This window comes from Nicotiana sylvestris, chromosome 9 (assembly GCF_000393655.2).
Source record: "Nicotiana sylvestris chromosome 9, ASM39365v2, whole genome shotgun sequence".
Taxonomy (NCBI): domain Eukaryota; kingdom Viridiplantae; phylum Streptophyta; class Magnoliopsida; order Solanales; family Solanaceae; genus Nicotiana; species Nicotiana sylvestris.
Window position 1 is genome coordinate 81,557,211 of NC_091065.1, and position 72,089 is coordinate 81,629,299.

General features: G+C 40.2%; 2 protein-coding genes across 2 annotated transcripts in view; both read right to left on the reverse strand.

Moving 5' to 3' along the window:
• Positions 1 to 20,604: 20,604 nt before the first annotated feature.
• Positions 20,605 to 26,865, reverse strand: LOC138877837 (uncharacterized). Its single transcript, XM_070157480.1, has 3 exons — positions 26,539 to 26,865; positions 26,104 to 26,154; positions 20,605 to 20,691 (listed from the first exon to the last, which is right to left on the reverse strand). The coding sequence occupies exons 1-3, from the start codon at positions 26,863 to 26,865 to the stop codon at positions 20,605 to 20,607; spliced, it is 465 nt and encodes a 154-aa protein (XP_070013581.1).
• Positions 26,866 to 71,857: 44,992 nt separating this feature from the next.
• The window catches only part of LOC138877838 (uncharacterized), a 1,668-nt gene continuing 1,436 nt past the window's right edge, over positions 71,858 to 72,089 (reverse strand). Inside the window, exon 3 of the mRNA XM_070157481.1 lies at positions 71,858 to 72,089. This exon is cut by the window's right edge and continues 113 nt beyond it. Within this exon, the coding sequence (XP_070013582.1) occupies positions 71,858 to 72,089 (232 nt within the window).

Genomic DNA, 72,089 nt, shown 5'->3' on the forward strand with positions numbered 1-72,089 from the left:
TCTCGCACCATCTTCGGTCACTAACATCTGACCCTGCTGGAGCTGCTTGAATGGAAACCGCAACTCTTCCATCTAAGATGGTGGAATATACCTATCAGGAAAAATATGTCTAAATTTGTCCCAAGTTAAGGGAGGAGAACCTGCTGATCTACCGAGATGATATGACTGTCACCACCTACAGGCCCTATCCTCCAGCTAGAAAGTGGTAAACTCCACCCCGTGGGACTCCAATATCCTCAGGTTGTGTAGTTTGTCCCTGAAATGATCAATAAAGTCCTGGGAGTCCTCATGCCACTCACCTCCAAAGATAGGATGATATAGCCTAGTCCACATGTCCAATAGCTTCTGCGGCTTGCTGACTGCAGCTGGTCTAGGCTCAGGTATAGCTTTTATAACTGGCTGGGCTTTACCCACGAGTAGTGCACCCGAGGTATGATATATGGCAGCTGCATGTCCGGGAGCCTGAGGGGTAGGGGTATGTGCTCCACCTCCCACCTGGGATGTGGTCGGGTCTGCTAGAAATAAACTAGCCGAAGTCATAGAAACCGTGAACCGCAGCATACGGCTCATGACCTCCTGGAATCCTAGTGTGAAAAATAAAACCGCCGGGGCTAGCTCTACTGCAAGCACCTCGCCCTGCTCCTCAATAGCAAGATCCTCCACTGGATCCACCGGTGGCACCACCGGAGCAACTCTAGGACGTCCTCGTCCTCTACCACGAGCTGGAGCCCTCCCTCGATCTCTACCTCTATTTCTAGAAATAGGGGAAGCTCCACCATGGTTGGGAACAACTGTCGCGCACATTCTCATCATCTATGAGAGAATTAGAGAAAGATACTCAGTACAACATCAACTGCATGATAGGAGATGAAGAAAGAGTAGTTTCCTAGCACCCTATAGCCTCTCGAATAAGTACAAACGTTTCCGCACCGATCCGCAAGATTTTATTAGGCCTGCTCATAACTTGTGAGAGCAACGTGAACCTAGTGCTCTGATACAATGTTGTCACGACCCAATTTCCCCTATAGGCCGTGATGGTGCCCAACAATGTCGCTAGGCAAGCCTATGGTAAACTAGCCATATATTTATTCTTTTTAACATTTTAGAAATAGTTGATTTTTAATTATTAAAAAGGGAGAGGCGAGACATTTAATAAAATAAAGTGTAAACAATTATAAGAATAAGTGTGGTGAAATAAATACTCAAAAATCATAAAATGTCTACTAGCATAATTTCAAGATCTGCTGTCACAAGTGTATGAGCCACTAGTAGAATATACAAAACACTAAACTACTGTCTGAAATAGAGTAGACAGAAAGTAATACAAAGAGAGACACCGGGTGCTGCAGAATGGACTCAGGAAGCAGCTCATCACTAAGTCTTGGGGTATCAGGGGTGCGCGTTGGGATGACTACCAGATGCACCCGCCTCAGATCCTACACAGTTAGTGCAGAAGTGTAGCGTGAGTACATAAATAACATGTACCCAGTAAGTATCCAGTCTAACCTGAAAAATTAGTAACAAGGGGGTCGACATTGACACTTACTATGGGCCAACAAATAAAATAAAGAAATTATAAATAAGAATGGGTTATGTAAATAATAATAATAACACAATAACAAGTAGTGGATAAATTATTGTTTCACTAATAGTAGATTCCAACATCTCTAACCAACATTTACTAACTCCAAGTCAATTTCTATAATTAAATAAATTATAAACACTCAAGCCATAAAATAATATCAAGTATAATTAGGCTCCGAGTATTATCACACACGATTTATGCCGAGGTTGTACAACCCGATACAAAAATATACAGTGTGCACTGTCGAGGGTCGAATGACACAAACCATAGATACATCTATTAAACTGCTGAGGTGAACGAACCACTCCCATGAGAATAGAGATAGTTTACCTCGATTGCGGAAGTACTTGCGACACGAGAGGACATGGATTTCTTAGAGTTACTAAATATTCTTCAATTCTTTCCCCTAAATAAGAAATCTAACTTGGATATTTTCAACTTTAAAATATCTAGTCTCAGCTCTATTCAAGATAATTAATATGCATAACAAACATGACAGTACAATTAAAGTATGATGCAAACCTAAGACTACACGGACATCTAATGGAATATAGCTACGCACGGACTCTCGTCATCTAGTGCGTACGTATCTCCCCACACAAGTGATTCACAACAAAACTACACCCAAGGGAATGAGTTCCCTCTTACAAGATTAGGCAAGAGACTTACCTCGTTCTAGAGTTCACTTTCGGTCCACAATTACGCTTTAAATCCTCAATTCGGTGCCAAACAACCCGAAACTAACCAAATATTATATAAATAAGTCAATATATATTCCAACGTTCATAATTTAATTATTAGGGTAATTACACACCCATAATTGGAAGATTTCTAAAGAATAGAGTTTACAAAGCTGATATGAAAAAATACATCTTCTGTTTGAAAAGTACATAAACAGAGTTTTGTAAATCTAAGGCTACCATGAACAAGCAGCAGCTACAACAGGAATGCACGTACATCTTTAAATCCAGCTCCCGTCGAACATAGAAACCACAGCAGCCAACATTTGCACGCAATGTGCAGAAGTGTAATATAAGTACAACCGACCCCATATACTGGTAAGTAACAAACCTAACCCTAGGTTGAAAGTAGTGACGAGTCGGAACATGGTCGGGTTCAACACCAATAGCCAATAAAAATTCATAACAAAGTAGAGCATGAAAATAAGGAAGCAACATAGAAATAACATGCTCAACTTTTTCAGTATTTTTCAAAAATAGTTTCATTTTTCAAGAATAACAGTGAAAAACCCAAACCGTTTACCGAAATCGTCCAAAACTATGAGATAGTTTGAAAACTATAATTTTCCCAAAAATCATTTTCACAATAAATAAGATGTTTCATTTTCTTTCCAGATAGCAAGTGTGAAATACCTCTCTATGCCCACATACCAATGTGTGTAAAAAGTCATGAATGACGTGATACAATACACCATGAGGAAAAATGCATCTTTATGCCTGTATGTCATGTGTGCATGCCAATGGCATGTATCTCAGAGATGAATCATGTACTCACACTCTCAGAATTCCCAATCTCACTGTCTCACACTTTCCACTCGTCATGCTAAACCACTCAGTACTGTATATGACCCATACGGCATAGGGAAGATCTATCCCGGAACATATACATTACTGACAATCAGTCACTCATTACCGAGGAAGCCAATTCGGTCCCATAGAGAATATCCATCTCCAGGTAAATCATCGGACAAGATCCATGCCCAGGGAAGATCCATCCCGTAATATAATCAACTGCGCTCACAGGGGTTTGTACAGACTCCGAAGGGACTCCTACAGCCCAAGCGCTATCATAAGCCAGATCTAGGCATAAATCAGTATAACATGTTGTGGCGTGCAGCCCGATCCCATAATTGTCCCTCATAATCAGGCTCTCAACCTTACTCAGTCATCAATCTCTGCAGTCTCACTCACGGGCTCTCAATGTCATGAAACTGGACCGACAACAATGATATGTTATATTAATAAACAACAACTTAGACTACGATATGATATGAATTCATGAATATGAGTGAGTAAGAAATATCAATGAAATCAGTGTGATGACAGTAAGAAACGACCACTATGGGTCCTAACAATATCAACATAAAGCCTAAACATGATATCTAGCATGATTGACTGATCAGTTACTTAATCACATGGTGAAAATATAGATATCAACAAAATAGAGCCACTAAACAGTGCCATTAAACAACAGAGTCACAATTCACCGAGTGCACGCCCACACGCCCGTCACCTAGCATGTGTGTCACCTCATCATCAATTACATAGAATGTAATTCAGTGTTTCATACTCTCAGCACTAAGTTTAGAAGAGTTGCTTACCTAGAACAAGCCAATTCCAATACCGAGCAAGCCAAGCGATGCTCCAAGAATGCCATCACGCACGTAGCGACCTACGAATGGCTCAAAACTAGCCAAAAGCAACTCGAATACATCAAATAAAGCCCAAGGGAACAATTTCAATGATAAGGATCAAATCCTTAATCAAAACCCAAAACCGGCCAAAAATATACCCAGCCCATGCCTCGAAAACCGACAAAACTCGAGCATTCCGATAACTCATTCAATTACGAGTTCGGCCATACTAGATTCACTCAATTATGACTCCAAATCGATGTTCAAACATAAAAAATTCATATAATGAAACTTTAGGACGAAACCCTCAATTTCTCTTTATAATTCATCAACCAATTGCCAAAACAGAAGATAGATTCAAGGAATAATATCAAACTAAGTATAGAATACTTACCCCAATCCTTGTGATGAAAAATGCTCCAAAAATCACCTAAATCTGAGTCCCACATCTCAAAATATGAAGAAAGAACAAAACCCTCGATTTTTTATAGCTTCTGCCCAGCACTTTCTGCATTTGCGGACAAACAGTCGCATCTGCGACCACCGCATTTGCGGGAACTTCTTCGCTTATGCTGTGAGCACCTAATTATTGACAATATTTAATTTTTTATCACTTCTTCTATTTAAATATTTTAGGGGTTTTAACCTACAATTTTTAGCTTTGTTACACTTTTTATTATAGGGTAAAAATATAAAATTTTAAAAGGTGAATTATTACTATTAATATTATTTTATTTTAAAATAATAAAATAAATCCAAAAAATATTAATTTTTTTAAATTTTTAGGAGTGATTTTAAAAATATGAAAAAGGTAAGTATCGAATAAAAAAATAAAAGTAAAAGTAGGTGGAATTCTCTTTTAAAAAGTAAAGGAAAGTAGAAAATTAAAAAATAAAAGTAATGTTTTGTGGAAATTTTTAAAAAAAAAGTAAAAGAAAGTTGGAATTAAAAAATAAATATAAAGTTATCTGAAAATCAAAAAAGTTTAAAGTAAAAGAAAGTAGCATTTTTAGAAGAAAAGCAAAAGAAAGTGGATTTTTTAAGAAAAGTTAAATAAGTGGAATTCTCTTTTAAAAAGTAAAAAAGTGGGATTTTAAATAAGTTAAAAGTAATTAAAGTTGGAATTTAAAAAATAAAAGTAAATAAAGGTGGGATTTCTTTATTTAAAAAAATAACAATTTGTAAGTGGGATTTCTTTTAATTAAAAATAATAATAAAATAATAAAATATTTTAAAAAAAATCTCAAAAATTTTGCTATAAATAGAAGAGAAAATTTGAGAAGAAGGAAGAAAAAAAAGAAGAGAGGGGGAGGAGAGAAATTTAGGTTGAAAATTTTCATTAAATTTTTCTTTCAACATTTCGGGCCTTGAATCTTGGGTTTGAAGAAGAGTTGGTAGAGATTTTGTTGTTGCTGTTGTATTGACTCTACAACTTTCAGATTTTATTAATTTGAATTCACTCTCTTATAGGTATGTAATTCAAGCTCTTGAGTTAAAAATTTCGGAGCATCTTTATTGAAGCAGATGCAAATTAATTTAGTTTCTTTTGATAAAGTTTCTTCCCTATTAGATCTGTTCGCATGAATGATGTTTCTTAGATTGAGGAATTGAGATTTGCAAAGGTTAACGTTATTTTAGTATGTTCATGACTCTGTTTTTTTTTTTTTTTTTGTTTCTTGGCTCATGACTTGTAACCCGCAGGTATTATTTTATTTATATTTAGATTTCAAACCCATGTAGCACCGTGTTCATATTTTAAAATTTAAAGAAGTATGCGAAATTGAACAATTTGTCAATATTAAGATGTAAAAAAAATAGATTGCATTAGTGGAAGGATCTTATCTTCAATTTATGTTATTGGCTGCATATTTTCTTAAATTAACCATGTGAAGATTCAACTTCCTTTGCTTCAAAATGGTACTGTAGAAGTTATAGTGGTGATACTACAACTTTCTCTTTAGCATAGTGTTAAATAAATTAATTACTTTAAGTGTTCTTTGTTATAATCAAGTTTAAAATGCATTTTTGTATGTCCATGTTTGTTTTGTTCCTTGTGGTTCATCCGAATAGTTCTCATCATGGTTTTTTTTTTTTGTGCTCATATGGTCATTTAAGAATCATTATTTTGCTATAAAATTTTGTTTGTTTCTTTCTAGAATTTGAAATCGAAAGTCGGTCTTTTCAAGATGATATGGAGATGAACCCAAAGCTGGCATCTGTCTTTTGTTATTTTCACATAAATACGAACTCCACTTTTCTGAATTGTAGTATGCTATAACAAAAGGCTCCAGTGATATACATGTAGCTAACACATTTCTTTAGGCCTTTTGTACTTATCAATTTATACCACTCCATCCACAATAAAACCTCAAAACTCATGGCCCTCATTTAATTAATTTTAAATCCTTAGAATTCGAGGCATGCCATTTAACGAATTTTCTATGGCCCTCGCAAAGTTGAAAAATGCGTAGTTGCTTTAGTCGTGTAATTTAAAATTACCTTCCTAAACTGGGGTGTACATTTCACGTGACCCAAAACTAAATCTTAACAACGTTAAATAAAATGTGGCTCGGACTGTAGGTGCATTTCATGTGCCGTGGTCCAAAGACGTATTTCAGATGACGTTGAAATCTTCCTTAAAAATAATTAAAAGCGATTTAAAGTTAAAAATGAACATAGGTTTAAAAGTGTTTTAAAATCTGATAATTGAGACAAAAATAATAGTTGAGCGACCGTGCTAGAACCACGGAACCTGGGAATGCCTAACACCTTCTCCCGGGTTAACAAAATTCCTTACCCGGATTTATGTGTTCAGTGTCAATCTTTTCCTCGATTTGGGATTTGAACCGATGACTTAGGACACCATTAATTATCCCAAGTGGCGACTCTGAATTTTTAATAATAAATGAATCTCGTTTCGATTGTCACTTTAAGCTGGAAAAAACTCTCTTATACCTTTTCCGGGGTGTAGGAAAAAAAGGAGGTGTGACAGCTCTGGCGATTCTGCTGGGGACTGGAACCCAGAACTTCTGGTTCAGGGTTCATAATTCGAGCTTAGATAAATTGTTATATTTGGCTTTATTTATTATCTAATTACATATTTGGGCCTAATGTGCTAAATATTGCTCTTACCACTTTGATATTATTCGAACTATATATAAATGCTACGAAACCCTTCTCTTATCATCTTCGGGGATGTGCTCGCTGGTCGAGACTCCCTATTTTGTTAGTGTCATACCTTGAAATAAGAAAGAGGCTCGGACAAGTTACTAAGCCGGATGGCCTTTTGGTTCCTGGTACGTAGCCCCCTCCTCGGCTCGAGTTGTCCGCTCGTGTACACAGTCTAGAACACATACCCAGGTTTTGAACCTAGAATAACTCATCCTGATACCGGATCCATAGTAGGAACGTTTGTTTGCATCATGTGCATTTGACTTTTGAGACTCAACACAGGGGTTGGGTCTGTCTAGGACAGGTGTACCCGAAATGAAAAGACCATCCTGATGCATCTTACTTGCTACTTGTGCATTCATTTGCTTCGGATTTGCATGTTGACCGACTCATAGAGAAAAAGTTGAAAAGAAAAATGTGGGGACTAAGAGAGATAATTGTCTGTTTTTGAAAACCAATGTCCAAAACATACCGAAACTCTGCCAAAATTTTGAAAAAAAAAAGAAATATTTGTGAATAAAGAAGAAAAAAAAGAGTTGGTTTCACCGGATGTGGGATACGTAGGCAAACCCCATCGGGTACAACTTCCTTTTTGCAAAAATAGCCCAAAAGAAAAAAAAAATTATTTAGCAAGAACAACCACTTTTGGTCTCTTTTTAAATAAGCAGGGTGCTAAAAATTTTTATTTAGCAAGAACACCCTGCTTATTTTAAATAAGCAGGGTGATGCCATTTTTGTCTAAAATAGACGAATGTCCCCAAAAGGACGTCGGAAGGCTGTTTTAGAATGAACAGCCACCTTTGGTTTCTTTTTCGAATTTTTGGCCGGTTAGCAAGCACAGCCTTAAAATCTTCTCCCTGGAAGTGCTGAAAGGCCATATTTGCAAAGCCGGGTTTTATTTTTGAAATGAAAATTTGAAAAATTAACTTTTCTTGAGTTAAATGAGTCATGATTTTGCTTAATCACCCTAATAAATGTGCAAAATAAGCACGAGTCAAAATTTGTCAATAACAGTCATGAACAAGATCCCTTTGGAGCTGTGTATGTGGTGGGAAGATTTGGGTAAATCAAGGCAAGATAAGGTTAATCTATACTTGGGAGGACTCACCGGGTTATTAAAGATCAGGCCTAGAGGGGACATCATAAAGACATTGGTTACATTCTGGGACCCGGCCCACAAAGTTTTTCATTTCTCAGATTTTGAACTCACCCCAATTCTGGAAGAAATAGCCTGATATATTGGGAGCGCTGAAGTTCCTCTGAGACACAAGTATCTGGTTGCTCCAAGAGTCGTCGCTGTGCACAGATTCCTAGATTTCTTAAAGATAAAGAGGGGGTCCATAATCCAGATTTGGCCGTAGGATTTTCCACTCCACAGTTTATATACCAAAGATACGGTCACATATGAGGGTTTAACAATCCGGAAAACAAAATTTGAAGCAAAGGGAACCGCCTCAAATGGGAAGAACACATGTGTTTTGCTTTTATGGTGGTCTTCTTGGGACTTCTTGTATTTCCTAGGAAAGATGGAAATATCAACATACGAATAGTTGGGGTTGTCAGCACTTTGCTTACTCAGGCCAAAAGCACCCTCGCACCCATAATAGTAGCTGAAATCTTCCGCGCTCTCACAACCTGCAAAGCCGGAGAAGACTTTTTTGAGGGTGCAACTTGTTGCTGCAGATGTGGATGATTGAACATCTATGCCATCGTCCTCAATTCCTGAGTTATGGGTCGATAGAGAAAACCTGCATAGAGGAATTTTATACGAGGGTTGATGGGATTAGCTTGCTAGAAGGGGTTATAGAATGGGTATCACATCTCTGTTCCATCAGTGCAAGTCAAATAGAGTGGATGTTTGGGTGGCTTCCCGTAGTTGAGATCATATACATGCCAGCTACTGGCCCTCAGTTCCTTTTGATGGGTCTCAGGAGTATCCAGCCTTATGCCCCATACCGGGTTTTGAGACAATTAGGGAGATATCAAATGGTTCACAGAGATGAAGACATTGATCGCCATGTGGTCGAGATTGGTCCCGATGGTCAGTTTCATAAAGCAGCAGTCCGCCAAATTAGGAGCGAATGTTAGTACTTGAAGGCGAACACTCGAGTGAGTGATCTGTCCAGAGGTGAAGTTGCACCAGGATATCTTGCCTGGTATAAAAGGGAGGTTGAGTTTGGAAGGCCGACCAAAAGACCTCATCTTCAAGAATTTGTCGGAGCATCACAAGAGCAATGGGATTGGTTGGCCAAAGAAAATGAGTACAGAGCCACCATAGGCAGGCTAGAAAAGCAAGTCATGAACCTTCAGTTTGAGAATGGTTTGCAAGCCGCCACGGATGAAGCCGAGAAGAAAAAGCTAACTCAGGAAAATGAAGCCCTCATAGCCCAAATTTAGAAAATGAGAACAGCTGTTAGAAACCCGGAAAGAAGCCAATCGGATGAAAGGCTTATAAGCAGTCTGAAAAAGAAAGCCCTTGAGTGTCAAGATGACCTGGAAAAGTCTGAGGCTAACCTAGCCAAAGTCCGGGCACAATGGGCATAGGAGGCAGAAGAGCGGGCAAAGTTTGGGCAATAAATGAAAAGAAAGTATGAAGTGACAATCACCAGCCTGAAGAGAAAAATGACTACCCTCGAGAATGAAGTAGCCAAGCAAGCCAAGGACTTCAAGGCTGATAGGGAACACTGTTATGATTTGATGGCTCAGATGGAGGAAGAAATGCAACAGTTGCAAAATCAACATCTCCACGACACTCAGGTGTTAGAAGCCCGGAATCAATAGGTCGGGCGTCTACTTCAGGAAAAGGGTAGAATCCGAGAGCGGGTCAGAGTCATTGCAGACTACATTGTTGTGAAATGCCAAGCATGTGAGGATATGACTCACACCACTTTCTTCGCGGAAATGATGATGTTTGTCTTACAGATAATGAGTGACTTGGAGAGGCTTCAAAGGGATCTTGCATATAGGCCCGTGGCAAGACCGAATGATGTCCCGCGGGCCACAAGAGCATTTGAGGCATTAATGTATTTGTGATTTTTTTACTTGAGTCTGTATTTTCTTTTTGTTAAAGTGTGTTAGTTTCTTTTGAGTCTGTTAGTTTTTAAGTCGTTATAATCAAAGTATTTGCTTTTTGAAAATCCCAAAAATAATTTATTACTTATTTTTACACTTATACCCCAAAACTATGCTCGGTCTGATTCATGCGGGGTCATGATACGTAGGCAATCTCCATAGGATTCGACCATAACCAAAAGAAAAGCGAAAGAAAAAAAGAAAACGTGAGAAGGAAAAAAAATAAGAAAGGGAAATGAGAGAATAAAAAAACAAAGAGAAGTCAAACAAAGAAAGGCAAGGAAAAAAAAGAGAGAAAAAGGGAAGTTGCACATGGAAATAAGGAAAAGTCGGGATGACACAAGCAATCGAGCAAATACATGATAGAAATGATTAATTACTTAGGTTCATTGCATTCCACAAATATGCGGTTACCAATCTGTTAAGCTCTAATCACTAACGAGTTTGTTGTTGATGCTGTAGAGCTAAGGCATGTGGTTAGTTTGTTGAGCATTCTGGCAACCCATCCATACAACACCAGGTCCAAAGGTGAATTGATCATGTCTAACCAAGAACTTGATGCGAGTAGCATCGATCCTTCAAGAGAGGTGGAAGAATTGGATGTTAATTCGATGAAAAAGAGATGTATAAGTTGAAGTAGTAGATGGCGAAATGTACCACGCTTGGGCAAAAGGGCAACTACAACCAGCTTACCCTGCCAACCCTGCTTTCATCCCGCCATTGACTCAAACACAGGAACATCCTACTGTTGATTCATCTACAGGATTTCCTATTTACCATCACTACCAAGGCACCACCTCCCAAACCCCACAAGCTCTACCACCCAAACTACTTCCGTACCCTCCTCCACCAGCCACTCCTATCTTCGTAGCACCACCGCCTGCTATAATTCACCGATCCTCCAACGAGCCTTTATTCCAGGCTCATGAAAACCAGTATTATCCCCCTAAGCCCACTTTCAAAGCTCCGAAACCCTATTCTTACACTCCTCATTTCGATCTTCCTGTGGAAGCTGAGAAACCGTCCAAAAATCCCGAACATGAGGAGATGTTCAGGAAAGTTAAAAGCTTAGAATAGTCATTCAGGGACATGCGGGGGTTGGGAGGTCAAATAAGTGTGGCTTACAAAGACCTATGTCTATTTCCAGATGTGCAATTGTTGGCAGGGTTTAAGATGCCCAAGTTTGATTTGTACGATGGGCATGGTGATCCAATAGTGCACTTGAGAGGGTTTTGTAGCAAAATGAGGGGAGCTGGAGGGAAGGATGAATTACTAATGGTATATTTCAGTCAAAGTTTGAGTGGTTCATCGTTGGAATGGTATACCTAGCAAGATCACAGAAGATTGAACACATGGGATGATCTAGCCCAGGCATTTGCTTGTCGCTTTCAGTACAATCTTGAGATCATTCTGGATCGACTATCCTTGAAGAAACTTGAGAAACAGCACAGTGAAAGTTTCAGAGAGTATTGTTTCCATTGGAGAGAGCAAGCAGCGAGGGTTGACCCTCCGATAAAAGAAAGTGAAATGGTGGATTATTTCCTGCAAGCCTTAGAGCCCACTTATTTCAATCATCTGGTATTGCCTGTAGGCAAATCCTTCAACGAAGTGGTGAAAATGGGGGGCATGGTAGAAGAAGGGCTCAAGTCGAATAAGATCATGAGCTATTCAGCTATTAAGGCAACCACTCAGTCTATTTAGAGAGGCGCATGAGGAATAATTGGGAAAAAGAAGAGAGAGGATGTGGCGACAATTGATTCAGGAGCTTGGTTCGGACACAAAGGCTCATCTTACCACTATAATCAGCCTCGACTCCACTACTGAACTTACCCCCACACCCAGTATAATCCACACCAATACTATTACCCCCCACCAGAACCTCCTTTTTCTGTCCACCACGCCCAAACATACAACCAACCTCCTGTCCACGTGTAATGGCGTGCGCCCATTCCCCAAAACACGTATCCACCACCACGAGCCTACTGAAACCCTCCTGGACCAAGTTTCCGGCCTAATCAAGCATTTAAGGATGAAAGGTTGCAGAAAAAGAAAACCTTTACTCCATTGGGGGAGTCATATACTAGTCTGTTTCACAGGCTAAGACAACTAGACATGCTAAGGCCGATACAGTCAAAATTGCCAAATCCTCCCCCAAAAAAATCTGGATTATTCTGTAAGCTGTGAATATTGTTCTGGTACTTCGGGTCATTACACGGAGAAGTGTCGGCACCTAAAAAGTGTTATCCAGGAGATCATTGATACTAAAAGAATTAAAGTTCAAGCTCTAGAGGCGCCCAATATCAACCGGAATCTGATGCCAACCCACCAAGAGACAAATATGATTGAAATAATGCATAAGGGAGGGGACCCCAAGAAGCCTTCATAGACCGTCATGATGATTCGGTCCAGTGAGGTCAAGCTAATTGAACAACCAACAAGTGAAAGATCAATGCTCAAGTCGAGCGAGACGCATGGTGAACCATCTATGGCAGTTAAGAAGAGGTTTTCAAGTGATGTGGCAGAAAAACAAGAAAGGGTGAAAGTGGTTGTACTAGGAGTGACAAGCAGACCTATCGTAATTGTGGAGGGTGCCCGCACAAATTATGTCACTATTAAGCCGGTAACCCAGTTACCGATAGTCAATATCAGGGCTATTCCGTGGAATTATGAACGGGTGACAGTGACTTATAAAGGGAAAAAAGTTAAAGAAGAAGTCCGTGAGACCCAAGGTTTGACTCGTTCGGGGAGATGCTTTGCCCTCGAGGAGTTAAGAAAAGCTAAAGATAACCCAGTGTTAGTGAAGAAAGCTGTAACTGAAGAAGAGGCAAAGGAATTCTTGAGAAAGATGAAGATGCAAGACTATTCTATCTTGGAACAATTGAAAAAGACGCCTGCTCAGATTTAAATATTGACATTGTTAATACACTCAGACGAGCATAGTCGAGCCTTAATGAAAATCCTGAATGAGGCTCATGTTCCCGATAAAATCTCAGTGAATCATCTGGAAAAGATAGCCAACAAAATTTTTGAAGTGAACAGAGTCACTTTTTCTGACGAGGAATTGCTTGTAGAAGGTATTGAGCACAACAGAGCTCTTTACCTTACGGTGAAATGTGAGGACTCCGTGGTTACCCGGGTATTGGTCGATAATGGTTCCAGTACGAACATTTGCCCTCTCTCCACTCTGAGCAAGTTGAAAGTAGAAGATGAGAGGATTCATAAGAACAATATCTACGTGCGGGGTTTGAGGGTGGAGGCAAAGTTTCAGTTGGGGATATAGTGCTAGAGCTGACAATAGGGCCAATTGAGTTCACAATGGAGTTCCAGGTACTAGACATAGTTGTTTCCTACAATCTGCTGTTAGGTCGACCATGGATTCACGCAGATAAAGCAGTCCCATCAACACTACTCCAGATGGTCAAATTTGAATGGGATAGACAGGAAATAGTTGTGCAAGGCGAAGATAATTTGTGCGCTCATAGCAATGCCATTGTGTCGTTCATTGAAATGGAAGATGACAAGGGGTCGTGGGTCTACCAGGTTTTTGACACGATATTGGTTGAGAAAGTTCCAGAGAGGAAACACATTCCAAATCCGAAGATAACCGCTACATCAGTCAGGGTGGCATTTGAAATGTTGAAGAATGGTTTTGTACCAGGCAAAGGTTTGGGTTCATCTCTGCAGGGCATCATACAGCCGGTGTCCCTCCATAAAAACTTGGGAACATTTGGCCTGGTATTCAAGCCCACAGCCGTAGACATAAAAGGAGCCAGGAAATTGAAACAGAGGACATGGGTCCTTCCAAAGCTGGTCTCATATCTTTCTAGATCATTTGTCAAGTCTGGTACCAGAAGTTGCCCAGTAACAACAATTCCCAGTTCTGTGATTAATCCTGACAAGGAATTAATTGAAAAATTTGAGAAATTGTTCGACGATGTAAACATGGTGGAAATTAGAGAAGGTTCTAGCAATGTGGAAGTGCAATTTGTCGGGCCAAAAACAAAGCTTAACAATTGTAAGGCTACTCCTCTCCCCACTTGGAAGGAGTTTTGGTAGTTTATTTTGATTTTCCTTCAGTTTTTCTGGGTTATTCCAGGGTTTAATCCAGATTGTTATCTTTCAGTCTGTTTGAGTGTGCAAACCTTGTTATCTTTTATCATTCAATAAAATGCAATTTCCCTTTCTTCATCATTCCTGATGGTTTTCTTTTTTGTTTTTCTTTTCTTTTCTGTACAGTTCTTTTTACACTATTTCTAATGACATGGCATGCATGAGAAATCCTCAGCCCAATCTTAAACATCAATCTGATTTTGAAATAATAATTCAAGAAGTAGAGTGTGATGACGAATCAGAATATGATAAGGATGAGGCTTTTGAAGATATTAGTAAGTTATTAAATCACTTTGAAGGAAAACCCAAACCCAACCTGAATGATATAGAAGCCATCAATTTAGGTGACGCAGATAATATCAGAGAGACTAAAATAAGCATCCACCTTGAACCAAAGATCAGGGAAGAGATAATCAAAGCACTGATTGAATACAAAGATATTTTTGCATGGTCATGTGACGACATGCCAGGTTTGAGCACTGATTTGGTGGTCCACAAATTACCCACTGACCTGGCATTCCCTATCGTCAAGCAAAAATTGAGAAAGTTCAAAACTGATATGAGTGTGAAGATTAAGGAAGAAATCACCAAGCAGTTGGATGCAAGGGTCATTCGGGTCACACGATATCCCATTTGGTTATCTAATGTTGTGCCAGTACCAAAGAAGACGGCAAGATCAGAGTATGCATTGATTACCGCAATCTCAACAAACCAAGCCCAAAGGATAATTTCCCACTACCCAATATTCACATTTTGATCGATAATTGCACCAAGCGTGAAATTGGATCTTTTGTGGATTGCTATGCAGGGTATCATCAGATTTTAATGGATGAAGAAGATGCGGAAAAGACGGCATTCATCACGCCATAGGGAACTTATTGCTACCGAGTAATGCCATTTGGTTTGAAAAACGCTGGGGCAACTTACATGAAGGCACTAACTACTGTGTTCCATGATATGATACACCAGGAGATTGAGGTATATGTAGATGATGTAATCATAAAGTCGAAGCAGCAAGCCTACCACGTCGGAGATTTGAGGAAATTCTTCCAGAGGTTTCGCAGGTACAACCTCAAACTTAACCCTACCAAGTGAGCATTTGGTGTTCCATCTGGAAAATTGTTGGGATTCATAGTCAGCTGTCGAGGCATTGAGTTGGACCCGTCAAATATTAAAGTTATCCAAGAATAACCGCCTACGAGGAACAAGACTAAGGTGATGAGTCTGTTAGGGAGGTTGAACTACATCAGCAGGTTTAATGCTTAGCTCACGACAACTTATTAGCCTATTTTCAAGTATTTGAAGAAGAATGTTGCGGTCAAGTGGACTAATGAGTGTCAAGAAGCATTTAATAAGATAAAAGGATACTTGTAAAACCCACATGTGTTGGTTCCACTAGAACCAGGGAGACCTTTGATTCTTTACTTGACAGTCCTGGAAAATTCATTTGATTGTGTATTGGGTCAGCATGACATAACTGGCAGTAAGGAACAGGCCATCTACTATCTTAGCAAGAAGTTCACGGCTTATGAGATTAAGTACACTCACCTGGAAAAGACATGTTCCGCCCTAACTTGGGTAGCACAGAAATTGAAACACTATTTGTCATCCTACACTACTTACCTCATTTCGCACTTGGATCTGTTGAAGTATATCTTTCAAAAGCCTATGCCCACAGGAAGACTTGCGAAGTGGCAGATTTTGCCCACGGAGTTTGACATCATCTATGTGACTCGGACCGCTATGACAGACCAAGCATTAGCCGATTATTTGGCCGAGAACCCGGTCGATGAAGAGTACAAGCCATTGAGAACTTATTTTCCCGATGAAGAGGTGATGCATATCGATGAACTGGAGCAGATTGAAAAACCAGGTTGGAAACTTTTCTTTGATGGGGCTTCCAACATGAAAGGAGTTGGAATAAGGGTTGTGCTTATTTCTGAAACAGGGCATCACTATCCTGTTATGGCTCAACTTCGATTCTATTGTACCAACAATATGGCTGAGTACGAGGCATGCATTTTGGGTTTAAGGCTAGCTGCAGACATGGATGTCCAGGAAGTCTTGGTCTTGGGAGACTTGGATCTTCTGGTGCACCAGATTCAAGGAGAATGGGAAACACGGGATTTAAAGCTCATACCATACCGACAATGTTTGCATGATCTTTGTCAACGATTTTGATCAGTAGAGTTCAGGCATATTCCAAGGGTCCATAATGAGATGGCCGATGTTTTTCTATCTTGGCATCAATGTTGCACCATCTGGACAAAGCTTATGTCGATCCTCTACATATTCAAGTCCGAGATCAGCATGCTTACTGTAACATGGTGGAAGAAGAAGTTGATGGTGAACCGTGGTTCCATGATATCAAGGAGTACATCAGAATAGGGGTATATCCAGTGCAAGCCATGGTGGATTTTTCTTCAGTGGAGGAGTTTTGTATAAAAGAACACCAGACCTTAGATTGTTAAGATGCATAGATGCTAGACAAGCTACGACTATCATATCAAAAGTACATTCAAGAGTCTGCGGACCACATATGAGCGGATATGTGTTGGCGAAGAAAATTCTCCGAGTAGGTTATTATTGGCTTACCATGGAGAGAGATTGTATCAGTTTTGTGCGCAAATGTCATCAGTGCTAGATACATGGAGATTTGATTCATTCTCCACCATCGGAATTGCACACAATGTCAGTACCATGGCGCTTTGTTGCTTGGGGCATGAATGTCATTAGACCAATTGAGCTAGCAGCATCCAATGGGCACAGGTTCATTCTGGTAGCCATTGATTATTTCACAAAGTGGGTTGAGCCTAAAACTTTCAAGTGTGTAACCAAGAAAGCAGTGGTTGATTTTGTTCACTCAAATATCATCTGTCGATTTGGAATCCCAAAGGTGATCATCACGGATAATGGTGCTAATCTTAACAGTAATTTGATGAAAGAGGTATGTCAGCAGTTTAAGATTGAACATCGCAATTCCACCCCATATCGTCCCAAGGCGAATGGAGCAGTCGAGGCAGCCAACAAAAATATAAAGAAGATACTTCGAAAAATGATAGAAGGTTCCAGGCAATGGCATGAAAAATTACCATTTGTGTTACTGGGTTATCGCACTATTGTCCGTACTTCAGTAGGTGCAACTCCTTATTTGTTGGTATATGGCAGTGATACCTACGGAAGTTGAAATCCCGTCCTTTCGGATTGTCGTTGAGGCTGAGATTGATGATGATTAGTAGGTCAAAACCCGTTTGGAGTAGTTGAGTTTGATTGATGAAAAAATATTGGCAGCAGTGTCTCATGGCTAGTTATATCAAACCAGGCCGAAGCGAAGGGCAAGTTCGCCCCAAATTGGCAAGGGCCGTTCATTGTAACAAAAGTGTTGTCCTATGGTACTTTGTATCTAACAGATATCGAAGGCAAATGTGTAGACATGGCTATCAATTCTGATGCAGTCAAGAGATATTATGTATGATTTCTTTGGGTCAATTCTTGATTGTTTGTACTTGGCATTGTTTTGAAGATTGGAATGACGAAGGCAATTTGTTCTGCTATCCAAACACTCTACCCTTTGTTTCCCCTTTTAAGCCTTATTTATTTTATTTCATACCCCTCTTTTGAAATCAATAACGAAAAAGAGAGAAAAGAAAGAAAAGAAAAAGAAAAAAAAAAGAGAAAAGAAAAGAAGCGAAAAGAGAAAATACAAGAAATTCAGGTGTGAACTACGTTTGACCCGATTCCTGTTAAGGATACGTAGGTAGCCTCACGGCTCGGTCATATCATATCAAAATAAAAATCAAAAATACCCAAGAATGAAACTGGGGCAGAAGTTGTGATTGTGATAAGAGGTCAGATTCCAAAAGTTGTAATTTTGACCCATTTAAGTTGCTTTGAGACTTTTTGATACCCTTTTCTTTCCAAACATATCCAAAGAGCCCACATTGCCGTCCAAAGAAAGACCTCCTGATAGTCTTCGAGAGATGCCAAGTCAATCAAGTAAAGAGGATTCATATTAGGGGCAACACTCCAGTTTAAGCAAGAGAAATCAAAAAATGAGAGAGTTTTGTTGGTGAAAACCCTCGTGGGCACCATGAGAAGATGAAAGCTGAGAGAAAGTAAAAATGAGAGAGTCTTATTGGTGAAAACCTTGACAGGCACCATGAGGCGACAATGAATTGAGGAATGAACAAATGAGAGAGGTTTGTCGGTGAAAACCCTTCAGGGCACTGCAAGTCGAACAAGGTCTGTAAGCTGGCGGAAAGTAAACATCGGGTTGTGGAGATCTTGGAGAACAAAGAAAAACAATTGGAAAAGTGATTGGTTAAATAGACTGGGTTGATTAATCCAAAATTCATAATCCTCTTTTGAATTTTCTTCTTTATTCTTAATTCTCAAAATCGTCGCATTTCATTGCTATTAATTTTACTCCTCTAAAGCTCTTCCAAGGTTAGCCTTGTTTCAACAAATAAGAAGGAATTTCAAAGCTTACTACCAGTTTCAAAATTGCACAAATCAAAATGTGGCTAGGACATGCCAGAGATAGTGTGATGAAAAGTGGGACATAGAGTGTAAGAGAAAGTTTAATCAGTGAAATGGTTCAGTAATGTCGCGGGAGATGCAGAGGTCAGAAATGAAAAACAATGGTTGGGGTATAGAGCACTCAGATCATCTAGGGTCCTTGGGTTAAGGATAAATCAGAAGGTCAAACAATTCTCGACCGACTCAAGGCAGCGAGTCAAAGCAAAGCATGGCAAAAGAAGAACCAGCAAAGTTCTCAGGACCCTCCTGGAAAATGGGACTTAGTTTAAAATTCAAAATAATCATGAGTAGCAGAATCTAGCATAAATGTACCCCAAAGGAATATAAGCGGAACTTCGAAGTTTGCATGTTTGAGGTAGGATTCACTAGAAATTTTCAGGACCATCCTGAATAATGGGACCTAGCTTTAAGAATTCCATTAGATAACAAGATTTAACGCAAGTTCTACTGTAAGGGAGTATAATTTAGCCCAAAAAATGTTACTTTTAAGATAAAACTTGATTTTGATTTTCAGGACCCTCCTGGATAATTGGATGAGTTTTAAGACTGCCTTAGATAACAAGATTCAACAGAAGTCATACCTTTAGAAGATATAATGTAGCTTTGAAACAGGCATTTTACTAGAAATTTTCAGGACCCTCCTGGATAATGGGATCTACCTTTCAAATTTTTACAGATATTTGGTATCATGATTCAATTAACACTCACGGATATGCTCGGCTACCAAATTGGGCAGAAAAATTTCTTTTGTTTTGTCTATTTTGTGGAAGTCAGGTGTCCATCTGAAGAACATGGAAGGACAACACTAGTTTCAAAGAATAGAAAGCAGTTCATACCCAAGCAATCGGGAACCCGCCTGGAGAAACAAGGGAGGACAAGTCAAAGAAAAGTAGTTTCAAGAAGAATACAATTCAAGTTTCAGCAGTCAGGCGCCCACCTTGAGATCAAGGGAATCCAATTCAAGTTTCAGTAATCAGGAGCCGACCTGGAGAACGAAGGGAAGAAGTACAGTTCAAGTTTCAGTAATTAGGAGCCCTAACTGGAGAACAAGGATATACAATTCAAGTTTCGGCAATCAGGCGCCCACCTGGAGAGCAATGGAATACAATTCAAGTTTTGGAAATCAGACGCCCACCTGGAGAGCAGGGGAATAAAGTTCAAGTTTTGGCAATCAGGCGCCCACCTGGAGAGCAAGGAAATACAATTCAAGTTTTGGCAATCAAGCGACCACATGGAGAGCAAGGGAATATAATTCATGTTTTGGCAATCAGGCGCCCACTTGGAGAGCAAGGGAATACAATTCAAGTTTCAGCAATCAGGCGCCCATCTAGAAATCAAGGGAATACAGTTCAAGTTTTGGCAATCAGGCGCCCACCTCGAGAGCAAGGGAATACAATTCCAGTTTTGGCGATCAGGCGCCCACCTGGAGAGCAAGGGAATACAGTTCAAGTTTTGGCAATTAGGCGCCCACATGGAGAGAAAGGGAATACAGTTCAAGTTTTGGCAATCAGACGGCCACCTGGAGAGCAAGGGAATACAATTCAAGTTTTGGCAATCAGGCGCCCATCTGGAGAGCAAGGGAATACAGTTCAAGTTTTGGCAATTAGGCGCCCACCTGGAGAGCAAGGGAATACAGTTCAAGTATTGGTAATCAGGAGCCCACCTGAAGAACGAAGGTAAGTAGCAAGTCAATTGTTGATAATCAGGAGCCCACCTAAAGAACGAAGGGAAACAGTTCAAGTTTCGAGGGAAATCAGTGCAAGTATTGGCAATCAAGAGCCCACCTGGAGAACGAAGGGAAGCAACAAGGTTCAAAGGAGTTCAGCAATGAGGAACCCACCTGAAAAACGAAGGGAAATCATCTTAGAATGCAATTCAAGTCAGCAACAAAAGAAACTCACTTAGAGAGTACAAGTCAGCAGGGCAGCAGAAACTACAAGTTCAAGTTTGAAGATATAGATAGGATTCTTGTAATTCGTATATCATAGTTTAGTCTGGCTTCTTTTATTATGTCACGGTGTAATAAGGAGTTCAGTAAGAATAAATAGCAGCAATAACAGCAAAATCACAGCTAAGAAAAAAACAAAACCTGCTGGTTAAAAGTCATGAGCCAAGAAAAATAAAAAAAAAGTAAAAAAAATAAAGAAAAAAAACAAAAACGAGACAGAGTCATGGACATACTAAAATAATGTTACATTTGAAAATCTGAATTCACTCAATAAAAGAAACATCATTCATGCGAACAGATCCAATACGAAAGAAACTTTATCAAAAGAACCAAATCAATTTGCTTCTGTTTCAATAGAGATGCTCCGACATTTTTTAAGTCAAGAGCTTGAATTACATACCTACCAGAGAGTGAATTCAAATGAATAAAATCTAAATATTGTAGAGTCAATACAGCAGCAACAACAAAATCTCTATCAACTCTTCTTCAAACCCAAGATTCAAGGCTCGAAAAGTTGAAAGAAACATTTAGTGAAAACTTTCAACCTAAATTTCTCTCCTCCCCCTCTCTTCTTTTTTTCCTTCTTCCCAAATTTTCTATTCTAATTATAGCAAAATTTTTGAGATTTTTCTGATTTTTTTAAAAAAACATATTTTATTATTTTATTATTTTTGAATTAAAAGAAATCCCACTTACAAATTGCTTTTATTTTTTTATAAAAAGAAATCTCACCTTTTTTTTTACTTTTATCTTTTAAATTCCAACTTTAATTACTTTTATCTTATTTAAAATCCCACTTTTTTTACTTTTTAAAAGAGAATCCCACTTATTTAACTTTTCTTAAAAACAACAATCCACTTTCTTTTACTTTTCTTTTAAAAATGCAATTTTCTTTAACTTTAAATTTTTTTAATTTTCAGATACCTTTATATTTATTTTTTAATTCCAACTTTCTTTTACATTTTATTTTTTTAAAATTTTCACAAAACTTAACTTTTATTTTGTTAATTTTCTACTTTCTTTTACTTTTTAAAAGAGAATTCCACTGACTTTTACTTTTATTTTTTATATTCAATACTTCACTTATCTTATTTTTTAAATCACTCCTGAAAATTTTAAAAAAAATTAATAATTTTTGGAATTTTTTTATTATTTAAAAATAAAAATAAAAATAAAATAATAGTAATAGTAATAATTCACCTATTAAAATTTTGTATTTTTACCCTATAATAAAAAGTGAAACAAAGCTAAAAATTATAGGTTAAACCCCCTAAAATATTTATATAGAAGAAGTGATAAAAATTTAAATATTGTCAAAAATTAGGTGCTCACAACTGCCCCTCTTTGTTGGGAAACATGACGAGTTTTCAAGCAAAGATAAGGTGAGCCATGTGACTAATTTTTGAACATATTTTTATTCAAAAGGGAAGAAATAAGGATAAGAGAAAAGAGAAAGGGTGCAACCGAGTCTTGGTTTTGGACAACCTACATATCCCGGGTTATAGGGGAATCAGGTCGCGTGTAGTTCAAGAAGTTTTGGTAGCTGGTACTACTGAAGAGCTGTGATTTTGCTGTTATTGCTGCTATTTCTGCTTACTGAACTCCTTATTACACCGTGACTAAATAAAAGAAGCCAGACTAAACTATGATATACGAATTACAAGAATCCTATCTATATCTTCAAACTTGAACTTGCAGTTTCTGTTGCCCTGCTGACTTGTACTCTCTAAGTGAGATTCTTTTGTTGCTGACTTAAATTGCATTCTAAGATGCTTTCCCTTCGTTCTCCATGTGGGCTCCTGATTAGTGAACTCCTTTGAACCTTGCTACTTCCCTTTGTTCTCCAGGTGGGCTCCTCATTGCCAGTACTTGCACTCCTTTTCCTCGAAACTTGAATTGTTTCCCTTCGTTCTTCAGGTGGGATCCTGATTACCAATACTTGAAATGTATTCCCTTGCTCTCCAGGTGGGCGCCTGATTGCCAAAACTTGAATTGTATTCCCTTGCTCTTCAGGTGGGCGCCTAATTGCCAAAACTCAAATTGTATTCCCTTGCTCTCCAGGTGGGCGCCTGATTGCCAAAACTTGAACTGTATTCCCTTTTTTTCTAGGTGGGCGCCTAATTGCTGAAACTTGAATTGTATTCTCTTGCTCTCTAGGTGGGCGCCTGATTGCCATAACTTGAATTGTATTCCCTTGCTCTCCAGGTGGGCTCCTGATTGCGAAAACTGGAATTGTATTCCCTTGCTCTCTAGGTGGGCGCCTGATTGCCAAAACATGAATTGTATTCCCTGGCTTTCCAGGTGGGCGCCTGATTGTTGAAACTTGAATTGTACTTCTTCTCTTCATTTTCCAAGCGGACTCCTGATTACTGAATTTTTAATTGTATTCCCTTTCTCTCCAGGTGGGTGCCTGACTGCTGAAACTTGAATTGTATTCCCTTGCTCTCCAGGTGGGCGCCTGGTTGCCAAAACTTGAATTGTATTCCCTTGCTTTCTAGGTGGGCGCCTGATTGCTAAAACATGAATTGTATTCCCTTGCTTTCCAGGTGTGCACCTGATTGCTGAAACTTGAATTGTACTTCTTCCCTTCGTTCTCCAGGAAGGCTCCTAATTACTGAAACTTGAATTGTATTCCCTTGCTCTCTAGGTGGGCTCCTGACTGCTAAAACTTGAATTGTATTCCCTTGCTATCCAGGTGGGCTCTTGATTGCTTGACTTGAATTGTCTTCTTCTTGAAACTACTTTTATTTGACTTGTCCTCCCTTGTTTCTCCAGGCGGGTTTCTGATTGCTTGGGTATGAATTGCTTTCTATTCTTTGAAACTATTGTTGTCCTTCCTGCTCTTCAGATTGGAACCTGACTTTCACAAAATAGACAAAACAAAAGAAAATTTTCTGCTCCAGTTTGGTAGCCGAAGTATATCCATGAGTATTAATTGAATCATGCTACCAAATATCTATAAGAATTTGAAAACTAGATCCCATTATCCAGGAGGGTCCTGAAAATAAAATCAAGTTTTATCTTAAGAGTGACATTTTTAGGGCTAAATTATACTCCCTTATAGTAGAACTTATGCTAAATCTTATTATCTAATGGAATTCTTAAAGCTAGGTCTCATTATTCAGGAGAGTCCTGAAAATTTCTAGTGAATCCTACCTCAAGCATGCAAACTTTGAAGTTCCGCTTATATTCCTTTGAGGTACATTAATGCTGTATTCTGCTACTCGTGATTATTTTGAATTTTAAACTAAGGCCCATTTTCCAGGAGGGCCCTGAGAACTTTGCGATCAAATCTGCTTGGTACTTGCTCTTTCTTCACGTAGGATTTCTCCGAAACAAATGAAATTTTTGCCCCTGTTTCAAATCAAAGAAAAATCTTGTCAGTTTAAAACATGGTGGTTAGTTGTGGAATTCTTGCTGAAGGTGATTCTTCCTCTGCTATGCTTTGCTTTAACTGGCTGCCTTGAGCCGGTCGAGAATTGTTTGACCTTCTGATTTATCCTTAACCCTAGGACCCTAGATGATCTGAGTGCTCTACACCCCAACCATTGTTTTTCATTTCTGACCTCTACATCTCTCGCGACATTACTGAACTATTTCACCGATTTAACTTTTTCTTACACTCTATGTCCCACTTTTCATCACACTATATCTGGCATGTCCTAGCCGCATTTTGCTTTGTGCAATTTTGAAACTGGTAGTAAACTTTGAAATTCCTTCTTATTTGTTGAAACAAGGCTAACCTTGGAAGAGCTTTAGAGGAGTAAAATTAACAGCAATGAAATGCGACGATTTTGAGAATTAAGAATAAAGAAGAAAATCCAAATTTGGATGAATGTTGGAGAGAGAAAAAGAAACTTATTTGAGTGGAGTAACTGGAACCAATAATCATGGTATGCATTTTGGATTAATCAACCCAGTCTATTTAACCAATCACTTTTCCAATTGTTTTACTTTGTGCTCCAAGATCTCCGCAACCCGATGTTTACTTTCCGCCAGCTTACAGACCTTGTTCGGCTTGCAGTGCCCTGAAGGGTTTTCACCAACAAACTTCTCTCGTTTGTTCATTCCTCAATTCCTTGTCGCCTCATGGTGCCCGTGAAGGTTTTCACCAATAAGACTCTCTCATTTTTACTTTCTCTCAGCTTTCGTCGCCTCATGGTGCCCACGAGGGTTTTCACCAATAAGACTCTCTCATTTTTTGATTTCTATTGCTTAAACCGGAGTGTTGCCCCTGCTATGAATCCTTTTTACTTGCTTCACTTGGCATCTCTCGAAGACTGATCGGGAGGTCTTTCATTGGACGGCAATGTGGACTCTTTGGATATGTTTGGACAGAAAAAGGTATCAAAAAGGCTCAAAGCAACTTAAATGGGTCAAAATTACAACTTTTGGAATCTGATCTCTTACCACAATCACAACTTTTGCCCCAGTTTCTTGCTTGGGGATTTTTTTTTTTTTTTGATATGATATGACCGAGCCGTGAGGCTGCCTGCATATCCTTAACAGGAATTAGGTCAAACGTAGTTCACACCTGAATTTCTTTGTTTTCTTGTATTTTCTCTTTTCACTTCTTTTCTTTTCTCATTTTTTTGTTTTTCTTTTCTTTCTTTTCTCTCTTTTTCGTTATTGATTCAAAAATAGGGGTATGAAATAAAATAAATAAGGCTTAAAAGGGGAACAAAGGGTAGAGTGTTTAGATAGCAAAACAAATTGCCTTCGTCATTCCAATCTTCGAAACAATGCCAAGTACAAATAATCAACAATTGAACCAAAGAAATCATACATAATATTTCTTGACTGCATCAAAATTGATAGCCAGCTCTACACATCTGCCTTCGATATCTGTTGGGGAGAACTTGCCCTTCGCTTCGGCCTGGTGTGGAAGGATGCAATTTAATACTTGTATGCTCTCGCTATTCTCTTTTGATATAACTGGCCATGACACACTGCTGCCAATTTTTTTTCATCAATCAAACTCAAATGCTCCAAACGAGTTTTGACCTACTCATCATAATCAATCTCAGCCTCATCGACAATCTGAAGGGACGGGATTTGAACTTCCGCATGTATCACTACTTCAGTGCCATATACCAACAAATAAGGAGTTGCACCTACTGAAGTACGGATAGTAGTGCGATAACCCAGCAACACAAATGGTAATTTTTCATGTCATTGCCTGGAACTTTCTATCATTTTTCGAAGTATCTTCTTTATGTTTTTGTTGGCTGCCTCGACTGCTCCATTCGCCTTGGAACGATATGGGGTGGAATTGCGATGTGCAATCTTAAACTGCTGACATACCTCCTTCATCAAATTACTGTTAAGATTAGCAACATTATCCGTGATGATCTCCTTTAGGATTCCAAATCGACAAATGATATTTAAATGAACAAAATCAACCACTACTTTCTTGGTTACAGACTTGAAAGTTTTAGCCTCAACCCATTTGGTGAAATAATCAATGGCTACCAGAATGAACATGTGCTCGTTGGATGCTGCTGGCTCAATTGGTCCAATGACATCCATGCCCCAAGCAACGAAAGGCCATGGTGCTGACATTGTGTGAAATTTTGATGAGGGAGAATGAATCAAATCTCCATGTATCTGGCACTGATGACATTTGCGCACAAAACTGATACAATCTTGCTCCATGGTGAGCCAATAATAACTTGCTCGGAGAATTTTCTTCGCCAAAACATATCCGCTCATATGTGGTCCGCAAACTCCCGAATGCACTTCGGACATGACAATCGTAGCATGTCTAGCATCTATGCATCTTAACAATCCAAGGTCTGGTGTTATTTTATACAAAACTCCTCCACTGAAGAAAAATCCACTTGCCAACCGTCGAATTGTTCTCTTTTGATCCCCCATGGCTTGAACCGGATATAACCCCATTCTGATGTACTCCCTGATATCATGGAACCACGGTTCACCATCAACTTCTTTTTCCACCATGTTATTGTAAGTATGCTGATCTCGGACTTGAATATGTAGAGGATCGACATAAGTTTGGTCCAGATGGTGCAACATTGATGCCAAGATAGACAAAGCATCAGCCATCTCATTATGGACCCTTGGAATATGCCTGAACTCTACTGATCGAAACCGTTGATAAAGATCATGCAAACATTGTCGATATGGTATGAGCTTTAAATCTCGTGTTTCCCATTCTCCTTGAATCTGGTGCACCAAAAGATCCGAGTCTCCCAAGATCGAGACTTCCTAGACATCCATGTCTGCAGCTAGCCTTAAACTGAAAATACATGCCTCGTACTCAGCAATATTGTTGGTACAATAGAAACAAAGTTGAGCCGTAATAGGATAGTGATGCCCTATTTCAGAAATAAGCACAGCCCCTATTCCAACTCTTTTCATGTTGGCAGCCCCATCAAAGAAAAGTTTCCAACCTGATTTTTCAATCTGCTCCAGTTCGTCGATATGCATCACCTCTTCATCGGGAAAATAAGTTCTCAATGGCTCGTACTCTTCATCGACTGGGTTCTCGGCCAAATGATCGGTCAATGCTTGGGATTTCATCGCGGTCCGAGTCACATAGATGATGTCAAACTCCGTGAGCAAAATCTGCCACTTCACAAGTCTTCCTGTAGGCATAGGCTTTTGAAAGATATACTTCAACGGATCCAAGCACGAAATGAGGTAAGTAGTGTAGGATGACAAATAATGTTTCAATTTCTATGCTACCCAAGTTAGGGTGCAACATGTCCTTTCCAGGTGAGTGTATAACCTCATAAGTCGTGAACTTCTTGCTAAGATAGTAGATGGCATGCTCCTTCCTGCCAGTGATGTCATGTTGACCCAATACACAACCAAATGAATTTTTTAGGACTGTCAAGTAAAGAATCAAAGGTCTCCCTGGTTCTGGTGGAACCAACACAGGTGGGTTTGACAAGTGTCCTTTTATCTTATCAAATGCTTCTTGACACTCATCAGTCCACTTGACCGCAACATCCTTCTTCAGCAACTTGAAAATAGGCTCACAAGTTGTCGTGAGTTGAGCAATAAACCTGCTGATGTAGTTCAACCTCCCTAACAGACTCATCACCTCAGTCTTGTTCCTCGGAGGCGGCAATTCTTGGATAGATTTGATCTTTGACGGGTCCAACTCAATGCCTCGACGGCTTACTATGAATCCCAACAATTTTCTGAATGGAACACCAAATGCGCACTTGGCAGGGTTAATTTTGAGGTTGTACATGCGAAGCCTCTGGAAAAATTTCCTCAAATCTCCGACGTGGTTGGCCTGCTGCTTCAACTTTATGATTACATCATCTACGTATTCCTCAATCTCTTTGTGTATCATATTATGGAACACTATAGTCATTGCCCTCATGTAAGTTGCCCCAGCATTTTTCAAACCAAATGGCATTACTCGGTAGCAATAAGTTCCCCGTGGAGTGATGAATGCCGTCTTTTCCACATCTTCTTCATCCATTAAAATCTGATGATACCCTGCATAGCAGTCCATAAAAGATCCAATTTCACGCTTGGCGCAATTATCGATCAAAATGTGGATATTGGGTAGTGGGAAATTATCTTTTGGACTTGATTTGTTGAGATTGCGGTAATCAACGCATACTCTAATCTTGCCGTCCTTCTTTGGTACTGGCACAACATTAGCTAACCAAATGGGATATCGTGTGACACGAATGACCTTTGCATCCAACTGCTTGGTGATTTCTTCCTTAATATTTACACTCATATCCGTTTTGAACTTTCTCAATTTTTTCTTGACGGGAGGGAATGCCGGGTCAGTGGGTAACTTATGGACCACCAAATTAGTGCTCAAACCTGGCATGTCGTCATATGACCATGCAAAAATATCTTTGTATTCAATCAGTGCTTTGATTATCTCTTCCCTGATCTTTGGTTCAAGGTGGATGCTTATTTTAGTCTCTCTGATATTATCTGTGTCCCCTAAATTGATGGCTTCTGTATCATTCAGGTTGGTTTGGGTCTTCCTATAAAGTGATTTAATTCCTCTAATCTCTTCAAAAGCCTCATCCTCATCATATTCTTATTCGCCATCACACTCTACTTCTTGAATTATTATTTCAAAATCAGATTTATGTTTAAGACTGGGCTAAGGATTCCTCATGCATACCATGTCATTAGAACCAACGTAAAAAGAACTGTACGGAAAAGAAAACAAAAACAAAAAGGAAAACCATCAGGAATGATGAAGAAAGGGAGATTGCATTTCATTGAATGATAAAAGATAACAAAGTTTGCACACTCAAACAGACTGAAAGATAACAATCTGGATTACAACCCTAGAATAACCTAGACAGACTGAAGGAAAATCAAAATAAACTACCAAAACTCCTTCCGAGTGGGGAGAGGAGTAGCCTTCCAATTGTTAAGATTTGTTTTTGGCCCGACAAATTGCACTTTTCGCATTGCTAGAATCTTCTCCAATTTCCACCATGTTTACATCGTCGAACAATTGCTCGAATTTTTTAATTTATTCCTTGTCAGGATCAATCACAGAACTGGGAATTGTTGTTACTGGGCGACTTCTGGTATCGTACTTGACAAATGATATGGAATGACGTGGGACCGGCTTTGGAAGGACCCATGCCCTCTGTTTCAATTTCCTGGCTCTTTTTATGTCTGCGGCTGTGGGCTTGAATCCCAGGCCAAATGTTCCCAAGTTTTTAGGGAGGGACACCAACTGTATGATGCCCTGCAGAGATGAACCCAGACCTTTGCCTGGTGCAAAACCATTCTTCAACATTTCAAAGGCCACCCTGACTGATGCGATAGTTTTCTTTGAATTTGGAATGTGTTTCCCCTCTGGAAATTTCTCGACCAACATCGTGTCAAAAACCTGGTAGACCCACGGCCCCTTGTCATCTTCCATTTCAATGAACGACACAACTGCATTGCTATGAGCGCACAAATTATTTTTGCCATGCACAACTATTTATTGTTTATCCCATTCAAATTTGACAATCTGGTGTAGTGTTGATGGGACTATTTTAGCTGCGTGAATCCATGGTCGACCTAATAGCAGATTGTAGGAAACAGCTATGTCTAGCACCTGGAACTCCATTGTGAACTCAACTGGCCCTATTGTCAGCTCTAGCACTATATCCTCAACTAAATCTTTGCCTCCGTCATCAAATCCCCGCATGCAGATACTGTTCTTATGATTCCTCTCATCTTCTACTTTCAACTTGCTCAGAGTGGAGAGAGGGCAAATGTTCACACTGGAACCGTTATCGACCAATACCCGGGTAACCACGGAGTCCTCACATTTCACCGTAAGGTAAAGAGCTCCGTTGTGCTCAGTACCTTCTACAGGCAATTCCTCGTCAGAAAAAGTGACTTTGTTCAATTCAAAGATTTTGTTGGCTATCTTTTCCAGATGATTCACTGAGATTTTATCGGGAACATGAGCCTCATTCAGGATTTTCATTAAGGCTCGACGATGCTCGTCTGAGTGGATCAACAATGTCAATATTGAAATCTGAGCAGGCATGTTTTTCAATTGTTCCACGATAGAATAGTCTTGCATCTTCATCTTTCTCAAGAATTCCTCTGCCTTTTCTTCAGTTACAACTTTCTTCACTAATACTGGGTTATCTTTAGCTTTTCTTAACTCCTTGGGGGCAAATCATCTCGCCGAACGAGTCAAACCCTAGGTCTCACAGACTTCTTCTTTAACTTCTTTCACTTTATAAGTCACTGTCACCCGTTCATAATTCCACGGAATAGCCCTATAATTGACTATCATTAACTAGGTTACTGGCTTAATAATGACATGATCTGTGCGGGCATGCTCCACAATTACGATAGGCCTGCTTGCCACTCCTGGCACAACCACTTTCACCCTTTCTTGTTTTTCTGCCACATCACTTGAAAACCTCTTCTTAACTGCCATAGATGGTTCAATTGGCTTGACCTCACTTGACCGAATCATCATGACGATCTGTGAAGGCTTCCTGGCCTCCCCACCCTTATGCATTATTTCAATTATATTTGTCTCTTGGTGGGTTGGCATCGGATTCTGGTTGATATTGGGCGCCTATGGATCTTGAAATTCAATTCTATTAATATCATTGAGCTCATGGATAGCACTTTTTAGGTGCCAGCACTTCTCCGTGTCATGACCCAGAGTACCAAAACAATATTCGCAGCTTACAGAATAATCCAGATTTTTTGGGGGAGGATTTGGCAATTTTGACTGTATCGGCCTTAGCATGTCCAGTTGTATTAGCCTGTGAAACAAACTAGTATATGACTCCCCCAATGGAGTAAAGGTTTTCTTTTTATGCAACCTTTCATCCTTAAATTCTTGATTAGGCCGGAAAATTGGTCCAGGAGGGTTTCAGTAGGCTCGTAGTGGTGGATAAGTGTTTTGGGGAATGGGCGCACGCCATTGCACGTGGACAGGAGGTTGGTTGTATGTTTGGACGTGGTGGACAGAAAAATGAGGTTCTGGTGGGGGTAACAGTGTTGGGGTGGATTATACTGGGTGTGAGGGTAAGTTCGGTGGTGGGTCGAGGCTGATTATAGTGGTAAGATGAGCCTTTGGGTCCTAACCAAGCTCCCGAATCAATTGTCGCCACATCCTCTCTCTTCTTTTTCACAATTATTCCTCCCGCGCCACCCTGAATAGCCTGAGTGGTTGCCTTAATAGTCGAATAGCTCATGATTTTATTCGACTTGAGCCCTTCTTCTACCATGCCCCCCATTTTCACCACTTCATTGAAGGATTTTCCTACAGCCGATACCAGATGACTGAAATAAGTGGGCTTAAGGCCTGTAGGAAATAATCTACCATTTCACTTTCTTTCATCGGAGGGTCAACCCTCGTTGCTTGCTCTCTCCAATGGAAACCATACTCTCTGAAAGTTTCACTGTGCTTTTTCTCAAGTTTTGTCAAGGACAGTCGATCCGGAATGACCTCGAGATTGTACTGGAAGTGACAAGCAAATGACTGGGCTAGATCATCCCATGTGTACCATCTTCCGTGATCTTGCTGGGTATACCATTCTAATACTGAACCACTCAAACTTTGACTGAAATATGCCATTAGAAATTCATCCTTCCCTCTAGCTCCCCTCATTTTGCTACAAAACCCTCTCAAGTACGCAACTGGATCACCGTGCCCATCGTTCAAGTCAAACTTGGGCATCTTAAACCCTGCCGGCAATTGCACATTTGGAAACAGACACGGGTCTTTGTAAGACACACTTACTTGACCTATCAACCCCCTCATGTCCCTGAATGACTATTCTAAGCTTTTAACTTTCCTGAACATCTCCTCCTGTTTGGGATTTTTGGACGGTTTCTCAGCTTCCACAGGAAGATCGAAACGAGGAGTGTAAAAATAGGGTTCCGGAGCTTTGAAAGTGGGCTTAGGGGGGTAATACTAGTTTTCATGAGCCTGGAATAAAGGCTCGCTGGAGGATCGGTGAATTGTAGCAGGCTGTGGTGCTACGAAGACAGGAGTGGCTGGTGGAGGAAGGTACGAAACTGGTTTGGGTGGTGGAGCTTGCGGGGTTTGGGAGGTGGTGCCTTGGTAGTGATGGTAAATAGGAAATCCTGCAGATGAATAAATAGTAGGATGCTCCTGGGTTTGAGTCAATGGAGGGATGAAAGCAGGGTTGGTGGGGTAAGCTGGTGGTGGTTGCTCTTTTGCCCAGGCCTGGTACATTTCGTCCATCTGCTGCTTCAACTTATACATCTCTTATTTCCTTGAATTAACATCCAATTCTTCCATCTCTCTTGAAGGATCGATGCTACTCGCATCAAGTTCTTGGTTAGACATGATCAATTCGCCTTTGGACCTGGTGTTGTATGGATGGGTTGCCAGAATGATCATCAAACTAACCACCTGCCTTAGCTATATAGCATCAACAACAAACTCGTTAGTGCTTAGAGCTTAACAGATTGGTAAACGCATATTTGTGGAATGCAATGCACCTAAGTAATTAATCATTTCTATCATGTATTTGCTCGATTGCTTGTGTCATCCCGGTTTTTCCTTATTTCCATGTGAAACTTCCCTTTTTCTCTTTTTTTATTGCCTTTCTTTGTTTGACTTCTCTTTGTTTTTTTATTCTCTCATTTCCGTTTCTTATTTGTTTCCTTCTCACGGTTTCTTATTTTCTTTCTCTTTTTTTTGGTTATGGTCGAATGTTATGGAGATTGCCTACGTATCATGACCCCGCATGAATCAGACCGAGCGTAGTTCTAGGGTATACGAATAAAAATAAGTAATAAAATATTTTTGGGATTTTCAAAAAGCAAATAGTTTGATTATAACGACTTAAAAACTAACACACTCAAAAGAAACTAACGGACTTTAACAGAAAGAAAATACAAACTCAAGTAAAAAAATCATGAATACATTAATGCCTCAAATGCTCCTGGGGATCGCGGGACATCACTCGGTCTCACCACATGCCTTTATGCAAGATACCTTTGAAGCCTCTCCAAGTTACTCATTATCTATCGGATAAACGTCATCACTGCCGCGAAGAATGTGGTGCGAGTCATATTCTCACATGCTTGGCATTTCACAACAATGTAGTCTGCGATGACTCTAACCTACTCTTGGATTCTACCCTTTTCCTGAAGTAGACGCCCGACCTGTTGATTCCGGGCTTCTAACACCTGAGTGTCGTGGAGATGTTAATTTTGCAACTATTGCATTTCTTCCTCCATCTAAGCTATCAAATCATAATAGTGTTCCTTATCATCCTTGAAATCCTTAGCTTGCTTGGCTACTTCATTCTCGAGGGTAGTCATTTTTCTCTTCAGGCTGGTGATTGTCCCTTCATACATTCTTTTCATTTGTTGCACAAACTTTGCCCGCTCTTCCGCCTCCTTTGCCCATTGTGCCCTAACTTTGGCTAGGTTGGCCTCAGACTTTTCCAGGTTATCTTGACACTCAAGGGCTTTCTTTTTTAGACTGCTTATAAGCCTTTCATCCGCTCGGCTTCTTTCCGGGTTTCTAGTAGTTGTTCTCATTTTCTGAATTTGGGATTTGAGGGCTTCATTTTCCTGAGTTAGCTTTTTCTTCTCGCCTTCATCCGCGGCGGCTTGCAAACCATTCTCAAACTGAAGGTCCATGACTGTCTTTTCTAGCCCGCCTATGGTGGCTCTGTACTCATTTTCTTTGGCCAACCCATCCCATTGCTCCTGTGATGCTCCGACAAATTCTTGAAGATGAGGTCTTTTGGCCGGCCTTCCAAACTCAACTTCCCTTTTATACCAGGCAAGATATCCTGGTGCAACTTCACCTCTGGATAGATCACGCACTCGAGTGTTCGCAGTCAAGTACTGACATTCGCTCTAAATTTGGCGGACTGCTTCTTCATGAAACTGACCATCGGGACCAAACTCGGCCACATAGCGACTAATGTCTTCATCCCTGGGAACCATTTGATATCTCCCTAATTGTCTCAAAACCCAATATGGGACATAAGGCTAGATACTCCTGAGACCCATCAAAAGGAAATGAGGCCCGGTAGCTGGCATGTATATGATCTCGTCTACGGGAAGCCACCCAAACGTCCACTCTATTTGACTTGCACTGATGGAACGGAGATGTGATACCCATTCTATAACCCTTTCTGACAATCTGATCCCATCAACCCTCGTATAAAATTCCTCTATGCAGGTTTTCTCTGTCGACCCATGACTCAGGAATTGAGGACGACGACATAGATGTTCAATCATCCACATCTGTAGCAACAAGTTGCACCCCTCAAAAAAGTCCCCTCCGGCTTTGCCGGCTGTGAGAACGCGGAAGATTTCAGCTACTATCATGGGTGCGGGGGTGCTTTTGGCCTGAGTAAGCAAAGTGCTGACAACCCCAGCTATTCGTATGTCGATATTTCCATCTTTCCTAGGAAACACCAGAAGTCCCAAGAAGACCACCATAAAAGAAAAACACTTGTGTTCTTCCCATTTGAGGCGGTTCCCTTTGCTACAAATTTTGTTTTCTGGATTGTTAAACCCTCCTATGTGGCCGTATATTGGGTATATAAACTGCGGAGTGGAAAATCCTGCGGCCAAATCTGGGTTATGGACCCCCTCCTTATCTTTAAGGAATCTAAGAATCTGTGCACAGCGATGACTCTTGGAGCAACCAGATACTTGTGTCTCAGAGGAACTTCAGCACTCCCAATATATCCGGCTATTTCTTCCAGAGAAATGAAAAACGTTGTGGGTCGGGTCCCATAATGTAACCAATGTCTTTATGATGTCCCTCTAGGCCTGATCTTCAACAACCCGATTAGTCCTCCCAAATATAGATTGACCTTATCTTGCCCTGATTTACCCAGATCTTCCCACCACATACACAGCTCCAAAGGGATCTTGTTCATGATTGTTACTGGCAAATTTTGACTCGTGCTCATTCTGCACATTTATTAGGGTGATTAAGCAAAATCATGACTTATTTGACTCAAGAAAAGTTAATTTTTGAAATTGTCATTTCAAAAATAAAACCCGGCTTTGCAAATACGGCCTTTCAGCATTTCTGGGGAGAAGATTTTAAGGCTGTTCTTGCTAACCGGCCAAAAATTTGAAAAGAGACCAAAGGTGGTTGTTCTTGCTAAAACAACCTTCCGGCGTCCTTTTGGGGACGTTCGGCTATTTTAGACAAAAATGGCATCACCCTACTCATTTAAAATAAAATAATTTTTTTTGTTCTTTTGGGCTATTTTTGCAAAAGGGAAGTTGGACCCGATGGGGGTTGCCTACGTATCCCACATCTGGCGAAAATCAAACTGGCGTAGTTCGGGCAATTCTAACAAAACAAAAAACCAACTCTTTTTTTTTCTTTTTTCACAAAAATTTTCTCTTTTTTTTTCAAAATTTTGGCAGAGTCTCGGTATGTTTTGGACATTGGTTTTCAAAAACAGGCAATTATCTCTCTCAGTCTCCAAATTTTCCTTTTCAACTTTTCCTCTATGAGCCGGCCAACATGCAAATCCGAAGCAAATGAATGCATAAGTAGCAAGTAAGATGCATCAGGATTGTCTTTTCATTTCGGGTACACTTGTCCTAGACAGACCCAACCCCTGTGTTGAGTTTCCAAAGTCAAATGCACATGATGCAAACAAACGTTCCTACTAAGGATCTGGTATGAGGCTGTGTTATTCTAGGTTCAAAACCTGGGTATGTGTTCTACACTGTGTACCCGAGCGGACAACTCGAGCCGAGGAGGGGGCTACGTACCGGGAACCAAAAGGCCATCCGGCTTAGTAACTTGTCCGAGCCTCTTTCTTATTTCAAGGTATGGCACTAACAGAATAGGGAGTCTTGACCAGCGAGCACATCCACGAAGATGAGAAGAGAAGGGTTTCGTATCAGTTTATGTACAGTTCAGATAATATCAAAGCGGTAAAAAGCGGCACTTAGCACATTAGGCCCAAACATGTGAATAAAATCAGATAATAAATAAAGCCAAATACAACAATTATTCTAAGCTCGAATTCTGAACCCTGAACCAGAGATTCTGGGTTCTTTTCCCCAGTAGAGTCGCCATAGCTGTCACACCTCTTTTTTTCCTACATCCCGGAAAGGGTATAAAGGAGTTTTTTCCAACTTAAAGTGACAATCGAAATGGGATTCATTTATTATTAAAAATTCAGAGTCGCCACTTGGGATAATTTATGGTGTCCCAAGTCACCGGTTCAAATCCCGAATCGAGGAAAAGATTGACTTTGTTTTATAGTCCGCAAACACAGAAATCCGAGTAAGGAATTCTGTTAACCCGGGAGAAGGTGTTAGGCATTCCCCGGTTCTGTGGTTCTAGCATGGTCGCTCAACTGTTATAATTGGCCTATTATCTGATTTTAATACATGTTTTAGCCTATTTAACTTATTAACTGCTCTTATTCATTTTTTAGGAAGATTGCAACGTCATTTAAAATATGTCTTGAACCACGTCACATAAATGCACCTGTGGTCCACGACACATTTTATTTAACATTGTTGGGATTTGGATTTGGGTCACTTGAAATGCACACCCGAGTTTAGGAAGGTAAGTTTAAATTACGCGCCTAAAGCAACTACGTATTTTTAAGCTTTGTGAGGGCCATAGAAAATACGCTAAATAGCATGCCTCGAATTCTATGGATTTAAAATTAATTAAATGAGGGTCATGCGTTTTGAGGTTTTATTGTGGATGGAGTGGTATAATTGATAAGTACAAAAGGCTTAAAGAAATGGGTTAGATACATGTATATCACTGGAGCCTTTTGTTATAGCATACTACAATTCAGAAAGGTGGAGTTGGCATTTATGTGAAAATAACAAAAGACAGGTGCCAGCTTTGGGTTCATCTCCATATCATCTTCAAAAGACCGACTTTCGATTTCAAATTCTATAAAGAAACTAACAAAATTTTATAGCAAAATAATGAATCTTAAATGACCATATGAGCACAAAAAGAAAAAGAAACCATGCTGAGAACTATTTGGATGAACTAGAAGGGACAAAACAAACATGGACATACAAAAATACATTTTAAACTTAATTATAACAAAGAACACTTAAAGTAATTAATTTATTTAACACTATGCTAAAGAGAAAGTTGTAGTATCACCACTATAACTTCTATAGTTCCATTTTGAAGCAGAAGAAGTTGAATCTTCACATGGTTAATTTAAGAAAATATGCAGCCAATAGCATACATTGAAGATTAGATCCTTCCACTAACACAATCTATTTTTTTTTACATCTTAATGTTGACAAATTGTTTAACTTCACATACTTCTTTAAATTTCAAAATATGAACATGGTACTGCATGATCTTGAAATCTAAATATAAACAAAACAATACCTGCTAGTAACAAGTCATGAGCCAAGAAAAATAAAAATAAAAAGAAAAAAAAAACAAAAAAAAAAAAACAAAAACGAGACAGAGTCATGAACATACTAAAATAACGTTAACATTTGCAAATCTCAATTCACTCAATCAAAGAAACATCAGTCATGCGAACAGATCCAATACGAAAGAAACTTTATATAAAGAACCAAATCAATTTGCTTCTGCTTCAATAAAGATGCTCCGACATTTTTTAACTCAAGAGCTTGAATTACATACCTACAAGAGAGTGAATTAAAATGAATAAAATCTGAAAGTTGTAGAGTCAATACAGCAGCAACAACAAAATCTCTATCAACTCTTCTTCAAACCCAAGATTCAAGGCCCGAAATGTTGAAAGAAATATTTAATGAAAACCTTCAACCTAAATTTCTCTCCTCCCCCTCTCTTCTTTTTTTCCTTCTTCTCAAATTTTCTCTTCTATTTATAGCAAAATTTTCGAGATTTTTCAGATTTTTTTTTTAAAAATATTTTATTATTTTATTATTTTTTAATTTAAAGAAATCCCACGTACAAATTGCTTTTATTTTTTTATAAAAAGAAATCTCACCTTTATTTACTTTTATTTTTTAAATTCCAACTTTAATTACTTTTATCTTATTTAAAATCCCACTTTTTTTTACTTTTTAAAAGAGAATTCCCCTTATTTAACTTTTCTTAATAAACAATCCACTTTCTTTTGCTTTTCTGTTAAAAATGCTACTTTCTTTTACTTTAATTTTTTTTAATTTTCAGATACATTTATATTTATTTTTTAATTCCAACTTTCTTTTAGTTTTATTTTTTTAAAATTTTCACAAAACTTTACTCTTATTTTTTTAATTTTCTACTTTCTTTTACTTTTTAAAAGAGAATTCCACCTACTTTTACTTTTATTTTTTTTATTCAATACTTCCCTTTTTCTTTTTTTTAAATCACTCCTGAAAATTAAATTTTTTTAAATATTTTTCAGACTTTTTTATTATTTTAAAATAAAAATAAAAAAAATAATATTAATAGTAATAATTCACCTTTTAAAAATTTGTATTTTTACCCTATAATAAAAAGTGTAACAAAGATAAAAATTGTAGGTTAAAACTCCTAAAATATTTACATAGAAGAAGTGATAAAAAATTAAATATTGTCAAAAATTAGTTGCTCACAATGCGACCACAACTAACCAGCCGACCCCTCGCACCTGCGGAAATTTTTTCGCTTATGTTCACTCACTGGTGCAACGCTTCCTCCACATCTGTGATTACCTCCAGCCAGGATTGCAATGCTTCTACGGCCAATCAGCCGCATCTACGGACTCGCATTTATGACCATTCTTCCGCAGATGCGGAAACTATAATTATCCGGCCAGTCATTTTAAGAATTTACGCCCTGATCCCCTATTAACAGCTTTTCCCATATTTATTTCTGCTATTTTGATTCGCTGAGATATTTGGTTTTGAGTTTCGGAGTGTTTTGGGACACTTAGTCCCTAAAAGAGAGCTTAAACTTTAGAATTTGGACCGTAGTCGGAGCAGTGTATAGACGGCCTTGGAATGGAATTTCGTCGGTTCCGTTAGCTTCGTTGGGTGATTTCGAGCTTAGGGGCGTGTTCGGATTCTATTTTTGTGGTCCGAAGCTTATTTAGGCTTGAAATGCCGAAAGTTGAATTTTTGAAGTTTCCGGTTTGATAGTGAGATTTTGATATCAGGGGTCGGAATGGGATTCCAGAAGTTGGAGTAGCTTTGTAGTGTTGAATGTGACGTGCTTGCAAAATTTCAGGTCATTCGGACGAGGTTTGATGGACTTTTTGATCGAAAGCGTAATTTTAGAGTTTTTGGAGTTTTTAGGGTTGAATCCGATGTTAAATTGGTTTTTTGATGTAGTTTTGAGCATTCCGAAGGTTGGAACAAGTTTGAATGATGTTTTAGGATTGGTTTGCATTTATGGTTGAGGTTCAGGGGCCTCTGGTGTGTTTCGGATGCTCAACGGGTCATTTTTGGGCCTTAGAGAATTGTAGAAAAATTGCAGCAAGTTAGTTCTGGTTTCCTTCTTCGCGTTCGCGAGTGGGGTTTCGCATTCGCGAAGAGGAGATAGGGATGGTGGGGGTTTAATACTTTGCGTTCGCGAAGGTGTTCCCGCGTTCGCGAGGCTGTGAGGTCTTATAACTACGCGTTCGCAAAGATGGTCTCGCGTTCGCATAGGAGAGGGGAAGATGGTTATCGCGTTCGCGATAGGGACATTGCATTCACGATGAAGGAAGACTGGACCAAGCAAAGTTGTGCTTCGCGAACGCAAGGGTCCTTCCGCATTTGCGAAGAAGGAATTATCTGGGCAGAATATAAAATTTCAAAGTCGAGGGTTTGGCCATTTTTATCAAAACATGATCTTGGGAGCTCGGATTTGAGCGTGATTTTGAGGGATTTTCAGAGATATCGATTGGGTAATGATTCGAAACTCCTTTTTGCTTATAACCCATTAATCTAAACATGAATTCATCATTTAATTTCGGATTAGGGGTGAGAAATTGGGGGAAATTTTGGAAAGGTTCTTAGACCTAATTTTCATTTTTTGATTGGGAATTTGACATTGAATTTAGATAATTTTGGTATGGTTAGACTCGTGAGTGAATTAGGGTTCATAATCCATAAATTTTACCCGATTTCGAGACGTGGGCCCAGGGGGCATTTTGGTCATTTTACCTAATTTCGCGTATTAGCTTAGAATATATTTGTGGAATTAGTTACTTGAAGTTATGTTTACATTATGCAATTGAATTGAATAGATTTGAGCCATTTGGAGTTGAGTACTCGTGCCAAGAACGTGGTTTTGGGTTGATTTTGAGCTGGTTCGAGGTAAGTGGCTTGCCTAACCATGTGTGGAGGAACTCCCCTTAGGATTTGGTATTGTTGATATTTGAAATTGTGACGACATGGCCCGTCGTCCTATGAGTTACCGCTCCATTTCCCTCATTTTTGCTTCTTTGTGCTTTGTTATCCGTGTTTTGTGGTATCGAGTTGGTAGGATCGAATCCGGAATAATTTTGGTAAGGTTTGAGATACTTACTCCCTTTTGAGGAATCTTAAGTTGGAAAAGTGGATATTGACTTATGTGTTAGAGGGCTCGGATGTGAGTTCCGATGGTTCGGTTAGCTTCGGGAGGTGATTTGAGACTTAGGAAAGTGACCGGAGTGAGTTTCGGAGGTTCGGAGTAGATTTAGGCTTGAATTGGCGAAGTTGATATTTTGGTGATTTCCGGTTGGTAGGCGAGATTTTGATATAGGGGTCAGAATGGAATTCCGAGAGTTGCAGTAGTTCTGTGGTGTCATTTGGGATGTGTGTGCAAAATTTCAGGTTATTCGAAAGTTGTTTAGTTGGGTTTTTGATCAGAAGCAGAATTCGGAAGATTTTAGAAAGTTTGGCTTGAATCCGATGTGTTTTGAAGATTGGTACAAGTTTGAATAAGGAATTAGTATATGTTTGTGCTTTTGGTTGAGGTCTCGGGGCCCTCGGAGTAATTTCGGATGGTTGACCTGAAGTTTGAGACTTTGTTGCAACTGCTGAATTTGCTAGTTCTTGTATTTCCGCAACTGCGGATTGGGGACCGCAGGTGCGACGCCGTATGTGCAGGATTTTAGTCGCATAAGCGAAAAGGGGCCTAATGAGCAGTGACCTTAGAAGCAGTTATGGTGACCGCATCTACGATGTCGCAGATACGGGTATGTGACCGCAGATGCGGACTAAGGGGAGGTAACTGATTTCCGCAGAAGCGGAGGAATAACCGCAAATGCGGTACCACCGAAGTGGTTAAAGGGACGCAGATGCAAAAATGACTGGGCAGAAAGTATAAATTGTGGCCTTCGCAAAATTTGAGCTATTTCACCATTTTTGACTTCGGCCTTAGTGCTTTTTGGACGGTTTGAAAGAGGGATTTCAAGGGAAATTCATTGAGGTAAGGAATTTGGACCTAAAACTCATTCCTATGCTATCATTTCATGGATTAGAGCTAGAAATTAAGGAAATTAAGGGTGAAAATTGGGGAAACTAGGGCTTGGAAACTTAGACATTTGCTTGAGGATTTGAATGACCATTTGAGGTCGGATTTCAGAACATTTGATATGTATGAACTCGTGGGAAGATAAGGAACCAATTGATGTAAAAATTATTGAATTCCGAGATGTGGGCCCGGGGGTCGGGTTTTGGTATTCTCGGGATTTATGTTGTAAATCGATTATTTTCGCTTGGGCTTTATTCCCTTAGCATCTTTTGACGTCCTCGTTCTGATTGTGGATAGATTCGACGCGAGTGAAGGCTGATTCGAGGGGCAAAGGCGTCACAAGCTAGAGAGTTGACCGGTTCAAGGTGAGTAATGATTGTAACTGATGTTCTGAGGGTTTGAAACCCCGGATTGCACATCGTTGTACTATATTGAGGTGATGCACTGTAACGACCCGACCGGTCCTTTTGAGCTTTCGCACTTGAACGCTAGTTCTGGGGCATGACTTGCCCCATGTAATGTATTATGACTAATGAAGATCGTCGGTTTTGGTTTTCAGGAAAATCGGAATGAATATGAAAGAACAGTCTCAGATGAAAGCATTGAATTTGAAAGGTTTGACCAAGAGTTGACTTATCTGTATATGAGCTCGGAACGGAATTTTTATGATTTGGTTAGCTTCGCTGGGTGATTTATGACTTAGGAATGTGATCGGAATTGGTTTTGGAGGTCCAGAGTAGAACTATGCTTGAATTGGCGAAGTTGAGATTTTGATCCAGGAGTCGGAATAGAATTCTAAGAGTTGTAGTAGTTTTGTTATGTCATTTGGGATGTGTGTGCAAAATTTCAGGTCATTCGGACGTGGTTTGGTCGGGTTTTTGATCGAAACATATTTCGGAAGTTTTTAGAAAACTTAGGCTTGAATTCGATGTAAATTGATGGATTTAGCGTTGTTTGAGGTGTTTTGATGATTAGAACAAGTTTGAATAAGGTATTAGGTAGTGTTGGTGCTTTTGGTTGAGGTCCCGGGGGCCTCGGGGTGATTTCGGATGGCTAACGGGATGTTTGGAACTTGAGGGATTACAGATTTTTCTGCTGCTTCTGGTGTTTTCGCACCTGCGGTTTGGGGACCGCAGGTGCAGTATCGCAGATGCGGTGATTGGATCGCAGAAGCGGAAAGGCTGAGGAAGGCCTGGAACCACAGATGCGGAAGGGGGACCGCACCTGTGGAGCCGCAGAAACGGCGAGTAGACTGCAGATGCGGTGTTGGTCCATTAAGTGAAATTTTGTAGATGCGGAGATATGACCACAGAAGCGGTACCGCAGAAGTGGCTATTTGACCGCGGATGCGGTTATGTCTGGGCAGAAAGTATATATGTTTCTTCTTCGCGATTTTTTAAGGGTTTAACCATTTTTAACTTCGAACTTAGAGTTTTTGGGCGATTTTGAAGAGAGATTTCAAGGGAACTTCGATAAGGTAAGGAATTTTGGACTTAAAACACACTTCTATGGTGGTATTTCATGAATTAGGACTGAAATATAAGGAATTAATGGACTAAAAATGGAGGTTTAGGGCTTGAGTTTAAGAGGGCTTGAGTTTAAGAGGGCTTGAGTTAAGGATTTGAGGGGTCAATTGAACTCCGATTCTGGTGTTTTGATGTGTATGAACTCGTGGGGAGATAAGGAATCTAATGATGTGAAAATATATAAGTTTTGAGAAGTGGGCCTGGGTCTCGGGTTTTGGTAATTTTGGGATTTGTGCCCGATATTGATTGTTTTCACTTGGGCTTTATTTCCCTAGCATATTGTGATGTATTCGTTCTAATAATGGATAGATTTGACGTGCGTGGAGGCCGATTTGAGGGGCAAAGGCGTCGTGAGCTAGGGATTTCACCGGTTCGAGGTGAGTAATGATTGTAAATGATACTCTGAGGGTTTAAAACCCTAGATTGCACATCGTAGTGTTATATTGAGGTGAGACACGTGCTTGATGATGAGCGTGAGGTCGTTTACTATTGGGGATTGTGATTTGGTCCGTCCCAACTGATGTTTTCATCGTGTATTTGATTGAAACTTATTTGTTATCATCTTGATTTGGGTTGATCTCCATATTTGGGCTTTGTGCCAACTATCTGAACCCTTCGTGGATTTTTATCACTATTTTCTCACTATTTTTGAATTATTACTTGAACTCAGTCCTGTTGATATCTACTGTTTTACAAACTCAACCACTTTTACTCAGATTTGAAACTTAAATGACATTTCTAAATGATGTTTTGGGCTGAGAACTACTGTTTTACTAATGCCCGAGGGGCTTGTGATGATTTTCAGGCTGAGTGAGGCCGAGGGCCATATGTGAGGATATACTGAGTGATATGAGGCTGATGGCCTGAGATACTTTTATGCGCCACGAGGTGGCTTGAGTGATATGAGGTCGAGGGCATAGATTTGATGCCACGAGATGGCTTGATATTGCGCTTGGTCCGTAAGGGGCCCCTCCTAGAGTCTGCACACCCCCAATGAGCGCGGGTACCCATTGTGATCACAGAGTGAGACCGAGGGGCTGAGAGTGTTCTGAGAGTGAGCCCAAGAGGCTGGTACTATTCTATGTGTTTACTTTATTTGCATTTGTCTGCCATTACTTGTTGATTGTGTTACTTTATGTGTTATCTTCCTGATTGCCTGGCATTACCTGTTAAATTGAGTGTTGAGCCCGAGGGAGGATTTCTGTGCTTATCTACACTAAATTTTTTGCATTCATTTGCATAGCTGTTGGAAAAGCCATTTTTTAAAAGAGGTTTAAGCTGAGCGAAGGTATTTCTAAAGATTTCACAGCTTCACTGTTTTTCTCAAGGGTTTTTACACCACTTCTATACAACATGTTGGTTTGCTTTACGTGATTTCTTACTGCTCAGTTGTTATTTACCTTTATTACTCACTGAGTTGGAGTACTCACTTTACTCCCTGCACCTCGTGTGCAGATGCAGGTATTTATTCACCCGGTAGTAGGTGTTGAGCTGATCGGAGGCTGAGTCATCGGAATTTAGCAAGGTGGTTGCCAGCGTTCGCAGCATCGCTCTTCTCCATTATCTTTCATCAGTCCTATTTTGTACATTCAGACCTTGTAGTCGTATTTATACTCTAATAGATTCTCGTGACTTGTGACACCCCAGTTTGGGCTGTGTCGGGATGGTTTCTACTGTTGTTGTCACACCTCCCCTTTTACCTACTCCGGAAAGGGTATAAGAGAGTTTTTTTCCAACTTAAAGTGACAATTGAAATGGGATTATTTATCTAAGAATCAGAGTCGCCACTTGGGATAATTTATGGTGTCCCAAGTTACCCGGTTCAAATCCCAAATCGAGAAAAAATTTGACTCTGTATTACAGTCCGCGAACCAGAAACCCGAGTAAGGAATTCTGTTAACCCGGGAGAAGGTGTTAGGCATTCCTAAATTCTGTGGTTTTAGCACGGGCGCTCAACTGTTATTATTGGCCTATTTATTTGATTTTTAGAACACTTTCAAATATATGTGCGTTTTTACCTGCTTTTATTTAATTTTAAGAAGATTTCAACGTTATACAAAATACGTCTTTGGATCACGCCATATGAAATGCATCCACGATCCGTGACATATTTTGTTTAACATTGTTAGGATTTGATTTTGGGTCTCATGAAATGTACACCCGATAGTTTAGGAAGGTATGTTATTAAAGTAACGCGCCTAAAGCAACTACGTGTTTGCAACTTTGCGAGGGCCATGAAAATTGTTAAATGGTGCACCTCGAATTCTAAGGATCAACACAAGATTAATTAAATGAGGGACATTCAATGGTCATTTTTGTTGGTCATGGCGCACCTCAGTTCTAAATTAAAGAGGCATCCAAACTAAGCTTTGGAGGACCATAAGCTATTTTGCGTTTTTTAGTATGGCTAACCTCATTCTAAAAAAGCATTAATTGTTTAAAGAAAACTGCAGGATTCCTAATTAATCAAATATTGCCTAATGGATTTGTTGAAGGTCAAAAGAAAGTACTACTTCATTTTAAAGAAAAACTCAAGCCCAATCAACGAGCCCAGTCCGTATGGGTCATGTGCAAATAGAATATTCTAAGATACACATGTCGAACCTCCACAACAACTAAAAGCAGTCAGATTTTTAACGTGCAAAATTAACATTAAACCAAAAGCCACTGCAAGCTTTGAGGCTCGAAGTAGGCCCGTCATGATGAAGGTCGACAAAACCAAAATAGCTCAAAGCTGTGCATTTGTACTTAAGAATGATTTCGCCACTTGGGCTAGCTTTAAGCCCAGATTTTACAAACTAACAATTAATTTAGATTAAAAACTAAGTGGGATTAAACCTGCAATTATTCCTGACTCTTAGATAAGGGAAACAAATTGCCTAATTAACTTCCATATTTACAATTGTCTTAACATAGAAAAATTGACCAAATGTTCCCAAATCAAACCATCACTAATCCATTATGGCTCATGAGTAATGTTACGCAACACCTTCCTGATGTTCTTTGGAAGGGCAACGTAAGGCTAAGCAACCGATGTCAGTGCGGTTGATGTCCGCCAATGAGGTCCCCTCCGCACGCTAGACTAGATTGTCAGTGCCGTGCGGGAAAATCAATGTCACGAGCAATTGCGAAAGCTGAGAGAGAATTGGGTTTTGAATGATGATGAGGATTTTATTGATGACTGAAATGCTGATTACAAAAGATGCGGTGTCGAGGGGGAGAGACACCAGTAAAGAAAATTGCTTGCTTGAAAATGTTTGATTGTTTGGTCTCCCTTAATAATGCTTAAAAAAATAAACCAACATTACATGACTAGTCCTAATAAAGCTGTAGAAGCACACTGAATGAAAATGATGTAAACTAGCCTATAATTACAATGAAAAAGACTTAGTTTATTACAAGGTAGAACTAAGTCCGATGGCAGCAAATTTGTCTTGCAGGTCAGGGTCTGCGCGCGCGTTGCTGTGGGCGCGCGCGACACTTGCTATGTTGGCCTGAGGCTGGGTGCTGGTGCTTGGCATTAGGGTCTCTGCGGGAGGCGCTGGTGGAATGGGCCTGCAGCTGGGCGCTGGCGAGGCATCAAGATCTGCGTGCGCGGCATTGTCAGGGTGCACGACGCTGTTGTCATTGGCCAGTCCTTGGGCGCTGATGAGAGGCATCGGTGGGGCGACAGAGGCGCATGCGCGCTTGTCACTTGGTGCAACCAAGACCACGGGGCCGACCATAGCACTAAGCATTGTGAGGCTTGCTAGGCCGCAATGGGGCACGACCAAGGGGTTATGGGGCGTGTCTGGAAAGCGGCCCATGACATTCTCCCCCACCTGAGTTGGCCCCGTCCTCGGAGCCTTATGATGATGGTGATGCTTCTGGTGGTTGTTGGATGGGAGGTCTGCACCCCTTTGTTCTGTGATCTTGTTGTTGTAGCGATGCAATGATTTCATGCGGCTGACATGGAAGACTGGATGGATCTTCCACCAGGATAGAGTTTTCACCTAGTATGTGGACTTCCCAATGCGTTTGTCGATGGGCAGGGGCCCGATGTATTTTTGTTGCAGGCGAGGGTCATGGGTCCTCTCTACAAACAAGTATCGCTTTGGGATGTATAGCATTACTTTGTCCCCTGTTTGATGTTGGGCAAAGAAAAAAAAAATCGGTGAATCTTTTTGCCCGCTCTTGGGCTTTGACGAGATAGCTCTACAATATCCCCATGTTGCGCTCCCATTCGCTCGAGAAGTTGGCAGCTCGAGGAGATTTCGGCATGGTTGATGCATTCACCATTTGCGGGAGAAGCGGTTGCTGTCCGGTAACAATTTCAAAAGGGCTTTTATTTGTATGATGGCTCTTTTGAGAATTGAAACACAGTTGAGCAGCATCCAAGAGCTTCACCCAATGCTTTTGTGATTCGGTTGCAAAGTTGCGGAGATATTCTTCCAGCATGTCATCTAACCGGTCTATCTGGCCATCCGATGGTGGATGGATGTCTGAGTTGTGACTCAATGTTGACCCAAAGCACCTGAAGATATGGGTCCAAAAGTTGCTAGTGAAGCTGTAACGACCCGACCAGTCGTTTTGAGCTCCGGCACGTCATTCAGCAGTTTGAGGCCATGAGCGGCTTCATCTCAGGTATATTGACTTGTGTGTATGGTCAGAATTAAAAATTCAGGAAGTTTGGAGTCAAATCTAAATGGAAATTCTCATTTTGAAAGCTTAAAATTGAAGAAATGAACTAGGATTGGAATTTCGAGTAAACGACCTCGGAATCGAGATCTGAAAGTTCCAGCAGGTTCGTATGATGATTTTGGACTTGGGCGTATGTCCGGATTTGGTTTTGGATAACCCGTGAACATTTCGGCGTATATTGTGGAAGTTAGTATTTTAGAAGAATTTCATAAATTTGGGTTGGAAGGCATTTCAGTGTTATAGATGTCCGTTTGGGATTCCGAGTCTGGGAATAGCTCTGTATCGTGATTTTGGAGTTGGGAGCGCGATCGGAAGTTAATTCGGATGTCCGGGGGTCATTTTGAAGTCATTTGGCTAAATATAGAAATTTGAAGGTTTTTGAGAAAATTCGACCGGAAGTGGAAATTTTGATATCGGGGTTGGAATGCGATTCCGAAAGTTAGGGCAAGTCTATAATGTCGGATGTGACTTGTGTGCAAAATTTGAAGTCATTCCGGAATGATTTTGGTAAGGTTTGAGACACTTAGTCTCTTTTAAGGAAGCTTAAGTTGGAAATGTCAACCGGATGTTGACTTATGTGTTAGAGGGCTCGAAATGCGAATTTTATGGTTCGGATAGCTTTGTTAGGTGATTTGGGACTTAGGAGTGTGTCCGGAATATTTTTGTGATTACCAGTGTAGAATTAAGCTTGAATTGACAAAGTTAGTATTTTGGCGAATTCCGGTTGATAGGTGAGATTTTGATCCGAGGGTCGGAATAGAATTTCGAGAGTTTCTGTAGCTTTGTTATGTCATTTTGGACTTGTCTACAAAATTTGAGGTCATTCGGACGTGGTTTGGTTGTGCTTTTGATCAAAAATGGAATTTGGAAGTTCGTGAGATTCATAGGCTTGAATCCGATGATGATTTGATGTTATTTTGGGTGTTTCGAAGGTTGGGACAAGTTTGAATGATATTGTGGGACATGTTGATATATTTGGTTAAGGTCCCGAGGGCCTCGGGTGGATTTCGGAAGGTTAACGGAATGAAATTCGGACCAAAAAGAAAAGAAAAAGCTGCAGAAATTTCTGCTGCAATTTTCTGCAGAAGGTGTTTGGACTGCAATCGTGGAGCGTACTTTGGAGGCCTATATCTTTTGATATATAAGGAATTTTGAGATGGTTCAAAAACAAAAGTTGTAGACCATCATGTCTAGTTTCCAGAAAGCTAAAGAAATCATAATTTGGACATCTGTAGAAAATGTTACGGACGATTGAATATGACTAGTGGAGCTCGTTCTCCAGAATTTTCTGATTTCGGGGAGCCTAATTTAGAAGCTCATATCTCGGGATATATAAAGAGTTATATGGTGTAAAACCTATCAAATTAAATATCTTTGAGTCTAGTTTCTAAATCTTTAAACCGTTTGTCATTTGGATATTTATACAAGACGTTATGGGTGTTTAAACAGAAGGTGTCCGACAAGGAACAATTTTAATAGGATGTACAACTTGTATAGCACAAGTGCAAGGTACAACTCGACGAAGCACAGACAGATTCTTTTATACACGGATTTAGCTCACTTTTCTTCATTTCTTCAAAGTATGGACGATTTTTGGGGAGCTTCAAGAGGGGATTTTCATCATCAATGTGAAGGTAAGTTATCCCCACCTATTTTGAGTTAAGTACATCAATTATGTATGGATTTGAGCATGAAAATTGTAGAAAAATTGAGGATTTAGGCCTAGGGATTTGAAAATAAGATTTGGTGATTTGAGGGGTCAAATGAACTCCGATTTTGGTAAATTTTATATGTACGGACTCGTGGCGAGACGAGGAATTCAGTGATGTGACTTTCGTAATTTTTCGAGAAGTGGGCCCGGGGCTCGGGTTTTGCAAATTTCGTGATTTTTGATATTTTTCGAGTCTTTTCGATTGGGTTATATTCCCTTAGCCTATTGTAATATATTCCTTGTGGTTTTGGCAAGATTCGACGCGCGAGGATGTCGATTCAAAAGGAATGGGCATCGCGGAGTAGACTTTTGGCCGTCTTGAGGTGAGGAATAGATGTAAATGCTGTTCTGAGGGTTTGAAACCCCGGACTTTCACATCGTAACACTATATTGAGGCGTGACACGCACTCCATGGCGAGTTCGGGGTCAGATACTATTGGGGATTGTGACTTGGTCCATCCCGTGTGATGTTTATACTATACTGGTGATTGATACACATACTTCATTGATATTACTGGGCTTGATGCCATGTTTGGGGCCTTGTGCCGATTTGTAAAATCCTTCGAGGATTGATATTACTGCTTAGCATGATTTGCATATCATTTAATTTCAGTCCAAGGTTTTAAATGTTGTTTTGCAAACTCAGCCATAATTCTAAGTGTTGAAAACTTAAATGATATTTTTAAATGTATTCCGGGCTGGGAACTTCTGTTTTGTAAATGCCCAAGGGGCTTATTATATTATTTTCTGGACTGATTATAAAGTGACTTGAAATAGTGGTAACAATGACACTGTGTGATATACTTGAAATAGTGGTAACAATGACACTGTGTGATATACTTGAAACAGTGGTAACAATGACACTATGTGATATACTTGAAACAGTGGTAACAATGACACTGTGTGATATACTTGAAATAGTGGTAACAATGACACTGGATGATATACTTGAACAGTGGTAACAATGGCACTGTATGATATAAATTGGTCAGGTAACAATGGCTGACCGGTCAGGTAATAATGACTGACCAAGATATTGCGCTTGGGCTGTAGGAGCCCCTCCGGAGTCTGTACACACCCCCAGTGAGCGCCGTCGACGATAAATAAATATGGATGGCTCGGGCTGCACGCCGTAGTGGGTACTGGAATGTACCATCATATGCATTGCATTGCATTAATGTATTTGTATTTATACTGGTGTTTAGCTGCTCAGTTCCATATGTTGCTGTATATTCGGATTGTAGCTTACTTTGTGTATTTACTGGATTTTCTTATCTTCGGACTGTACTTACTTTTATTACTCACTGGGTCGGAGTACTCACTTTACTCCCTGCACCTTGTGTGCAGATCCAGGGCAGTCTCAGGCTCAGTAGATCCAGCCTCTAGGAGTATCGAGGTAGTTGCACGACGTTCGCAGCCATTGATCTTCTCCCTCCTATCCTATCTCTTTATTTCCGCATTATCGAACTTTGGATATACTGTGTATTAGGATGATATTCTATATTCTAGAGGCTCAGATTCGTGACACCGGGTCCTAGTGAGATTATATTGGGTATTTGTTAAAATCTTCAGTACTTTAATCTTGCTTAATTGATATTTCTTTCCGCTATTTTTGATAAATTGGGTTAAGTGTTGAATAATGGTCGGGCTTGCCTAGTAGTGTGCTGGGCACCATCACGACCGGGATTTGGGTTGCGACAAGTTAGTATCAGAGCCTAGGCTACTTGGTCTCGCGAGTCATGAGTCAGTTTAGTAGAGTCTCGCGGATCGGTACGGAGACGTCTGCAATTATCCTCGAGAGGCTGCCGAACCTTTAGGAAAACTTCACATTCTTGAATTCTTATCGTACGTCCTTGATTCAGTTTGAAAAGAAACTTTTGAAATTCCTTCCGCGTGATCGTATGCACCAACGAGCGCTCAGTATCAGATGTGTCTCGATGGCTTTTGATTCCCCGATCGAGGGGCGAGGTGTAATCTTTGTGAGTTTGAAGTTAGACCAGTCTGGAGGACTTGAGGCCAAATCTTTGCCAATGGCTTGAGCACCGAGGTGCTGATTTTGTGAGCAAGTGTTTTGAACTCATATGTTCATTATTGTCCTTGTTAGCCGGAATGGCGGTTGGATATCCACGTGATGAGTATGTTAGTGTTGCGAGGTGTATTTGTACGACTTGGTAGTGGCGAAGAAGCCTACTGGATAGTAGATGAACTGTTAAGTGATTCGTTTCTTATTGTGATTTGTTGAGTAGCCCGAGTTATGGGCGCGTGAAGAATATTTTTCGTGTCTCCTAGTTAGATAAGTCTGGGAGCTGAGATCGCTTCCGTAAATGTATTATGACGAAATCGTTGAGTCAAGGAGACCACCTTGAAGGTCGAAAATATTAAAGGAAGAATATGTTCCTACTTGGTTGAATAGCCCAATAATGGAGGCTTGAAAGGTATTTTCTATGTGTTGTGATCTATGGCTTTGAGCCAAGTTGGGGAGCTTGCTGTTGATTAGCTGATTGCACGGTTTATTACCTGCGTGAATTCTGGTTATTGGTGTATTGGTGGGTTATTGCAGCTACGGAAAAGGACCATGAGTGGTAATTTGAGTAAATGAATTGTTGGATGCATGCTATGGTTAGCCTTATTGGCTCATGTTCAGACTTGAGGGAAGATTCATGATTTATGCCTCGTATAGGTGCAGGCTTCGAGGGAAGTGATCCCTCTAGGTGCTTTATCGAGAGGGTATTCATATGTTATAAAATTCAGTAGAGTTGGTTGCATTCGGGGCCAAGTCAGAGCTGGGTGGCTCTCAATAGCGGTCCTAGTTAATTCAAGAGGTAAAGTGTGGTGCCTAATGATTTTGAGTCTATAAGTACGGTTAAGAGTCAAGCTTTTGAAGCAGCTTATGAAGAAAGACACAGAATGTTCTATGATGTTTTGACTTGCGGTGTAGCATTTGAGAGACATGAAATGGTCATGGTATTTGAGACAGCATGGTCTCGTGATTTAAGGTCACTCGGGGTGAGTTTGGTTGAAATAAGTTAGGTGTTAAAGGGAGATATTATTATTTCTAAGGCAATCAAGGATAAATTGGAAGGAAGTAGATTGATTAGCCATAGTTGAGTTGGTATACTGGTGTCAGTGATCGGTTCGTTCAGCGTGATCGAGTTATGCATGTGAGGCTTGTCGGCCGCAGTGATTGATGTTATTCTGAAGCATTCTTTTGTTAGGGCCTATTATGAGTAGGCGGATCCCAGAAAGTGTTATGGTGGCTTGGACAACTACTTAGAGATTGGCATATTCGACAATTATGAGGATTCGCCTGTATGCTGCTATAGTTCTCCTGAAGTGAGTTAAAAAGAAAGTCTTATGTGATGAAGTATTAGCCTATCGGCGGTTCCAGAGTTGTGATGGAAATCGCGTCTATCGTATATTGGCACGTGAGGTGCAGTGAGTGGTATGGAATTTGAAGTAAGGACCAAGGTTGCAGTTTGGTCAATGACTGTGATGTCACGATCTCGGATGAGCAGTATATGAGTTTCAGTGTTTTGAGTAAGATGGGTATTGACGTCAGTATCACCTGAGGTCGGTGTTCTGTGAGAAAGGCTTTGCATCCTGGTTAGGGATTCTTGATCGCTTTTCAGCGTTAGTGCAGCCGGTGGTTTGGATGTGCAGACCCGTTAATTATTTCGGAAGATGGTGGGAGCTTGTCCCACAGGAATATTGTATAAGTGTGACATGTAGTCACTTGATTAATTAGAAATTTAAACCAAGTATGAGGATTTTGGTAATATCATCCATTTGAGAATTTATGCCTGGAGGGCACTCTGTTTATTGGGTTATGGACCTGTGAAAGATTATTGGCCTAGCTTGGCACGATCAGGATCGACTTGAGGTCGGTGGATAGATTTAAATGTGGAAGTGAGCCTTACGTCAGGCCAGTTGTGTTTATTTCAGCAATGCGCTCTTTATGGAAGGATAGTCGCAGTCTTATTTCGTGGTCAGTTAATTCATGTAAAGATATATTGCACCGTATGAGTTGTGAGACGGCTTGGTAAATTCCTTATGTGTTGAGGTTCCGCTCAGCGGTGATGTTATATGAGCAGGATGAGACTTAGATCATGTATCGCACCTCAGTTGTGCTTGAGTTTGTAGCCTATAGCGCTATATGTTTCCTTGGGAATGATATTATGCACCTTAGTGTGTTTATGACCGATATTCGGTATTTTGATGTGATGAGCTATTCAGCTCGACGTATATCTCCTTATGTGAGTTCTATATGTGGATCGGGCGGCACGCCGCCATGGGTATGTTGTTTGGATCGGGTTGCATGCCGCAACAGTGTGATGTTCAGTTCAGTGCCCATATTTGCTTTTATGTGTTCTGTTTTCCTGTTTTCTGAGGAAGTCTATGTTAGTGTGCGAGTTGAGTAGTTCCTTCTAGAGTTCGCCTTCCTTTTGTATCGCGTTCGAATTGATAGCATACTGGCACATTGTGGAGTCTTGTGGGATTTTTGATTATGTCTGAGGTGGCTTATTACCTGAGCAGTTCGTACTGGGTGAGACGAGGTTACTAGATTTGGGGTCAGTGCAAACTGATTATATGAAGTATATTATAGAGCAAAGATCATTCTTTGGTTTGGGACAAGGTAATGGAACTTGTCAGGAGTGTAGATCCAATGAATTGTTGATTCAGCAGTTGGTTGTGAATTTCGGCACATCTCTTCAGTCGTATCGGTGTTGAAAAAAAACTAGAGCAAGACCTGTGTAGATCATGAGATGCAATGGGAGCATCAGATTCGTGGAATTTCGACTATTATGTTTAAAGAATGTTATTGTGGTTCTATGAGTAAAGTGATGCAAAGTGTGAATTCAGCAAAGTTATGCAGTCATGTTTGGGTACAACGTGTGGAGATTGATATGGTGGTCGTATGATGGAAACAGGCTTGGCAGGGAAATTCAGGATGTTGGAATTGGGCCTAATGGCTTATTTGCTTGAATAAATAAGTATATCTACAGAATTATCGAGCTGATGTGCTCAACGGAGTAGTGGTAGCATGGGAAGGTGCATGATGTGTTAAACAAGTGATTCCAGACTACTTCAGTGTAGTTCTCAGCACGTTCGAGGACGAACGTATGTTTAAGTAGGGGAGATTGTAATGACCTGACTGGTCGTTTTGAGCTTCGACGCGTCATTCAGTAGTTTGAGGCCATGAGAGGCTTCATCTCAGGTATATTAACTTGCGTGTATGGTCAGAATTAAAAATTCAGGAAGTTTGGAGTCAAATCTAAATGGAAATTCTCATTTTGAAAGCTTAAAATTGAAGAAATGAACTAGGATTGGAATTTTGAGTAAACGACCTCGGAATCGAGATCTGAAAGTTCCAGCAGGTTCGTATGATGATTTTGGACTTGGGCGTATGTCCGGATTTGGTTTTGGATAACCCTTGAGCATTTCGGCGTATATTGTGGAAGTTAGTATTTTAGAAGAATTTCATAAATTTGGGTTGGAAGACATTTCAGTGTTATAGATGTCCGTTTGGGATTCCGAGTCTGGGAATAGCTCCGTATCGTGATTTTGGAGTTGGGAGTGCGATCGGAAGTCAATTCAGATGTCCGGGGGTCATTTCGAAGTCATTTGGCTAAATATAGAAATATGAAGGTTTTTGAGCAAATTCGACCGGAAGTGGAAATTTTGATATAGGGGTTGGAATGCGATTCCGAAAGTTGGGCCAAGTCTATAATGTCGGATGTGACTTGTGTGCAAAATTTGAAGTCATTCCGGAATGATTTTGGTAAGGTTTGAGACATTTAGTCTCTTTTAAGGAAGCTTAAGTTAGAAAAGTCAACCGGATATTGACTTATGTGTTAGAGGGCTCGAAATGCGAATTTTATGGTTTGGATAGCTTCGTTAGGTGATTTGGGACTTAGGAGATTGTCCAGAATATTTTTGTGATTACCAGTGTAGAATTAAGCTTGAATTGGCAAAGTTAGTATTTTGGCGAATTCCGGTTGATAGGTGAGATTTTGATCCGAGGGTCGGAATGGAATTTCGAGAGTTTCTGTAGCTTTGTTATGTCATTTTGGACTTGTCTGCAAAATTTGAGGTCATTCGGACGTGGTTTGGTTGGGTTTTTTATCAAAAATGGAATTTGGAAGTTCGTGAGATTCATAGCCTTGAATCTGATGATGATTTGATGTTATTTTGGGTGTTTCGAAGGTTGGGACAAGTTTGAATGATATTTTGGGACATGTTGATATATTTGGTTAAGGTCCCGAGGGCCTCGGGTGGATTTCGGAAGGTTAACGGAATGAAATTCGGACAAAAAAGAAAAGAAAAAGCTGCAGAAATTTCTGCTGCAATTTTCTGCAGAAGGTCTTTGGACTGCAATCGTGGAGCGTACTTCGGAGGCCTATATCTCTTGATATATAAGGAATTGTGAGATGGTTCGAAAACAAAAGTTGTAGCCCTTCATGTCTAGTTTCCAGAATGCTAAAGAAATCGTAATTTGGACATAGGTAGAGAATGTTACGGTCGATTGAATATGACTGGTGGAGCTCGTTCTCCAGAATTTTCTAATTTCGGGGAGCCTACTTTAGAAGCTCATATCTCGGGATATATAAAGATTTATATGGTGTACAACCTATCAAATTAAAGATCTTTGAGTCTAGTTTCTAAATCTTTAAACCGTTTGTCATTTGGATATTTACACAAGACGTTATGGGTGTTTAAACAGAAGGTGTCCGACAAGGAACAATTTTAATAGGATGTACAACTTGTATAGCACAAGTGGAAGGTACAACTCGACGAAGCACAGGCAGATTGTTTTATACACGGGTTTAGCTCACTTTTCTTCATTTCTTCAAAGTATGGACGATTTTTTGGGAGCTTCAAGAGGGTATTTTCATCATCAATGTGAAGGTAAGTTATCCCCACCTATTTTGAGTTAAGTACATCAATTATGTATGGATTTGAGCATGAAAATTGTAGAAAAATTGAGGATTTAGGCCTAGGGATTTGAAAATAAGATTTGGTGATTTGAGGGGTCAAATGAACTCCGATTTTGATAAAATTTATATGTACGGACTCGTGGCGTGACGAGGAATCCGGTGATGTGACTTTCGTAATTTTTCGAGAAGTGGGCCCGGGGCTCGGGTTTTGCAAATTTCGTGATTTTTGATATTTTTCGAGTCTTTTCGATTGGGTTATATCCCTTAGCCTATTGTAATATATTCCTTATGGTTTTGGCAAGATTCGTCGCGCGAGGAGGTCGATTCGAAAGGAATGGCATCACGGAGTAGACTTTTGGCCGTCTTGAGGTGAGTAATAGATGTAAATGATGTTCTGAGGGTTTGAAACCCCAGACTTTTACATAGTAACACTATATTGAGGAGTGACACGCATTTCATGGCGTGTGCGGGGTCAGATACTATTGGGGATTGTGACTTGGTCCATCCCGTGTGATGTTTATACTATACTGGTGATTGATACACATACTTCATTGATATTACTGGGCTTGATGCCATGTTTATGCTTAGCATGATTTGCATATCATTTAATTTCAGTCCAAGGTTTTAAATGCTGTTTTGCAAACTCAGCCATAATTCTAAGTGTTGAAAACTTAAATGATATTTTTAAATGTATTCCGGGCTGGGAACTTCTGTTTTGTAAATGCCCAAGGGGCTTATTATATTATTTTCTGGACTGATTATAAAGTGACTTGAAACAGTGGTAACAATGACACTGTGTGATATACTTGAAACAGTGGTAACAATGACACTGTGTGATATACTTGAAATAGTGGTAACAATGACACTGGATGATATACTTGAACAGTGGTAACAATGGCACTGTATGATATAAATTGGTCAGGTAACAATGGCTGACCGGTCAGGTAACAATGACTGACCAAGATATTGCGCTTGGGCTGTAGGAGCCCCTCCGGAGTCTGTACACACCCCCAGTGAGCGCCGTCGACGATAAATAAATATGGATGGCTCGGGCTGCACGCCGCAGTGGGTACTGGAATGTACCATCATATGCATTGCATTGCATTCATGTATTTGTATTTATACTGGTGTTTAGCTGCTCAGTTCCATATGTTGCTGTATATTCGGATTGTAGCTTACTTTGTGTATTTACTGGATTTTCTTATCTTCGGACTGTAGTTACTTTTATTACTCACTGGGTCGGAGTACTCACTTTACTCCCTGCACCTTGTGTGCAGATCCAGGGCAGTCTCAGGCTCAGTAGATCCAGTTGATCAGCAGATCCAGCCTTCGCTACCATTGATCTTATCCCTCCTATCCTATCTCTTTATTTCTGCATTATTGGACTTTGGATATACCGTGTATTATGATTATATTCTGTATTCTAGAGGCTCAGATTTGTGACACCGGGTCCTAGTGAGATTATATTGGGTATTTGTTAAAATCTTCAGTACTTTAATCTTGCTTAATTGATATTTCTTTCCGCTATTTTTGATAAATTGGGTTAAGTGTTGAATAATGGTCGGGCTTGCCTAGTAGTGTGTTGGGCGCCATCACGACCGGGATTTGGGTCGCGATAGAGGCGTGAGTCGCGCCTACTAACAATGTATTTGGGCAGGCCCCAATGTTTGACAATGTGTGAGAAAAAGAGTCGAGTTGTATCTTCTGCTGATGCGTTTTGCGAGGCTGCTATGAAGGTTGCATAGTTTGAAAATTGATCTATGACAACCATGATGGATGCAAGATTACCGACTTGGGGCAATCCCGTGATGAATCTGAGGGAAACACTTTCCCATGGTCTCTGTGAGACATGTAATGGCTGCAGGGGTCCTGTCTGTGATGAGTGATCCGACTTATCTTTGTGGCATGGCTGACAAGTCTTCACACGCTGAGGAGCGTCACCAGTCTTTTGAGGCCGATGACATGATGGATGATCGTTGCCGCGAAGGGTAGCAAGAACCAGGGGTTCATGTCTGTTGACTACCTTCTCCAACTGCATGGCCGAGATGTTTTCAGTGGCAATCTTTATGGGAAAGCATGGTATGGTGCAGGGCTTGGCCCCGTTTTCTCCCATCATCAGGAGCATGTTGGCATATGGTACCGGTATGGTGTTGGTTTACCTCATGAACTCCAAACCCACTATGATGTCGAAGTCATCTATGATTGTGATGCGCAGGTCGATGTTTCCATTGTATGGGCCAAGTTTCACCGGGACATTTGTAGCTGTTCCACCCAATGTCTGGGGTGGTGAGTTGATAGCCTTGACACGGCCTTTTCTCTTTTGCACGACAAGACCCAGGCGCTCTACTTGAGTTGAAGCCAAGTAGTTGTGGGTAGCACCCGTGTCTATCAATGCGTGAAGGGGCTTGCCATTCACTTTCAATTCGACGAACATTAGGGTCCTCGCTTGTTTAGGAGGTCTCTCGTCCATCTTTTCGTTCCCTTTCTTGGTTATTGGAACTGATGTTTTCTTAGGAGGACATGTATTGGTCCCCGCTATGGCATGCGGGATAGAGCCAACAATTGCATTGTAGGCGCCTACCTGGTCTTCTTCTGATGTGTCTGATGCGTCTGACTCATCCTCGACAGTCTGATGAGCATTGACCTTTATGTTTGGGCATTCATTGTTCCAATGTGCCCCGCCGCAATGACGGCATTCTGAGGGAGGCTTTCCCCCCTGATAGTTGTTGATGGATGCAGCACTATTGTTGCTGTAGGGAGGAGTCTTAGTTTTGGATGCACTCCGATCTCCCCCACTTTTGCTTGGGCCACCATTGCTGGGATGGTTCCCGTTGAATCCCCCCTCGGGCAGATGGCTGGGGCCTGTCATTCTGAGTTCCCAAATGATAATCGCCAAGGCATTATGCAGCTTGAATGGCCTTGGGCAGGGTGTCTACCGGTTGTCTCTATAGTTCCATACGGGCATGAGGTTTCAAACCTTCTATGAATGCGAAGAGTATGTCTTTGTCCCCCATGTCGTGTATGTTCAGCATGAGTGCGGAGAATTCGCGCACGTACTCCCGCACTAATTTGGTGTGGCGGAGTTCCCGTAGCTTTCTCCTTACATTGTATTCCACATTTTTGGGGAAGAACTGCAGGCGTATGGCTACCTTCAATTCATCCCATGTCTGGAGAGTATCTTCACCGGCCTTGATGGCTTCATATTTGACCCGCCACCAAAGTTTGGCATCGCCCTGAAGATACAAGGCAGCAGTTGCTACCTTTTTGGATTCTTCCAAATAGCCCACAACATCGAAGTATTGTTCGATGTCGAAGATGAAGTTTTCCACTTGTTTAGCATCCCGGGATCCGTTGTATGGCTTTGGCTCCGATATCTTAAGCTTTTGTGGAATGGGAGTGAGGTTTGTTGCACCCCTGATGTGGTTGTCGCCTCCTCGAAGTAGGCTCTGTAGGGGCAGCATTGACAACATTGAGGTTGCCTGTCAAGTCGTCTATGGTTTTCTGCATGGCAGTTAGTCTGTCTGCCTCTTGTTTCTGATGGGCTAAATTGTCGGCACGCTCCTATTGGAGGTCCTCAAATTTGCCATGAATATTGGTAGTTTCGATGGCTGCCGTTTGTCGGTCATTATCAGAGTCACGACTGATGTTTGCAATGTCATTTTCTGCCTGCCGCATTCGGCGGTCCAGGTTGTCCAACCTTTGCACTAGGTTGTTGTTTTGATCAGGCACCGTATCCACGATGGGTTGTAATCGGTCAACCGTCTCTTCTAGGGATGCTAGACGCTCCCCATGATTCACCATGGTCAGAAATGGTGATGATGGAAAATGTGTTCCCTCGTCCGATGTCGAGCCTAGGCTCTGATACCAACTGTTACACAACGCCTTCCTAATGTTCTTTGGAAGGGCAACGTAAGGCTAAGCAACCAATGTCAGTGCGGTTGTTGTCTGCCAATGAGGTCCCCTCCGCATGCTAGACTAGATTGTTAGTGTCGTGCGGGAAAACCAATGTCACGAGCAATTACGGAAGCTGAGAGAGAATTGGGTTTTGAATGATTATGAGGATTTTATTGATGACTGAAATGCTAATTACAAAAGATGCGGTGTCGAGGGGGAGAGACACCAGTACAGAAAATTGCTTGCTTGAAAATGTTTGATTGTTTGGTCCCCCTTAATAATGCTTAAAAAAATAAACCAACATTACCTGACTAGTCCTAATAAAGCTGTAGAAGCACACTGAATGAAAATAATGTAAACTAGCCTATAATTATAATGAAAAGGACTTAGTTTATTACAAGGTAGAACTAAGTCCGATGGCAATAACTTTGTCTTGCGAGTCATGGTCTGCGCGCGCGTTGCTATGGGCGCGCGCGACACTTGCTGTGTTGGCCTGAGGTTGGGCGCTAGTGCTTGGTATCAGGGTCTGTGCGCGAGGCACTGCTGGAATGGGCCTGTAGCTGGGCGTTGGCGAGGCATCAGGATCTGCGCGCACGACATTGTCAGGGCGCATGGCGCTGTTGTCATTGGCCAGCCCTTGGGCGCTGGCGAGAGGCATCGGTGGGGCGACAGAGGCGCATGCGCGCTTGTCACTTGGTGCAGCCAAGACCACGGGGCCGACCATGGCGCTAGGCATTGTGAGGCTTGCTAGGCCACCATGGGGCGCGGCCAAGGGGTCATGGGCGTGTCTAGAAAACGGCCCATGACAGTGAACATGCTGGAACTATGGACATCAGTCCTTTAAATTACTTCACAAGAACAGTCATACAAATTTCAAATTTATTCAAACCTTGGCTTAATCCATGTACATGATAAATGGAGACTTGTAAAGGGGCCTAATGAACAAAGATGATCTCAAACCTTAGGCTCATGGGCAAACATGCTTATAAAACATCAATACATGTATAAGCCAAACACCTGACATTTTAATGGATTCAGATAAACATTAGAACCAAAACCTTACTGATTTTTGACAGAAACTTAAGCAAAAAATCTGTGATCCAGAGAACAAATCAAAATAAACTGAATAATTGGTTCATTTGCCATATAAACAATCCACAAACCTGCTCATACACCTTCTAAACATGTTATTTAATATTGAAACTAAACAATTGGCTAAAACACAAACCCCATTTTATAATACCAGTACCAGCTCGTTTAACATCTACCATTACCAATCTACTACATGGTATTTAAACAGTAAGGAAAATAAACAAAGAGAAACTATGGCAAATACAACCTATATTCCATCGGATTCCACTTGATTCTCATAACCAGCATTCAATCAGTATTTCTGGACTAAGAAAGTACCTGGAAATGAAATTAAAGGGGATAAGATCAGCAGTAGCAACAACAGTATCCAACAGTAGAAAGAAACCACAGAAAATAAACAGCTTTAAACCAAAGACTAATGCTCAAAAATCAAAAAATCTACAACCAGAACTTCAAACCAAGCTTTTAAACCACCAGATTAAAATCATTTGAGCCCAGATAAGTTAGAAACTATTTCAGGAATTAGAAACTGAAGAGATCACAGAAAGAATTCAATCAAACAGTGAAAAGCAGCCGTTTCTATTTTTGGATTTTTATCTCCTAGGTCTATCTCTTATTCTGTCCTCCCTCTTAAACTTCTATATCTCTGTTTCTTTTTCTTTGGATTCTATATTCTGTCCCTTCTCCTTCAGTCTTTTCCTAAGCAAGCTTTATATAGGATCTCTTAAGACAGCCTAAAATCAATTCCCTATTCACAAATGCCCCTTCCCCAATTTCTTAATTGATTCCACTAAATTCTTTGCTCTTTATTTTATTCAATAATGCACTCCTAAACCCTACCACTATTAGAAGCTTCTTAATTAGTTAGGTAAGGTTCACACAACATAAATAATCCCTAGGCTACCCTTACAACCCCTGTTAATTACTCAAACCTAAAAAACAGGTCAAATTGACCCAAAGTTCTTGAGCTAATGTCTGTAATCCAAACCAATTTCTGTGATCACATGGAAGGCAGAAAAAAAATCGACTACTTAAATGGATTAAACATACGACTGATTAATAACAACTACTATATGACTGATTAATATCAACAAACAAACATGAAATTAGTTAGGTTATAAAAACAAACTACCTAATTAGATGAACTAAGTCAGCGAACCAATAAGAATCATAGAACAACTTTCACAAAAAGAAACAAAGGGGACAACGAGCAGAGAACTGTTTGAACTCAACAGAATGGTCGAGTTTTCAAAGGGAGTAAAAAAATCTAACTAAAGAAAGGGAGAGAAAAAGGAGATGAAATGGATTAAAAGAATGAAAACACTTACATCAGAAATCAACAACCTACTGTAGACATTGATTTAACGAGACTGATGTTACACATTTGGTCTTTCTCAAGAACAACTGAGCAACATCAGTCTTTATCGAATCTAATCTTCAAAACATTGACAGAACATCATCATATGACCATGCACGCCACTAGGTTTTATTGAGGACAATCTCAGATTTTTAGGGCTTGACCTCGAATTTAAGATTCGAGAGATTCTGGCAATATTCGAGGGAAAACAATAATGGATTTGGTACGAGGGAGATATGGGGGTTAGGTGGTGTTGATTTGGGGTCGATTGGGTAAGTTAGGGTTTAAGGGTCTGACCTTCTATCCCATATTCGAAGAGTTCGACTGTGATTCGAAGGTAATGGGTTGAGGATTCGGAACGGGGAGATGAAGGAGAGCCAATGGTGTGAATTTGGGGTTGTTTGGTGGTTGCCCTCCGCCGTAGCCGATTTCCAGCAGGCGATCAACGGTGGTTTGAGGCGGCAATTTTGGCTGGTCTCTAAAGAGAGATCAGAGACGATGAGGGGAGGGGGGGTTCTGAGGGGGTAAGGGGTTTGAGGTTTTGAGTATATTAAATTGATGATTTAATTAGGGCTGTTGGATGATTGGAATCCAACAGCTCTGATTAAATCATTAATGGAAACGGGGTCATTTTGTTTCACTAGGGGGAACCGATTTGGTTCTAGATCGGGTCGGGGTTTGGGAAATGGGCGAGAATCTGGACCGTTTTATCAAACTAATTCAACGGTCCAGATTAAAATGCCTGAAATGGAGTCATTTGGATTAAGCTGGAGACGGGCCGGTTATTGGGGCGGGTCTGGGCCGGTTTTGGTTGGGTTTTGGGGACAATTGTCAAGTTTTGCCCAAATATAGCCTTTTCTACTTCCTTTTATTTTCATTTCTTTTCCTTTCCAATTTCTTTTAAATTAAACTAAAATAAAACCCTAAATTAATTCCTAATCCAATTTTTCTAATTAATTTAAGTAACTCTAAATTATGACTACCACAAATAAGTTAAGTACCAAATTAAAGGGAGAATTACCAAAAAATCAAAAATTAAAAAGCAACAATAAACTATTTTTTGTGATTTCCATTTTTCTAAAGCTACTTAATTAATTATTAAAAATGCAAAGTTAAATCCTAAATGCAAAAAAATGCAACATATTTTTTTTATTTTTAAATAATTTAAATAAAATAACACATGCACAGACAAATGCAAACAATAACAGAAAATACCACAAAAATCCGCAAAATTACGAACAATGGAAAAAATTGTTTTGTTTTTTGAATTTGTGGGAATAATTCATATAGGGCAAAAATTACGTGATCACAGCTGCCCATCTTTTCTCGGAAACACGAAGAGTTTTCGTGCAAAGATCAAGTAAGTGGATATGAGCGATTTTTGCCCATTTGAATACTCCGTGGGAAGCATCTTTGAAAGAATCTTACCGAACCTCTACTTCAAAGGTTTCCAACATATCCTTAGCTATAAAGGAATCAGGTCAGTGTAGTTCGGGAAGTTTCGGTAGCTGGGACTACCATGAAGCTATGATTTCACTATTGCTGCTACTACTACTGCATACTGACCTCCTTATTACACCGTGACAAAATAAAAGAAGCTAGACTAAGTTATGAACTATGCATTACAAAAATTTATTTTCAAACTTGATCTTATGATTGTTGTTGCCTTGTTGACTTGTATTTTCCTACAGAAGTTCCTTTGTTGCTGACTTGAATCGTAATTTTGTGATGCTTTCCCTTTCCTTCAATTACTTTCCCTTGTTTTCCAGGTGGATACCTGATTGCCGAACATTAACCGTCTTCCTTTGACTGTTATTGCCTTTCCTTGAATTGCTTCCTTCTGTTCTTCTTCCTTTCATTTTTTAGGTGGTTTCTTGATTGCCAATACTTGAATTGTGTTCCCTTCCTATGAAACTCGAATTGCTTTCCCCTTTAAACTTTAACTATCTTCTTTTGACCATTGTTGCCTTCTTTTTGTTCTCCAGGCAGGCTCCTGATTAATGAAACTTGAATCGTACTCCTTGCCTTCGTTCTTCAGGCAGGCTCCTGATTATTGAAGTTTGATTTGTACTTCTTCCCTTCGTTCTCCAGGAGGTTTCCTGATTTAACAAAAATTTGAATTTGTACTTCTTCCCTTCATTCTTCAGACGGGCTCCTGAATTCCAACATTTGAATTGTACTTTTTCCCTTCATTCTCTAGGCGGGCTCCTGATTACTAAAACTTCAACTGTATTCCCTTGCTCTCCAGGTGCGCGTCTGACTGTTGAAACTTGAATTGTATTTCCTTGCTCTCCAGGTGGGCGCCTGACTGCTGAAACATGAATTGTATTCCCTTGCTCTCCAGGTGGGTGCCTGATTGCTGAAACTTTAACTGTTTTTTCCTTGACTTGTTCTCCCTTGTTCCTCCAGGTGGGTGCCTGATTACCAATATTTGTGTCAATCTTCCTTGAAACTTGATTTGTTTTCCCTTGTTCTCTAGATGGGCTCCTGATTACTTGATTCTGAACTGCTTTTTATCCTTAACATCCGTGTTGTTCTTCCATGTTCTTTAGACGGGCACCTGACTTCAACAAAATAGACAAAACAAAGAAAAGTTTCTACCCCAATTTGGTAGCCGGGAACCTTTGTGAGGGTTAACTGAATCATGTTACTTAATATCTCTAACAATCTATAAACTAGATCCCATTATCTAGGAGGGTCCTGAAAATTTCTAATAAAATGCGCGTTTCAAAGCTGCATTATATTTTCTTCTATTGAACCTTGTTATCTTACTTGGTCCTAAATCTTCATCCTATTATCCAGGAAGGTCCTGAAAAGTTTTAAATTAAATCTTATCTTACAAGTGATGCTTTTAAAGCTAAACTATACTTCCTTAATGCCGAACTTATGCTAAAACTTGTTATCTAATGGAATTCTTAGTGCTACGTCTCATTATTCAGGAGGGTCCTGAAAATTTCTAGTGAATCATATCTCAATCATGCAAACTTCGAAGTTTCGCTTATATTCCTTTGGGGTACATTTATGCTAGATTCTGCTACTCATGATTATTATGAATTTTAAACTAAGTCCCATTTTCCACGAGGGTCCTGAGAACTTTGCGATCAAACCTGCTTGGTGCTTGCTCTTTCTTCACGTAGGATTTCTCCGAAACAAATGAAATTTTTGCCCATGTTTCAAATCTAAGAAAAATCTTGTCAGTTTAAAATGTGGTAGTTAGTTGTGGAATTCTTGCTAAAGGTGGTTCTTCCTTTGCCATGTTTTGCTTTGATTGGCTGCCTTGAGCCGGTTGAGAATTGTTTGACCTTCTGATTGATCCTTAACCCCAGGACCCTAGATGATCTGAGTGCTCTACACCCCAACCGTTGTTTTTCATTTCTGACCTCTGTATCTCCCGCGACATTACTGAACCATTTCACCGATTTAACTTTTCCTTACACTCTATGTCCCACTTTTCATCACATTATCTCTTGCGTGCCCTAGCCGCATTTTGCTTTGTGCAATTTTGAAACTGGTAGTAAACTTTGAAATTCCTTCTTATTTGTTTAAACAAGGCTAACCTTGGAAGAGCTTTAGAGGAGTAAAATTAATAGCAATGAAATGCGACGATTTTGAGAATTAAGAATAAAGAAGAAAATCCAAATTTGGATGACTGTTGGAGAGAGAAAAAGAAACTTATCTAAGTGGATTAACTGGAACCAATAATCATGGTATGTATTTTGGATTAATCAACCCAATCTATTTAACTAATCACTTTTCCAATTGTTTTACTTTGTGCTCCAAGATCTCCGTAACCCAATGTTTACTTTCCGCCAGCTTACAGACCTTGTTCGGCTTGCAGTGCCCTGAAGGTTTTTCACTGACAAACCTCTCTCATTTCTTCATTCCTAAATTCCTTGTCGCCTCGTGGTGCCCATGAAGGTTTTCACCAATAAGACTCTCTCATTTTTACTTTCTCTTAGCTTTCATCGCCTCATGGTGGCCACAAGGGTTTTCACCAATAAGACTCTCTCATTTTTTGATTTCTCTTGCTTAAATCGGAGTGTTGCCCCTGATATGAATCCTCTTTACTTGCTTGACTTGGCATCTCTCGAATACTGATCAGGAGGTCTTTCTTTGGACGGTAATGTGGGTTCTTTGGATATGTTTGGAAAGAAAAGGGTATCAAAAAGGCTCAAAGCAATTTAAATGGGTCAAAATTACAACTTTTAGAATCTGATCTCTTACCACAATCACAACTTCTACCCTAGTTTCTTGCTTGGGAATTTTTGATTTTTATTTTGATATGATATGACTGAGCTGCCTACGTATCCTTAACCGGAATCAGGCCAAACGTAGTTCACACATGAATTTCTTTGTTTTCTTGTACTTTCTCTTTTCGCTTCTTTTTTTCCTTTCTTTTATTTTCTTTCTTTTCTCTCTTTTTCGTTATTGATTCCAAAAAGTGGGGTATGAAATAAAATAAATAAGGCTCAAAAGGGGAAACAAAGGGTAGAATGTTTAGATAGCAGAAAAAATGGCCTTCGTCATTCCAATCTTCAAAACAATGCCAAGTACAAACAATCAACAATTGAACCAAAGAAATCATACATAATATATCTTGACTGCATCAGAATTGATAGCCATGTCTACACATTTGCCTTCAATATCTGTTAGATACAAAGCACCATTGAACAACACTCTTGTTACAATGAACGACCCTTGCCAATTTGGGGCGAACTTGCCCTTCGCTTCAGTCTGGTGTGGAAGGATGCGCTTTAATACTTGCTGACCCACTTCAAACTTTCAGGGACACACCTTTTTGTTGTACGCTCTTGCCATTCTCTTTTGATATAACTGCCCATGACACATTGCTGCCAATCTCTTCTCATCAATCAAACTTAACTACTCCAAACCGGTTTTGACCCACTCATCATCCTCAATCTCGACCTCAGCAATAATTCGAAGGGACGGGATTTCAACTTCCACAGGTATCGCTGCTTCAGTGCCATATACCAACAAGTAAGGAGTTGCACCCACTGAAGTGCGAACAGTAGTGCGATAACCCAACAATGCGAATGGTAACTTTTCATGCCATTGCCTGGAACCTTCCACCATTTTTCGAAGTATCTACTTTATGTTCTTGTTGGCTGCCTCGACTGCTCCATTCGCCTTAGGGAGATATGGGGTGGAATTGCGATACGTAATCTTAAATTATTGACATACCTCTTTCATCAAGTTACTGTTAAGATTAGCACCATTATCTGTGACGATCACCTTTGGTATCCCAAATCGACAGATGATATTTGAGTGAACGAAATCGACCACTACTTTCTTGGTCACAAACTTAAGAGTTTTAGCCTCAACCCACTTGGTGAAATAATCAATGGCCACCAGAATGAACCTGTGCCCATTGGATGCTGTTGGTTCAATTGGTCCAATGACATCCATGCCCCAAGCAACGAAGGGCCATGGTGCCGACATTGTGTGCAATTCCGATGGTGGAGAATGAATTAAATCTCCATGTACCTGGCATTGATGACATTTGCGCACAAAACTGATACAATCTCGCTCCATGATGAGCCAATAATAACCTGCTCGGAGAATTTTCTTCGCCAGCACATATCCACTCATATACGGTCCGCAGACACCGGAATGCATTTCGGTCATACAGCCACGACTTGTTTAGCATCTATGCATCTCAACAATCCAAGATCTGAAGTTCTTTTAAACAAAACTCCTCCACTGAAGAAAAATCCACTTGCCAACCATCGAATTGTTCCCTTTTGATCCCTCGTGGCTTGCACCAGATATACCCCCATTCTGATGTACTCCCTGATATCATGGAACCACGGTTCACCATCAAGTTCTTCTTCCACCATGTTACAGTAAGCATGCTGATCTCGGACTTGAATATGTAGAGGATCGACATAAGCTTTGTCCGGATGGTGCAACATTGATACCAAGGTAGCCAAAGCATCGGCCACCTCATTATGGACCCTTGGAATATGCTTGAACTCCACTGATCGAAACTATTGACAAAGATCATGCAGACATTGTCGGTATAGTATGAGCTTCAAATCTCGTGTTTCCCATTCTCCTTGAATTTGATGTGCCAGAAGATCTGAGTCTCCCAAGACCAAGACATCCCGGACATCCATGTCTGTAGCTAGCCTTAAGCCCAAAATACATGCTTCGTACTCAGCCATATTATTGGTACAATAAAAATGAAGCTGAGTCATAACAGGATAGTGATGCCCTATTTCAAAAATAAGCACAGCTCCTATTCCAACTCATTTCATATTAGCAGCCCCATCAAAGAAAAGTTTCCAACCTGGTTTTTCAGTCTACTCTAGCTCGTCAATATGCATCACCTCTTCATCGGGAAAATAAGTCCCCAATGTCTCATATTCTTCATCAACCGGGTTCTCGGCCAAATGATCGGCCAACGCTTAGGCTTTCATTGTGGTCCGAGTCACATAAACGATGTCACACTCTGTGAGCAAAATCTTCCACTTCCCAAGCCTCCCTATGGGCATAGGCTTTTGAAAAATATACTTCAACAGATCCAAGCGCGAAATGAGGTAAGTAGCGTAGTATGACAAATAATGTTTCAATTTTTGTGCTAACTAAGTTAGGGTGCAACATGTCCTTTCCAGGTGAGTGTACGTAACCTCATAAGCTGTGAAATTCTTGCTAAGATAGTAGATGGCCTGTTCCTTCCTGCCAATGATATCATGCTAACCCAATACACAACCAAATGAATTTTCTAGGACTTTCAAGTAAAGAATCAAAGGTCTCCTTGGTTCTGGTAGAACTAGCACAGGTGGGTTTGACAAGTATCCTTTTATCTTATCAAATGCTTCTTGACACTCATCAGTCCACTTGACCGCAACATCCTTCTTCAGCAACTTGAAAATAGGCTCACAAGTTGTCGTGAGTTGAGCAATAAACCTGATGATGTAGTTCAATCTCCCTAACAGACTCATCACCTCAGTCTTGTTCCTCGAAGGTGGCAATTCTTGGATAACTTAGATATTTGATGGGTCCAACTCAATTCCTCGACAGCTGACTCTAAATCCCAACAATTTTCCGGATGGAACACCAAATGCGCACTTGGCAGGGTTAAGCTTGAGGTTGTACCTGCGAAGCCTCTGGAAAGATTTCCTTAATTCTCTGACGTGGTTGGCCTAGTGCTTCGACTTTATGATTACATCATCTACGTACACCTCAATCTTCATATGTATCATATCATGGAACATAGTAGTCATTGCCCTCATGTAAGTTGCCCCAACATTTTTCAAACCAAATGGCATTACTTGGTAACAATAAGTTTCCCATGGCGTGATGAATGCCATCTTTTCCTCATCTTCGTCATCCATTAAAATCTGATGATACCCTATATAGAAATCCACAAAATATCCAATCTCACGCTTGGCACAATTATCGATCAAAATATGGATGTTGGGTAGTGGGAAATTATCCTTTGGACTTGCTTTGTTGAGATTGCGGTAATCAAAACATACTCTAATCTTGCCATCCTTCTTTGGTAATGGCACAACATTAGCTAACCAAGCGAGATATCGTGTAACCCGAATGTCTTTGCGTCCAACTGCTTAGTGATTTCTTCCTTAATCTTCACACTCGTATCAGTTTTGAACTTTCTTAATTTTTGCTTGACGGGAGGGAATGTCGGGTTAGTGGGTAAATTGTGGACCACTAAATCAATGCTTAAACCTGGCATGTCGTCGTATGACCATGCAAAAATATCTTTGTATTCAATCAGGGCTTTGATCATCTCTTCCCTGATCTTTGGTTTAAGGTGGATGCTTATTTTTGTCTCTCTGATATTATCTGTGTCCCCTAAATTGATGGCTTTTGTATCATTCAGGTTGGGTTTGGGTTTTACTTCAAAGTGATTTAATTCATTACTAATTTCTTCAAAGGCCACTTCCTCATCATATTCTGATTCGTCATCACACTCTACTTCTTTAATTATTTTTTTCAGAATCAGATTGATTTTTAAGACTGGGCTGAGGATTCCTCATACATGTCATGTCATTAGAACCAGCGTAAAAAGAAATGTACAGAAAAGAAAAGAAAAACAAAAGGGAAACTATCAGGAATGAAGAAGAAAGGGAAATTGCATTTCATTGAATGATAAAAGATAACGAGGTTTGCACACTCAAACAGACCGAAAGATAAAAATCTGGATTCCAACCATAGAATAACCCAGACAAACTGAAGGAAAATAAAAATAAACTACCAAGACTCCTTTCGAGTGGGGAGAGAAGTGGCTTTCCAATTATTAAGCTTTGTTTTTGACCCGACGAATTGAATTTCTGCGTTGCTAGAACCTTCACTACTTTCCACCATGTTCACACCATCGAACAACTTCTCAAATCTTTCAATTAACTCCATATCAAGATCAATCACAGGACTGGGAATTGTTGTTACCGGCCGTTTTCTGTTACCGGACTTGACAAATGTTCTGGAGAGACGTGGGACTGGCTTTGGAAGGACTCATGCCCTCTGTTTTAACTTTCTGGCTCTTCTTATATCTGCGGCAGTAGTCTTGAATCCCAGACCAAATGTTCCCATGTTTTCAGGAAGAGAACACTGGCTGTATGATGCCTTGCAAAGATGATCCCAAACTTTTACTAAGTACAAAACCATTCTTCAACATCTCATAGGCCACCATGACTGATGCGGCAGTTATCTTCGGATTTGGAATGTATTTACCCTTTTGAACTTTCTCTACCAACATCGTGTCAAAAACCTGGTAGACCCACAGTCCCTTGTCATCTTCCACTTCAGTGAACGGTACAATGGCATCGTTGTGAGCACATAAACTATCTTCGCCATGCACAACTATTTCCTGTCTATCCCATTCAAATTTGACCACCTGGTGTAGTGTTGATGGGACTGCTCTAGCGGCGTTAATCCACGGTTGACCTAACATCAGATTGTAGGAAACAACTATATCCAACACCTGGAATTCCATTGTGAACTCAACTGGCCCTATCGCCAGCTCTAGCATTATCTCCCCAATTGAATCTTTGCCTCCGCATCAAATCCCCGGACACAGATACTGTTCTTATGAATCCTCTCATCTTCCACTTTCAACTTACTCAGAGTGGAGAGAGGGCAGATGTTCGCACTGGAACCATTATCGACCAATACCCGGGTAACCACAGAGTTCTCACATTTCACCGTAAGGTAAAGGGCTCTGTTATGCTCAGTACCCTCTACGGGCAATTCATCATCGGAA

What these genes read in the sequence shown, in the direction of transcription:
- LOC138877837 (XM_070157480.1), bottom strand. Translation starts at nt 26,865, where the DNA reads ATGGCTGATGCTTTGTCTATCTTGGCATCAATGTTGCACCATCTGGAC. An exon ending in CTACGATTGTCATGTCCGAA is followed by an intron (nt 26,155 to 26,538) that starts GTGCATTCGGGA and finishes GGAATCCTAAAG; the next exon opens with GAGATCATCACGGATAATGT. An exon ending in ACAGTAATTTGATGAAGGAG is followed by an intron (nt 20,692 to 26,103) that starts GTATGTCAGCAG and finishes TTCGTTTTTCAG; the next exon opens with GTGGGTTCCTCATTGCTGAA.